Consider the following 72,089-nt stretch of genomic DNA (forward strand, 5'->3'; position numbering starts at 1 on the left):
TTTTGTTTTGTTTTGTTTGTTTGTTTGAGGTGGGCCTGGCTGGGTTGCCCAGGCTTGTCTCAAACTCCTAAGTTCAAGTAATCCTCTGTCTCAGATTCCTGAGTACCAGGATTATTGACATGCCCCACCACATCTGGCTTGGGACCAGTCTTAAGGAAAACTGCTAACTATGTGGTATGATTTTAAAAACAACAGGAAGATCCCTCACTTCAAAATAATGCACAAATTTTTTTGTGTGTGTATGTGTGTTCCAGGCATTGAATGCTTAACCAGGGATTGATGGTGCTTAACCATTGAATAACATCCTCAGCCCATTTTACATTTTATTTAGAGAAAGGATCTTTCTAAGTTGCTTAGGGCCTTGCTAAGTTGCTAAGACTGGCTTTGAACTCATGATCCTCCTACCTCAGCTTCCTGAGCTGCTGAGATTATAGGCATGTGCCACCATGTCTGGCAATCATGAAATACTTTCATGTGGTAACCTTCATTAACTGTCCTTCACTTACACTTATAAGAAGTACTATTTTCTGAGTACTTCTAGGTGCAAGTAGTGCACTATAAGTGCTATCAGTGTTATGGTGAGGACAAAGGAAGTGTGATTGCTATTCTCATAAGTCTTATGTGGGTAACACACACAAAATATCAATCAGGAAAATCAACATATAAGTTATAAAATGGTGGGAAGGTGTGCTAGTAAGCTTTCCATTACTGTAACAAATACCTAAGATAATCAGCTGATAAAGAGAAAAGATTTACTTGGGATCATGATTTTGGAGGCTCCAGTCCATGACTGGTTGGCCGCGTTGTCTGTGCCTGTGATCATGCATCATGGCAGTGAGTTCATGGTGAAGCAAAGCTTTTTACCTCCTAGATTCTGGGAAGTCAAGAAAGGCAGAAAGAGACTGGGGCCCCATAAGCCCCTCAGGGTCATACTTCCAGTGGGCCTAAAGCCAACCACTGGGCCCCACCAGTTACAGGTTCCACCACCTCCCAGTAGCATCAAGCTAGGGCCCAAGCCTATGAACCATGGGCTTATGGGGGAACATTTCATATCTAAATTTTAGCATAAGGGGATAGAGTAATGTGTGTGTGTGTGTGTGTGTGTGTGTGTGTGTGTGTGAGAGAGAGAGAGAGAGAGAGAGAGAGAGAGGCAAAGTTTTTAGAAAGAAGCCAGGGAAGGAGACTCAAAGAAGAAAAGGAACACAGCATGATATCATAAGGTATAGAGTAAACCAGGTGACTATTCCAGAGAGAAAACAGCCCATGGAAAGACCTGAAGGTAGAATTGCGATAGTTGGAGGAACTGCAAAGATAAGGCACTCTGGTCAGATCCCAGAGAGACAAAGAGACCTGTTCTGGGAATGTCAGAGTAATTAATCCTTCACTATTACATTGAGCCTGATATATGTGAAATACAGCCATGAGCGACATCCATCTTCCATCCATCTGTGGAAGGAGAAGCCTACCTTTTTGCATCACTCTGACTGGACATGTAGCCTACTATGATTCCAGAAGTATTTGATTGGGAGGCTGATAAAGGGCAATAAAATTGGGGCTTTATATTATACCTATCATGTATCAGCAGCAGCATATGTTTTTCTATAGCTTTTGTTTTTTGATGCATATAGGGATAGAGAGTGGAATTGATGAAGACCACTAGGGGAGGAGGCTAAAGAACCTGTAACCCAGCCCTTAGAGCCATGCTCTCATTGAAAACATGGAGATTTCTCTAAAGTATTTTATTATATAAATTTCTATTCTCCCATTATCTACTGAGAGGGCCAGGCCCAAAACCTGAATATCATTTTTAGCTGTTCCCTTTGGTTCATCTTAACCCACCCCATCATCAGCTCACTGAGACCTTTTGATTCATTGACTTAAAACTTTGTAGGCCCCCCCACCCCCTGCAACACTCGACCTTCTCTGCCTTTGCTGAGGTTTCATCAGACTTTACTCAGGCCTCATCAGCCTCCACCTCCTTGGCCTCTACCATTTAACTAGTTTTCCTGCCCAACTCCTACCCAGTCACATTCCAGAGTCTAAGAGGAGTTTCCATTACTTACAGGATAAAATCCAAAGAGCATGCATGGTAAGGAAGGGTGTTTTCCAACTGCTCCTTATCCCCATCTTTCTCTCCTGCAGGTTTCTTCACTAATTCTCATGTTCATCTTAGTCTGAATTGTGAAGACTTATTTACAGCTCCCTGAAAGTGCTGAGGTGTTTGCATCTGTGAACTCACTCTGTTCTCTTTCTGCAACCCCCTTGCCCATCTCCTCCTCTGGTGCCTGCCTAGTCCTTCGCCCTGCAAAGCTCCAACATCACTGCCTCTGTGAAGCATTTCATATTTCCCCCTGAACTAGAGAGCTCTCCATTGGACCTGTAACTATAGAAACCTCTGTTACTGCACTCCTTGTGCCAATGTAATTATATACTTATACATCTCTCTTTCCCCAGCTGCGTCAGGAGTCCCTTGAGAAATGAAAAGCCATTTGTTGAACTCCTTGAGGGAAATGTCCATTCTCACTCTGTCCAGTTCCTCTCTTATTCTTTCTTGAACCCTGCCTCCCACAATTTCTCCCTAGCACACTATGGAAAGTTTTCTTTTCAATGACCTCCCATCCTTCTAGTTACTTGGGCCAAAATTCTTAGAGTTATCCTTTGTCCTCCCTTCTTTTCTTACTCAACATCCAAACATTCAGCAAATCCTATTTATTTTCCCCTCAAGTCCAGAATCCAATCATTTCCTTTCATGTCTATCATTACCACAAGTGATTCTGTCTTGAATTATGGTGATTGGCTCCTAACTCCTTGCCTCCATCATTGCTTACTTCTATAGTCAACTTTTAACCCAGCAGTCTTGTCATGTTAAAATAAATGTCAGAGCTTGTCATTCTTCTCAGCCAAAGCTTCCAGTGGAGACTGCTGTTTCTAGCTATGATGGAGTAACAGAAACTGGATTCACTCTCCCATCAAAAACAAGTAGTAAATTGAACAAACTTCATGGAAAAAAAAGTGATTTTCAAACATTGGAAAATTGGAAGAGCATTGTTGTGCCCCTGCCATAACAAATGAGTGAGGTGTGCTGTGTGATTATGCCAGCTAACTGCCTATGAGGAATTTCCAGGATGTGGCACAGGGAGGAGCTTCAGTATTCCCCCTTAATTGACAGAGACCAGAGAAGCCAGTGTGTCTAGAACTGAAAAACTACAACCCGAGAAGTGGAGGCTGAACAATCAGTTCCAGAGACCTTCAGAAAGGTCCCATGCATCTTTCCTGAGTTGGTGAGAGAAAACTCTTTGAGGATGGAAACAGAACCACCTAAGATCAGTAGGATAATAATTCCCAGTATTCCCATGACTGAAAATAATGTTGTCCCCAGCCACAGTGGAAATCACTCATAATACATAAGGCATTTGGTAGAGACATCAGAAGAATATTGCCCTTTAGTGGAACTAAGAATATCTTGGACTCATGCTAAAGAGTTTAAAAATAAGACTTGAAAGGATCAACTGTTTCCATATAACTTAACTATGCCCTGCGCTCTTTAAAGAAATATTACAAGATCACTCAACAAAGTAATTTTCACAATAATTGACTTCCAATTAAAAATTATCAGTAGTACAAAGAAGCCTAAAAACATGATTTATGAAAAGGAAAGTAGAATTAAAACAAGACCCCAAAATAGTATGGATAACATGATTTACAGACAAGGATGTTACAGAAACTATTATAATACACTTCATATATTTAGGAGGTAAGACAGACGTGGAAGATATAGAATATATATATATATATATATATATATATATATATATATATATTGCTACAACATGGACGAACTTGGAGGACGTTATGCTTTGTGAAATAAGCCAGACACAGAAGGACAAATGCTGCATGGCTGCATTTATAGAGGAATCGAAAGTTGTCCAGAATGGCTGTTGTCAGGGTGAGTGACAGGGATATATGGCACAGCATTTCAGTCCTACAAAGTGACAAAGTTCTAGAGATCTCCTGTACAATATACAGTTAACAGTACTATACAGTGCACTTAAAATTTTCAGGGTAGATTTCATGTCATGGGTTTTTATACCACAATTTAAAAAATAACCAAATGGGACTTCTACAGATGTATAATACAATATATAAAATAAAATTATACTGAATAGGATTAATAGCAGGTAAAGGTAATATCCAGAAAAAGGTTTTGTGTTCAGGATTTATTTTAAAAAGAAAGAAATCACTTACAATTCAATTATAGAAAAACCCATCACATTAAGTATTAGTAAAAGACTTTAAGAGATATCTTATTAAGAAGATTTGTGAAGAAATACAAATAACAACTGAATACAGGGAAAGACACTGAAAATTATTAATCATGATGGAAATACAAATTAAAATCACAATGAGATACCATCACATAATCCTTAGAACAGGCAACATCAAAAAGACTGAATTTATCAAGTTTTGGTGAAGATTTAGAGAACTTGGACCACCACCCCATGTTGATGATGGGAGTGAAAATGGTACAACTGAAGTAGGACAGACCGTTAAAGACACTACTTCACAACCACTTTAGAAAAAACCATTTGGTAAGGTATACACATATTTATCACAAGTCAGCAATCTTTAAATGCCTAACCAAAACAAATAGGGAAATGAATATCCACCCAAGATTTGTCTATGAATAATTATAGGAGCATTATTTATAATAGCCAAGATATGTTTGTTTACTAAAACTTATCAGTCTGGACTTAAAATGGGTGATTTTTTTGTTTGTATATAAATTTTACATCAATAAATCTGTTTAAAAAGATAATTGTTTAATGTAAAATAATAATGTTCCAAGGGTTTATAACAGAAATAAAGTACATAGAAACAAGGTTGATATACTAAAGGTAGAGTGGCATGATATTATTTGAAAGTAGACTATGATAAACCAAAGGCATACCTTATAAGTCCCAGGTTAGCCATCAAAAAGTAAAATAAAGACATATAGCCAAAATCCAACAGGAATAATATAATACAATAACTTAGAATAACTCAATACAATTAAAACACAATAAGAAAATGGGGAAGCAATAGAAAAAAAAAACAAATAGCCCAACCATAGATTTAAACACATTCAGCATAATTACATTAAAGATAAATGATTGAAACAATCCAATCTTTAGCCAGTGATTTGGCAGATTGTATAAAGAAGCAAAAATAAACTGGAGGATATCCATGTGAAATCCACTTTTAAAATAAAAATACATGTAGGTTAAAAGCAAAAAGATGGAAAATAGTACAACATGCAAATGGTGGAAAAAAACAGTGTAGCTATATTAATATTAGATGAAGTAGATTTTAAAACAAGCACTACTTCTAAGAATAAAGAGGTACATTTCATGACAAAGGGATCAGTTCACCAAGAGAATATAACAACATTCAATGTGTATGCACCCAATAATAGAGTTTCAAAATACAGAAAACAAAAACAATCAACATTTGAAAAACATCAGCAATCAAGTAAGCCAACTGAAACTTAGAGACCTTTCCACCCAACAATAGCAGAATACACTTTATTTTCAAATCAACCTGGAACATTCACAGAAAACACAAATGATAGTTTGAACCACAACGCAAGGTACACTAATTTTAAAGGATTTTAAATTAAAACATGTATAAAAACATTCTCGCACCACAACACAATTAAACTAGAAAACAAAATTGCAGAGCTTATGTGGAAAATCACCCAAAATTTTGAAAATTAAATTGAGTTCTTATACATAAACCATAGTCAAAGAAGTCACAAGAGAAATTTCAAAATATTTTAATGGAATGAGAAAACATAATATATGAACTTTATGGAACTAAGCTAAAGCAGTGTATAGAGGGAAATTTAAGGAAGCAAACGCTTTTATTAGAAAAGAAAAAAGGTTTAAAAATCAATAAGCTAAACTTCCACCTTAAGAAACCAGATAAAAAATAGCATGTTAAATCCAAACCAAATAAAGGAAAGAAACACAAAGGAGCAGAGATCACTAAAAACTGAAACAGAAAATCAATGAAAAAGCAATAATATCAAAGTTGGTTCTTTGAAAAGATATATAAAAATTTAAAAACTCTAGCCAGAATACTCGTGAAAAAGGAGAGAATTATCAATATCAGGAATGAAATAAGGAATGTCTATATAAGGCCAATCGACCTAAAAAGAATAAGGGAATATTATGAAAAGCTTTATAACAAACATTTGATGACTTAGATGATGCAGAAAAAAAAAATCCTTGGAAGACACAAACTACAAAAACTCAAGAAAATGTAAGTAGCCTAACTAATCCCACACCCACTAAAGAATTTGCAGTCACTTTAACAGCCTTCCAACAAATACAGTAACACATTGGTGGCTCCATTCGCAAAGAGGACCAACACCTGGAGCACTGGATTCCATCCTCAGCACCACATAAAAATAAATAAATAAATAAAATAAAGGTGTTGTGTCCACAACTAATTAAAAAAAAATCCTACAGAGAACAGAAGAGGAGAGCACACTTTCCATCTTATTTGCCCTGATGGTCAAATCAGACCAGGACATAGTAGAAAATAAAAATGCCAATGTCCATCATAAAAATCAACTCAATAATATTAATGAAGTATTAAAAAGTGAAATTTAGTAAGAAATAAAAATCATTCTACAACAAGACCAAGTGCTATTGATCTAAGATATGAAAAGCTGGTTCAGCATTGGGAAAATTATCCAATGTCATTCACTATATTAATTGCATAAGAAAAAAATGATCATCTCATTAGGAGCAGAAAAGGCATTTGACAAAATTCTACAGCTATTCATGGTTAAAATTCTCAGAAAGTGAGGGGAGAAAGGAGACATCCTTAACCTGCACAAAGAACATCTACAAAAACTTGTACAGCTGTTATATATAACAATAAGAGAATGCTTTACTCCTAAAATCAGGGAAAAGGTAAGGGCATGTGATCTCACTACTCACTCTTAACACTACATAGAAGGACATAATCAATGGGATAATGTGAGAAGTATAGGAGCATGCAGATTTGAAGGGAAAGTATAATCTCGGTCTGCAGACAATGTGATTGTCTACATAGAAAATCCAAAAGAATTTACCAATAAGCAAGTTTGGTAAAGTTGCAAGATTTACGACTCTAGTGTCAATATATGAAAATAAATTTTATTCTTAGATACTGTTAACTGGAAATTGAAGTTACAAAATAGCTGCATTTACAATAGCATAAAAACATAAAAAACCTAGGGACAAAACAAAGCAAATATATGCAAAAATAAATGCTAAATATGACAATTTTGATGAGAGACACCAACTTATAAAGGACAGGTGTAACTATGCTCAGGGACTGAAAGGTTTAAGATTATTAAGATGTCAATTTTCCTAAAAACTGATCTGTGTGCTTGATGCAATCTCAGTCAATCCTGGATGGTTTTTTTGAAGAAAGTGACAGGGTAATCCCGAATTTGTATAGAAAAACTAAGAGCCTAAAAAGTTACAATAGGTAACCTTGAACAATAACAAAGTTTGAGAATTCAAATACCTGGTTTTAAGACTTACACACTAGAATTTAAAATAACTACTACCATTTGAATAAGAACAACAAAGTTGAAAGATTCACATTCCCTAAGTTAAAGGCTTATCAAAGACAACAAAAATCAAAATAGTGTGGTATTGGGTAGAAGAAGGATTGCATAGTTCAAGAAAATAAAATCAATGAAACAGCAACCTATATAATATAATGGAAAAATGTTTTCAAATTATGTATCTGATAGGAGCTTAATATCAAAAATTTATAATAAACACATATAACTCAATAGTAGAAAAACAAATAACTCATTTTAAAAATGGGCAAAGGACCTAAGTAGACATTTTTCTAGAGATGTTTTAAAAATGAACAAAAGGTATATAGAAAAGTGCTCAACCTTTTTAACATGCAAATCAAAGAAAAATGCAAATAAAGACTACTATGGGATACCACCTCACACCCACTTGGATTACTATTATGAAAATCAGAAGATAAATGCATACTGCTTTCCATAGTGGTTCCACCAATTTTCAGTCCCACCAGCAATGTATGAGTGTGCCTTTTTAACCACATCCTCCAATATTTATTGTTGCCTGTATTCTTGATGATCACCATTCTGACAGGAGTGAGATGAAATCTTAGAGTAGTTTTGATTCGCATTTCTCTAATTGCCAGAGATGTTGGAATACTTTTTCATATATATATATATATATATATATATATATATATATATATGATCAATATATATATATATATATATATATATATATATATATATATATTGATCAATTGTATTTCTTCTTCTGTGAATTGTCTGTTCAGTTCCTTAGCCCATTTTTGATTGGGTTATTTGTTTTTTTTGTGTTAAGTTTTTTGAGTTCTTTATATATCCTAGAGGTCAATGCTTTATTGGAGGTGCAGGTGGTGAAGATTTTCTCCCAATATAGGCTCTTTCCTCACTTTATTAACTGTTTCCTTTCCTGAGGGGGAAAAAAGCTTTTTAATTTGAATCCATCCCATTAATTAATTCTTGATTTTACTTCTTGCACTTTAGGAGTCTTTTTAAGGAAGTCATATCCTATTTGACCCAAGTATCCTACTCCTTGGTTTATACCCAAAGGACTTAAAAATTAGCATACTATAGTGATGCAGCCACATCAATGTTTATAGCAGCTCAATTCACAATAGCTAGACTATGGAACTAACCTAGGTGTCTCTCAAAAGATGAATGGATAAAGAAAATGGGGTATATATACTCAATGGAATATTATTCAGCTTTAAAGAAGAGTAAAATTATGTCATTTGCCAGTAAATGGTTGGAGTTGGAGAATATCATGCTAAGCAAAATAAGCCACAAAACCAAAGGCCAAATATTTTCCCTAATATGCAGATACTAATTCACAATAAGGTGGGGGGGGCACTAGGGAATAATAATTTTACCATAGATTAGGTAGAGGGAAGTGATGGGAGAGAAGGGGAGGGGATGTGTGGATAGGAAAGATAGTAGAATGAAACAGACATTATTACTGTATGTATAGATGTGACTGCATAACCAATATGATTCTGCAACATGTATACTCAATAAAATGAGAAACTATGTCCCATCTATGTTTTTCAAAGTGCACAAATGCATTATACTGTCATGTATAACTAATTAAAACAAATTTAAAAAAAAATTTAAAAAGATAAATACAGATGAGGATGTGGGGAAAAAGGAACTTGTATTCTCATGGGAATGTAGATTATTGCAATCATTACGAGAAACAGTAAGGAGGTTGCTAAAGAAGTTGAAAATACAATTAGCTTATAATGCAGCACACCCCCTCTGGAAATACCCCGGAAGGAAAATCACCATCTCCTGAAGGAAGATGTCTGCACTCCCCCATGTACTGAAGCTTTACTCACTATAGCCAGGATTCCAAATTTATCTAAGTGTTTGATGATGAACAAATGGATAAAGAAGCCTGTGTGTGTGTGTGTGTGTGTGTGTGTGTGTGTGTGTGTTGTGTGTGTATGTACACCATGGAATATCAATTGCCCTGAAAAAGGAGATCTTGCCATTTACTATAGGATGGATAGATTTAGAAGACATGCTAAGTGAAATTATCCAGCAGACAAAGAAACAAACTCCATGATCTTAACTAATTAATTAATTAATTATATGTGTGATCTTTAAAAAAAAGTCAATTATAAAGAGAATAAAATAGTGGACATATGCATACATATTAAATAACATATGTCATCTTTTCAGCAATAGGTGCTGGAACAATTGGCTACCTATAGACTAAAGACATAAATAACCTTGGCCCTTTTTCCCTGTACCATATAAAAATTCCCTTGAAATGCTCTTTCTCTATATATAAGGTCTAACTGTATAAAAATTCTAGAAGAAGATAGAGAAAAAAATCATTTAAAGCCTGAGATAGGCAAAGATTTCTTAGATGAGATACAGAAAACACAGATGATAACAGCAAAGAAATGACAAATTGGAGTTAATCAAAACTAAAAACATCTGTATATTAAGACTAGCAAACCAATTTTCAAAATGTATGAAAGCTTGACTAGACATTTTAACCATAGAGGAGATTTAGATGGAAAGTAAATACATGAAGAGAAATTAAATATCATTAGTCATTACAGAAGTGCAAATTAAAACCATATACATTAGACTCACTACTATCAGAATGTCAAAACTTAAGTGCTGTTTAGGGAGCTTTTTACAGACCACTTACGAGAATGTGAAATGGTAACATCTTTGGCTCTTCCCCGCAGGTATGCTTTCACCTCTTGGTGACTCAAAAACCCCTCCTGTATTTTAACCAAGAAAAATGAAAAACAATGTCCACAGAGGATGTTCATACAGAGGTATATGGAAGTTTTATAATTAGCAGACAGCAGGAACAAATGCCTATCAACTGGTAAATGAACAATTTGTGGTATATTAATATAATGTCATACAATTTAGCAATTAAAACAATGAAGCATTGATTCAGGAAACACAGTGGATGGGTCTCACAAGCACTTCACTAGTACAAAATGACAGGCACCTCACACACTCTGATTGTATTGATGTAACACTCTGAAAGGCAACCAGCAAATCAGAAACCATAGCACTGATTTTCAGGGATTAGATGTGAAAGAAGCTAACTGACTAGCAAAAACAAACAAACAAATAAATAAATAAATAAATAAATAGATAAATAAAATAAGAAAACAATAAACAAAAAACAGGAAGAAACGTCATGCAGGGATGAAAATGTCCTACAGTTTAGTAGTGAATTAGTCACACAAGTACCTACATTTGTCAAAACTGACCATTGTATAGTCTTTAAAAGGACAGATTTTGCCACTTGTAAATATTTCAAAAATCTTGAGTAAAAAACCAACCAAAACAAAAACCCATCTCACATAAGCCTCAGTTTTATTATCTTTAAAATTGTAGTTATTATCAATGCCCTTTTTCCATTGAAATATTATCCGGGCCATGATTCCTCAGTCATTGTTTTGATTATCATTTCCCATTGTATATCACTGATAAAGAGAGAGAAAACACATTATGACAAGCATTCATTATTATGCTCCGTACATTCTGGTAACTTGCACAACACTTAAATGAGTATGACACTTAATAAAAGAGGCAAGAAAAGAGTCAATAATCTTTTCAGAATCCAAGCAGACACCAGACTCCAGTCCATGGTGAGAACAATTAGCTTTTTGAATTCACGCCCTGCCCTCTTTTCTTAGTTTGCAATGGAATGTTTGTTGACTGGATTGAAAGAAGAACTCCCCAAAATGTTTCTATTTCTTTCTTACAGTTTAGGAGCTATCAGCGTTCTGATTTACAGCAGGATGCCTTGTAAGCACATTGTCATAGTTGGCTCAATTACACCGAGTATCGGGTCTGTTTTATGATCCCTTCCTTTTCTATTTTCCTATGAAAGTGGGGTTATTCCCTTGCTTGGCCTCAGAATCCAATCTATGTTTACCTCCTATTCCAATTCTAACAGTAATTCTCATTGTCTAACCTCATTATTTTCATTCTGTGTACCCAAATTTCCAGGCATTTATTTCAGTTGGAGATAAATTCCTTAAACTACCCAAATCTAAATTTTTTAAAACCAGATCTATTTGCAAACTGCTCCACTAATATTATCATCTTGCTTTTTAATAGTAATCATGTTATTATTACTGTTAAGTAATAATAATGACGATAATATAGCAGCCACTACCATTAATTGACAGCTATGCTCAGGATAATGCTAAATACAACTATTCCTATGACTACTGTGTGATATGGGTTCAATTTCCATTTTTAACAAGTAATTGAGACAGTGTCTCAGTGGCTTTGCCCATATAATATATATCCAGTGAAGGGCAGACCTGAGTTCCCACTCACATTGTTTTCCTGGCTGAGAAAAGTAAAAAGTTCACCATGCATATCAGCAAGGACATATTGGCCACAAAAATTCATATAGGAAAAGCTTTTTGAAAGAGAAAGAAAAGAGACTTAATATTCCTTTTTGCAAAAATTTCTTCTCAAGCAAGAAAGTTTTGCAAAAAGAAATTTTTGGAAATCTTCTCAATCTTCTCAAGAACTACAAACTGTAGATCTCTTCAATTACAACAAGGCTCAATCTCTAGACAACTGCTTTTCCTTGATAATTGCTTGGGGGTGGGGCAAATCCTGGCAAGTGGAGATCATACAAACATCTGACCCTTACCCATATACAATCATGGCAGACATGAGAAATCCATCATTGCCATCCCTGCCACAGGGTTCCTAGATGGCTTCCCAGTCATTCCCATTGTGCTGCTGAAGCAGCATCTAGCAATTAATTTCCACTGAAAGATGTGAAAAATGCATACAACTGGAAAAGCCAAATGTCCATCAAAACAATACATAAATGAATTGTGATTAAATGTACCTGTTTAAATTAATAGGCTCATCTTGTTATCAACACAAATATACTTTGAAAACAAAGTGAAAAATGAAGTTGAAAACTATGTGCAGTCTCGTGTCTATTCCTTCAATAAATTTTTATTTCTCAATGAAGTTCTCAAACAAATAAGACTAAATATTAAGACTTAGCAAAATGATCAGTCAGCTCAAGAATGTTTCATATTCTTTTAAAATTTTACATGTGCCAAGATACTTCAACATAAAAATTACTTTTTGTGCCTTTAAGATAATCAAATGAAATGTACAAAAGATCATTAGCACATTGTTCCATATGGGTAGTCAATAATTGGCCATTAAATGGTAGATAGCTGTGCTATGAGATCATCAATTATGCTTAAATATGCTCAAAGACATCCATCATAATGTAGTTTATAAAGCATATTTGAAGAAATGTAAATGTCCAATAATAAATTGTTGTATAGAATATAATACATTTATTTACATGAATGGACACATGAAAAATTATGAAATGATGATTTTGAAGCCTAGCATTTTGGAAAGTGCTTAATATATAACATTAAAGAAAAGAAACACTATTTAATATTGGATGTATGTGTGCTATTGATTATGAGGAAACTGGGAGAGGTGATAGAATTATAGGCAATTTGTATTCTTTTCTTGTTACTTTTGTTCTAATTTATTATGACTTAAAAATTTGAGAAGTCAAATGGAATTTGCATTTTTCTAGGTAGCATTCAAAGAAAACAATGCTACATGATTGACACATCCAGAGAACTGAGATCCTGAGAGACAGAAGATAGACATATGAGATTTTAGGAGGAGAATAATCACGTAAGTACCTGCATATTGGCTTTTGATTCAGTGATGCCAACCCTTACAAAATCTGTGCAGTTATGAATTCCTGTCCTAATATAACTGAGGCTCAAAGGATATATATAACTTTCAAATTCTTTTTCTCCTCAAATGCCCAAAAAAGCCCCTTTCCCTCCCCTCCTCCATCTCTAAACTTGGTTTCTACATCACTGAGAAAACAGAAGCAATCACAGGGAACTTCTGCCAGAGACTCCCACCAGCACATTAAGCTACATGCTAGGATTTCCACCCACAGACTATGGCTTCTCACCTGTGTGTGATCTATCTCTGTTCCTATCCAAGCTAAACCCTCCACCCATGCACCAGGTTCCAAATCCTCCTTTCCATTATCACTCTGGCAATTCTCTGCTCTCTCACAATACACTTTGTTCCACCACACCCTGTTCTTTCTTGCTGAATACTCTTGCTTCAGTGTTACTTTCTGGTACATCTGCCTAATGGATCCCAAGACTCCTACCTCACTCAAATCCCAAGGCCTCATTGTCTATCTTAGTCCTTTGGGGCTTTCCTAATAAAATAACAAACTAAAAAATTTAGCATAAACTTATTTTCTTATGGTCCTAGAGGGTAAAAGTTTGAGATCAAGGGGCCTGCATGGCAGGTTTCTGGGGACACGACTTTTCCTGGCCTGTAGGAGCTGGCCCTCTCACTAATACCCATGTGACCTTTTCTTTGTGCAAGCATGACACTAACATTGTTTAATCAGAGCCTCACACTTATGAGGCTTTATTTATTGTGAAAATTCTCTTCACATCTTTGGATTTAGGCATCATGATTCTGAAGGTAGGTCTTTGCAACTATACCATGTATGACTTGATTTAACTATAATTACTTCTTTTGAGGCTGCATCTCCAAATGTAATCATTCTAAGGATTATAGTTTCAGCATATTAATTTGGTTGGGGTGGTGGGGTGACCCAAATGTTCAGTCTATAACACACCTTTTTACATCTATGACCTCCTTCCTTTTTCTTAGCCTCATTCACTCCACTCCAGCCCCACAGGCCTTCTTGCTGTTCAATGACTATAACAGGCACCCTCCTGCCCTGGTCTGCTCCAAATTTTCCCCAGAGAAAAGGTCCCCTAAACATCCAGTTTTCCCATCTTTTCACCACCTTCAACTATTTGGTCACATTTGACAATTCAATGACTGTTCAATAGTCATCAATGACTATTAGCTGACCACATTACATCACATAACCATCTCTGTCTCCATCTTTACCTATTTCTCCTGACTTCTCCTTATCTTGCTTTACTCTTTCTTTTTGACAGTCCTTAGCATATTTGCACAGAACATGACCTTAATTTTTATGTTTATTATTTCTTGACTACCTCTTCTCTTAGAATGTAAGCTTCCAATGAACAGTCCCTTTCTTTTTACTAGTGATGTATCACAGTGCCAAGAGCAGAGCCTGATAGACAATAGGTATTCAAATCAGTGTCACTGAATAACTAAATAATAAGCATATTGCCTAAGTTCAAATGGTAGGTGACAAAGGTGGATCTAAAAACTGGCCCCAGAACTCAAGCTTTTCCACTAAAAATCCCACAATAAGGCAAGTTATTTATACGCTCAGAGGAAAGCACTTACTGAAATACATTTTAAAGAAAGCATAATAGGCATTTTATATTTCAAAGGACCATTGGAAACCTCTGTTCTCTTTTCAAATGTGCCTTGGAAATTCTCTTCACATCTTTGGATTTAGGCATCATGATTCTGAAGGTAGGTCTTTGCAATTATACCATGTATGCAGAAAGGAGCTTATAATATCACTCCTGCCTGCTACCCTGTGAACATAGGTATGTGAGAATAGTTTTCCATGGAATGGGATTTAAGCCAAAAGATGTTTTATGATGACTGGAATGAGAGAAATGAGAGGAAATATAGAAAGAAACTATTAAAGATTACATAGATATGCTAAGATGATGAATTGACAGACACAATATTCTAAAGATGTCAGTTCTTCCCAAAGTTGGCATATAAATTTAACATAATCTCGATCAATACTCTGGTACCTATTAACAGTTTGTATTTTATATGTAAAGGCAAAAGAATTAGAATAGTCGGTGCACTCTCCGCTGGGCGCAGGCTCAAAGACACAGTCCCCGCGGACTCCCCAGCCCCAGGCCAAAACTGTTCCGGGAGTCAGAACCCAGCCGCCCTGAGCTCAGTGCAGGCTCCACTTGGAGCTGGCCTCCACACGCAGTCTCGCAGGTTCCCCCACCCTGGGCCAAGGCAGCCCCGGGAACCAAAATCCGGCCCCTCAGAGCCCTGCCCACGCCTTGCCAGGAACCTTTAAATATTTTTTATTTTATTTTATTTTTGAGACAGGGTTATCAATAAGTTGCTGAGAGTCTCACTAATTGCCCAGGCAGGCCTCAAACTAGTGATCTTCCTGCCTAAGCCTCCCAAGTTCCTAAGACTGTAGAAGAGACTGCACACCTGTATCATTTGTCAAACCTAATAAAACAATACACTAAAAAGAGCATTTTACTGTACCACATGGAAACTATACCTCAACACACCTGAGTAAAACTTCAATTCTGCTTAGTTTATCAACTGCTATGCTTCTTCCTTAACACTTAGAAATATTCCACTGCCTTCCATCCACTCTTGTCAATGATTATGGTTTAACTACAATATAGCAAGTAATGATTTATTTTAATTTTTATTCATTCTGCTTTGTAAATCTGAGGGATCATTTTTTAATTAGGACAGAAAAATTTTCAGCCTTTTCTCTGTGTATTAGCTTCCACTACAATGAAACACTGGACGCAATTAACTTGTAAGGAGGAAAGCCTTCATAATTCATGCTTCTGGAGGCTCCAGCCCAAGTCAAGTTGGCCCATTGCTTTGGGCTCCAGTAAGCACATCCTGGGTTGAGAGAGAGGTGGAGCAAGCTACTTATATCATGGGCTAGAAAGCAAAGAGAGAATTGGCAGGCTTCCGTGATGCCCTTTGCTGGCATGCCCCCAAGTGACCAAGGACCTCTCATAAGGCCCAACCTCCTAACAGCACCACCCTGGGGACCAAGCCTTTAACACACGGACCTCTGGGGACATTCAATATCCAAATATAGCATTTTGAATGTTTTGTCTCATGTTCTTTCAATTCTTTGTCTATGGAGCATCTATTATAGGTGAAATTGGTCCTTTTCATTTTAAAATTTCTTTCACATTTTCTATCTTTTTATCTTCTAGTTGTGATCTAGAGAATTTCTTCAGATCCATTTCTCAGTTTTAAATTTGCATCTCCCTTGTGTCTGATCTGTTTTTTAATCAATCATTTGCCTTTTTTAAGTTAAAGTTTTTATCCTCATACAGCATACACACAAATATATATAAGTCATAAATGTCAACTCAAATAATTTTCATGAATCACACTGTGATCAGGGCCTAGATCAAGAAACTGAATATTGCTAGCACCCTGTAGATCCCCTCTGCACCTGTCAGTCACCAGACCCCCGGCTAAGGCAACAATTCTAGCACCACAGATTAGTTTTACTGTCTTTGAATTTAATATAAATGGAATTTTCAATCTGGATGCTTTTGTCACTTTCTACTCTATCTTATATTTTTGTGAGAACCATCAAATTGTTTTGCATAACATTCATCTCTTACTGTGGTTTAATAATATATCAAGATGCTACTAATTACCTATTGGGCATTTATGGAATCTGGGTAGGTTCCTATTTGAGGCAATTTTGAATAAGACTGTATGCACATTCTTGTATGTGTCTTTTGGTGCCTATATCCCTGCCTTTCAGTTGAATATATAACTAGGAGTGGAATAGTAGAGTCATAGGATAAATTAGGCTGTCATTACTGCTGTGACAAATTTCAGCCACAAATTCAGTGGCTTCAACCACAAATTTAACATCTTACAGTTGTGTATACAATAAGTCCACCATGGCTTCCTGGGCTAGGATCAGGGCTGCATTCCCCTCTGGAAACTCAGGGCTCTCGGGAGACTCTGCTCCTTCCCTCTTCTACCTTGGACAGGCCACCTTCCTCCAGGAACTTTGGTCCAAATTCTTCTGTTTTTCTGGTTTCCCCTACTGATTCCCTTTTCTACTTGCAATTACAAGGATTTTGATTATTCCATTGGGTCTACACAGATCTTCCAGAACAAATTTCCTCCTTGATGGTCAGATAATTAGCAGTCTTAATTCCATCTGCAACCTTCCTTCCTCTTTGCCCTGTCACCTAAGACATAATTGATGGTTCTGGTATCAGGACAACCTTCAAGCGTCTTTATTTCTCTACCATCTGGGGTATTATATGTTTGGCTTTATTGCATTACACAATAGTTTTGCAACGTGAATGTACTCACACTCCTGTACCAGAATAGGAGAGTTCCAATTGTTGAGGTATCTGCCAACTCTTGATTTACTTTTTTCATATTCATTTTGGTGACATTGTCTGCTATTTTACTGAAGTTTTAATTCCTATCTCTATATTGGCTTATGATATTGAACATCTTTTAGAATGCTTACCTGTATTTGAAAATCTTATTTTGTGAAGTGTCTATATGAGTCTTTTGCCTATTTTTCTATTAGGTTTTAGATCTTTATTATTAATCTGTATGAGTTTCTTAGGGTGTATTGTTATCTACAATCCTTTGTCAGATCCAAGTATGGTAAATATCTTTTGCTCTCTGGCTTGTCTTTTCATTTTTGTAGTGGTATTTTTTGACAAACAAAAATCATGAAGTTTTTTAGAGAGTCTTAATTTGAATGCAGTCCAACTTTTATTTTTTTTTAGTTGCAGTTGGACAAAATACATTTATTCATTCATTCATTCATTCATTCATTCATTCATTTATTTAATGTGGTACTGAGGATCAAACCCAGTACCTCACACTTCCTAAGCAAGTGCTCTACCACTGAGCCACAATCCCAGTCCTATTGTTTATTTTTAACATTTTATGATTATTATATCCAAAAAGCCTTTACCTAAAGATATTTTTCCATGTCTTCCTTTAGAAATTTCATATTAAGGCCCATTAATCTGGATTTTTTTGTAGTATTTAAAGTACAAATCAAAATTCAGTTTCCTTATATAGGTACACAATGAATGAAAAATTAATTTTTTAAAAATACCTTTTATTTCCCACTCTATTCCATTTTTACCTTTTTAATGAAACAAACAAACATGCATGTGTGTTTTGCTGACTTGTCAATTTGAAATGTAATCTTCTCATTTTTAAGTGATCTATTAATTTCTTTTTTAAATAGTATTTTTGTAATAGTACCCTGTGTTTCTGCAAATGGTACTTAAATATGGAAAATGTACTTTTAAGATATAATCTCTGCCGTAAAGTTCTACTCTTTCATGCTCCTGAGCCCCTAATTCCCAGCTTACCACTGCCCTCGTGGTAGATTTACACCCTGTGTGGTTTTATTCTTTCATGTGTGCTTAATTCCAATGAGCATTATGTGTGTGTGTGTGTTTGTGTCTAGAAGTCACACACAACAGACATTTTGGTTTAACACATAAAAGTTTATTTTTCTCTTGTGCAAAGTTTGCAGTTTTCTCCCAAGCAATGATTTAAAAATCCAGATGTTTCCAGCTAGTTGCAAAACTATCTCAAGATGCAGCTGCCACTGTCACTAAAGAATGAGAAGGGAAAGTAGGAGATTTCATGTCATCTCTTTTCAGCCTAGAAATACCTATTTCTGGGCAATGACCTCATGTCACTCACAGGTCATTTCCCAGATAGTCATATGATTCTGGCTAATTGCACATGGCCAGAAATGTGGGGAACACATGGATATTTGGTGAGAAGGAAGCATCCCCGCTCTTCTTATTACCAAGTATTCTTTCACCCCATTTTTTCCAAGTTGTAGACCACATTCAAGCCTACCCTTCTTTCAAGGAAAGCCACTTGAAAGCCCCTTCTGTCATTTTTGCCCAACTCAAATTCCATCAGATCTAGACATGGCTCCTCTTTGTCTAGAGGCTTATGAACCAAAAAGACAATATATCTACTCCTTCATACAAACACAAATGTCTGCCCCTCTTCTCAACATGGTGGTCAAAGTGATATGCATTATCATATGAATGCACACATTCCTTCAGGAAAGGGAAAAGGAAGATATGCAGCCATCGTTGGTCCTTAGCAATTCCAAAGTAACAATAGACAGGTGTTGTGAGGACCCCTACAATGGATTACATGGCTTTTTTTTTTTTAATGATGTTCCACAGTATCAAGTTCTTGGAAAATTAATGGTGTGTTCTGATTCTCACTCACGATGGATTACTTTCTCATGTGTTCCATAAGTTTTGTTTGTGAGCTGATCATCACTAGGGATTTACTGTATAAGTGTGCTAGTTAGTCACATGTACCCCAATAGTGAAAGTGTTTCTGTCAAGTGCTTCAGGGGATTCATCAACCAGGACTGTTTTCTTTTTTAAATGTCAATTTCTCAGTTGGAGATTTCTATACCATGTAAGTGGTATAAGTTCAGACTTATACTCACCTAACCTTGAGTTGGAGATTTAATTTCTCATTAAAAATTTCTGACTTCTCTGAGCCAAAGGGAATTCAATTAAAGTCTCTTTTGTGTTCTTAACAATCTTGTTTCTGAACTTTCTTTTCTGGAATTAACTGAGATTATGAAGATGGCCTCCATCCTTCCCATATCTGTAGGGAAGTAAAAGACTTTTACTATTTACCTATACATCTTTAAAAATCAAATGTAGTATTTATCTGTAGCTTAAAATTTATATCAATAGCAAAATGTTATGGTAATTTTCTATAATGTTTTCCCTTGTAAACAGTTTCAAGATTTAAATATGCTGATATGTACAAATCCAGCTCTTTCATTTTAATGGCTATATAGTAGTCCCCTATTAAAAAAAACTTTACTTTTTTTCCATTTTCCTATTAAGGAAAATTCAAGTTGTTTCCATTTTCATAATTACCCATACTGCTGTACTCTTTGCACACTTGTGGAAATATATTTAGGCTACATTTTTCATTATACAATTACTGTATCCTAGGAGATGGACTTTTTTTTTTACTAAGTATTGACAAATTGTTGCCCTAAATGGTTGTAACAATTTATAGATGTAAGTTTTTTTGATAGAGAATGTGATGTTGTCTCTTCAATATTCATGCAAAAACTTGGTCTTGTTAGACTTTACAAATTTTGATAGTTAAGATAGTTATAAATATTATTTCATTATTATTTTAATTTTCAGTTGTAAAATTATTAAGGCTAAGCTCCTTTCATGATCATTGGATTTTCCAGTTTCTTCTGTAAATTACCCATTTTCCTGTCATGATATGATCTTTCCATTATTGATTTATAAGGAAGCTTAGTATCTCTCTGGATGTTGTCTGTAGTCAGTTCTGTATATTTCAAGTAATTTTCCCCAGATTTTCTCTTAAACCACATCCAAGGATATTAAAAATATTTAAGTCTGTTTGCTAATAATTTATTGTTCATTGTTTGTCTGCTTTATTATACTGTGATGTGAATTCCATGAGTCTTCATGCCATTTCCATGTTCTTCTGGGACCTGTGCAGACCCTACACCTGCAGCTGAATTGGGTTCCTTATTAACTTGTGTCTCTGGGACTCCCAGGATCCATCAGATTTTCTGCCCCCCCCCCGCTAGATTTTCTGGAGCCACTTCACTTGATGCCATCAGACTGAAAGGTAAAACTGCTAGAAGCCTAAGAAATCACAACACAAGCCACAGCTCACTGGCAGCCCAGAGAGACTTCCTGTAACTTGTCCTGTACTAGAAATGGCATATGGACAACTGGAGAAAACACATTTTATATAATTTATCAGCCATAAAACATCATCATGCTAGATTTCTACCACAACTGTGTAAGATTAAATTCTGAGGGAACGTCATAGAAATAATCTCTATTAGAGCCATGGAGTATATAAGCTATCTCTTTGTCTCTCTGTTGTTACTTAAAGAGCACTGGAGAGCCACAGGTAAGGACACTTGTATCCATAGGCCATGGCCTTTTTCTCTTACAACTTCATTCTCTCTATAGACAAAATCAGGGAAAAGGATTTGACACCTGATACTTAACCATTATCTTATCCTCTAACCCCAAATTAGTCTCTGTTGGTCCCACACAATTTCTACCACTAGGAACAGTTCTCTGGTTTATTTGCAGCCTCAAACTTGGGTCTGTGAGTACTGCATTGGAAGGTTTTCCATCAGGCATGGAGGCACAGCTCTAAACATCAAAAACAATGCAAAATACTTGTTGATTCTCATTCTTTATCTTAAATTTTCAGGTGAATTTGTTATGTCTAGATTTATTCTAATGAAAAAAAGATTTTCTTGAAATTTAATTTTCAAGTAAGTTGAAGAGATATCATATGTACCTGAGACTTTCAATAGTTTTCAGTGAGTGTGTGATAAGAGCCACAGGCTCTGTTTCTGGAGCAAGGGCTCTTCTAGCCATCATAGAATCTTCAGTCATGTGGTCTACTTGTTGTCCTTTGAACTTGCTATGCTATTTCATACCTAAAGAACTTTCTTAATACCATTTTCAAATCTAGAATACTTATCCTCCCCTCTTAGTTTGTATGAGACCTTGAAGAAGACCTTGCTTCTCTGATAAGATTTCTCAAGCTTGTGGAACTCATTCCTTCTCTGCTCAAAGCATTTTGTGCTATTTTTGGCTGGGGACCTGGGGCTTATTGACTTATAGTGCTTGTTCCTGTGTTGTACACCTTGATCACTCACTGGACCATATGCTCGCCAAGGTCATGCTTATGTCTTAGACCTCTTTGTCTCTGTTGGACTTAATTAGGAAAAAAAATTTAATAGAAAGCATCTACTTTTTCAACACTCTGTATTTGTGGACCAAGTGAGAATACCTCATAATGAGAAGGAAAAGGAGCTCAGGGAGAAAAGCTGACATGGATGGAGTTCAAACTCTGTGCAGGGCACTATGCAAACCCCAGTAACACACTACAGACAACACACTGGTCTTCACCACAGACCTGGGAAGTAGATAATGTTGCTGTTCATGTTTTATCTGTAAGAACACTGAGTCCCTGAGTGGTTAAGTAACTACCTCACTGATTACATTCTGTGACAGCTATAACACCAGCTTTTCAATTCCCTGAGGGTCTGGGCTTTGTTTTTGTTTTTATTTTATTTTATTTTATTTTTTGTTACCAGGTATTGAACTCAGGAGTGCTTTACCACTGAGCCCTATCCAGCCCTTTTTATTTTTTATTTCAAGACAGGGTCTCACTAAGTTGCAGAGGCTGGCCTTGAACTCTTGATCCTCCTGCCTCAGCATGGGATTATAGGTGTGCGCCACCAGGACCTGCTTCGATCTTAAGTTCTTAAAATGAAGGAGAAAGAGAGATAGCAGAATACCACAGGCCAGTTTAACCCAGGTGAGAAGCTTGGTGGAAGTAGCCATATGGGGTATTAATTAATAAATAATTATGTAGATAATTCTGTGGTAAGGGTTTTGAGAGTGTTCTTTCCAGTAGAAAGAACTTCTACTTTTTATTTTAAAATTAGGAGCTTTATCCAGGAAAAGATTGTCCTAATTAGGTGCTAGAGAGACAAATAGGTCTGAGACATGAGCCTGACTTTGAGGGGCATGTGGTCCAGTGAGTGATCGGGGGTACAACACAGGAACCGGCACTGTAAGGCTTGGTTCCAGGCTGCAGTGGTCATCAGTGAATAGCAGGAAAGCCCAGGGCCTGGGGAGAGGGCAGAGGAAAGGGCACTGTGCTGTGATTTGCCATTTACCACTTGGCCTCTGGCCATTTTGATTATTTGAGTCTTCTTTCTCATGTGACTCTTCCACAGAGAACATGAATTTCCCCATAACCCACTTTGTTCTTCTAGCTGGCCTCTTAAAACCCAAACCCTCTCCCAGACTTGCAATCTTATAACACTCCTGGCAGCAGCAATTGAGCCATTGGGATGCTGGGAGCTGAGTATCTGGTGGGGTCTTAGTCGTGAGAGTCTGGCTACTCTCTTGCAGTCTTCCTGAGTGGGAGAAAGTAAGTGGTATAACAAGAAGTGGTATAACATCCTGCTGGTCAGTGAGGATTTGTCAGATCACCAAAGGACAGCTCTAAGTGTTCCCTGCTGGCCTTCTGATGCCCAGAGACACTCAGCTGAATTATCTACTAAGAATATTTTCCAAATACAAATCGATCATTTTTAATGCAGTAGCTGTTGGTCTAGTTTCTTCAAGATGCTCTGCCCCGGGTCTTGAGTTTTGCTGTTTTTTTTTTTTCCTTCAACAAGTGCATTTCTGATTGTTTTTATGCTCCACTGCATACCACACACGTGGTGGTGGTGGTGGTGGTAGGAGTATAAATTTTCCTTGCAGAGCTTTGTTTGGATACAGGATTTCTAAAAATATCCAAAAGGAATGGAAAGTACAGGGGGCAAATGGAGTTGTATGAAATTTGAGGACTTGAGCCCTCATCACAGGCTCTGTATTTTTAAAATGACCTTGGAAACACCACTCCATTTCCTTAGCTCCAGCAATAAAATATAGGATTGTGAATTATATATATATTGAAAATATATTCATATATTTTTATTAAAAATGCATGTATACATCTTCATAGATTTGTTGAAAACACATTTATTGAAAATATATGGTTTTTAGATTCTGTGTTTCTAGAATTTTGGATTATAATTATTACTCAAAAATGCTTTTTTGAGGGTCTACAGGGTACTAGGACAGCAGCTAGATATTGGGGTTAAAAAAGTGAAACAGAATTGACTTGGTATGCTCTCCTGTCTCCAGAGACAGAATGATTAAGAATGATGGTCCCCAACTTACAATGGTTCAACTTATAATTTTTCTATAGTGACATAAAAATGATACCTATTGAGTTAAACTGTACTTTTGATTTTGAACTTCATTTTTTTCTTGGATTAGTGACAACATTCTGTTTTTCACTTTTAGTATGGTATTTAATAAATTCCATGAGATAGTCAACACTTTATTATAAAATAGACTTTTTTGGTGAGTTTGCCCAACTATAGGCTAATGGAAATGTTCTGAGCATGTTTAAGATAGATTAGGCTGTGCAATGATTTTGTGCAATCCAGGTTACTCAAATGAGCTTTTGACAATAGTATTTTCAACTTATGATTTGCCTCTCCATAAATCCAAGACATGTCAAGCAGCATCTGCAATTACATAATTGTGGTATGGAATATAAACAAACATTATGCCCAATCTAATGGTTCATGGAGATTTTCCCAAGAAAAATTTGGGGTGAGACACCAAGGATCAGTGAAGCTTATTCCCCAAGGGAAAGGGGGAATGAGGAGGAGATTTCCAGGAAAGCATGAAGACACACACAAAGTCCTGGAGGTGGGAGTGGGCATCACACACTGTGAGTGGAGGAAAGGCCAGGGTGTGTGTTGCAGAGACAGAGACACAGACAGCACAGGGGAAGCTGGTAGGAGGGCAGCCTCCAGGTCTGGCAGGGGTTTGGGGGCCATGTGAAGAGGAACTTGGGCTCCACCCAGAAACTGCCTGGAAGCCACTGAAGCTATAGCAGTTCATACCTCGGAGGGAAATGGCTGGTTTCCTTGAACTAGACTTAAGTGAAATGTTTTGGATAATATAAAGAAGGAATGCTTTTCATGGGTGTGGGAGGAGCTAAAGGAACAAAGAAGGCTGCCTCTAAGGCACCAAAGCAAAGCAATAGTGAGAAGCCATTATCCTTCTAGGCCTAAAGAAGCAAGGAGGCAGGGTGGAGGCAGAGAGATCTGCAGTAGTACAGCGGGACCTGGAGGAGCTGTGGTCTTGGAAAGTCAAGGTGATGACCGAACTTGCAGGATTCAAGTGAGAATCAATACCCCGTACCCTTTTGACTTCTGCCCTCTAATTTCCTACTAGATATTTTCAATGAATAAACCCAAACAGAAACCAGAAAGTCAGAGGAATCCGTTGAGATCATCAAGGTCTCCCCAACCAAAGAATAAATCAGGGAAGAACAGGATGGAGAGTAGCCTTGGAAAGGCAAATGGAGAAGCAGCAGTAGAGAAGGCTTTTAGCAGGTGAGCACCATGATCAGATTTCTGTTACAGAAGAGATCACTTGACATCTCCACAAAGAGCTAATGAGCAAAGACTGAGAGCAGGAGGATTTGTGAAGTCATCTACAGTGACTAAGGGAACATAATGAATGGTAACCTAAGCCATAGTGGTAACCAAATGGGTGGGGTATGAGAGGACTGACTTAGGGGGTTCTAATATGGTGCAGCTTGGCCAAGACAAAAAGGAACTTGAACGCCTTAAAAATCACACCCAACTATTTCTGTGAGATAACCAAGGTTTAGAAAAGATGACGGACTTGATCCAGAAGCAGAGTTCTTCTGCTCCACCAACATGTTCTGCCTGGATAGGATGCTGCTCCTTTGTCTTTATTCTCCAGGACCGATTCCTCCCTCCTCTGAGACCCACGTCACCCTGCCAATCACCACTGAGAACCTTGGCTTACCTTCTTGACTATAGCTTCTGGACCCCATGGTCTCCTTGTTTGGTAGACCCAAATGTTAACTGTCTTGTAAGCTCTCCTCAGCAGTGGCTCAGCATAAACAAAAGCCACTGGAGAAGCAATGTACAGCCTCTTTCCATCTTTACTTCTATGGGTAAGTAATTATTGAGTGCTTATTTTTCTCCAGGCAGTGTTTAAATTTTACCACCATGCAATATATATATTGCATAAGATGTATATATATATATATATATATATATATATATATATTATATAATTTTTATAAAGGATTAAACTTAAGTTTCAGATAAGTTAAGCAAGGTTCACTGCTAGAAAGTGGAGAAGCCCAGACTCAAAGTCAGGTCTTCCTGCCTCTAAATTTTCATATTCTTAACCAGCACACCATACTGTCTCCCAGCTACTTGGCACAGCACTGTGCTAGGCTTTCTTGCTCAGGGCAGTGAGGTTAGAAATGAAGGACATACAAATCAGGAAGTAGTGGTAGTCAAAAATGGCAGCCATGGATTTCTGTACTCTCTGTATGTCCACACTGCTCCTTGTGTCAAAAGGAGGTGTAATTTTCCTCCCCTTGGGTCTGGGCTGTCTTCAGTGAGTTTTGTTTTACTTATTCACAATCTGAGATTTCTTTCCTTTTTGCCCACACTACTGGGGAGTGAGTCCAGGTGTGCTCTACCCATAAGCTACATCCCATACCTCTGCCTTTATATATATATATATATATATATATATATATATACTTTTTGTTTTGAGACATAGTCTTGCTAAATTGCTCAGGCTGCCTTAGCCTCCTGAGTTTTGTTACAGGATACACCACTGGGCCTGGCTGGGATTACTCTACAGTTTTATTGTTGTTGTTGTTATTTTTGTTGTTCTGGGTGATTTGGGGGATTAAACCCAGGGCCTCACACATGCTAGATAAATGCTCTACCACTGAGCTATATCCATACCCCAAATTCTGGGATTTCTGAGGCTGTGCTACAAAAGTTCCTCTGTCTTCCTTTAAAAAGCCAAAGCCAAGTGGAGAGGCCACATGCAGATGTTCTGGGTGAGAGCTTCAGCTGAGCTCCATGCCAGCAGCCAACAACTACAACCCATTGTGGGTATCCAGGCCATGAGCCAGAGGTGTCTAAAGTCCTGACCACTATGTAAAAACAACCACAGTAAGAAGTTCAAGTAAACAGCCTCCAGATGAGCCCAGCCAACTAAAGAACTAACAATTTTGTTTGAAGACACTTAATCTGTGTACGTTTTCACACATTAATGTAGAATTTAGAACATAGAGGAAGGTCTCTAACCACCTAGAAGCACTGTTTAGACAAATGGAACATAACCTCACCTCATACATTCCTACTCCCAAGCAATTGTTAATAAGGACCCTCTTTCCTGAAAACTTTTTTGCATACATCTGTCTCCTACCTATTCATTTTTTTTGGGGGGAGGGGGTTGGTACCAAGGATTGAACTCAGGAAACTTGATTACTGAGCCACATCCCCAGCCCTATTTTTTTGTATTTTATTCAGAGACAGGGTCTCACTGAGTTGTTTAATGCCTCGTTTTGCTGAGGCTGGCTTTGAACTTGTGTTCCTCCTGTCTCAGCCTCTGGAGTTTCATATGTGCCACATGTCTGGCTCCTACCTTGAGCCTGATTTTCTTATTTAATCTTCAGGGGTTTCCTTTCCTTTGAAGGCCTCATTGTGTAATCCAGTGGCCTATCCAGGGAAAATGGGAGCCCCTTGTTCCACATTTGCTCTGCTTCCCATCCTTTTCAACAGGTATGGTTTCCAGCTACAGCTCTCTTCGACCTTCCCTAGGTGCAAGGATTAGTACATGGCCCCTCACCTGTCCCTGCCAGACTCCCTATTCCCAACCTTACCCTAGCAGGATGGCTAGGGGAAGGCATTTCAGGATACCTTCTGATGTTGCAGACTGAGTCCCTTGCACACCCAGGCTATGGATGACGCTGACTAGATTTAATAGATGAACCACTAGGCAGCCATCTAGAGCACCAAGCTATAGAGGTGACTAAAATGTCACTGGAATGAAACTAGAGCAGGGAAACAGTTAACTCAGGTCTAGGCATGATGAAAAAACTGGTGACACCCAAATCGGCTTGGTTGCAATCAATCACTTCATGCTGCTGCCAGTCTATCCCTGATAATATTTTGTGTTAAGTTCATGCAATTCACATGGTGTTTTATAAGGCCTCACTACCAACTTCCCCACTGACCCTCTGAGAGTTCCTTGTAACCATCCAGCTTGCTGAAATTCTGAAACTGAAAAAAATTCACGATGCTGTCTGTGCTCTTTACTGGGTATGATTTATTAGAATGTCTGCGTTCAAATAGTTTAATATGCCTCTCAAGAAATTGTCTCATTCAGAAAATCACATGTAGGATGTACATGGAAAATAAATCTTTATTCTGCACATAAAAATATACTTTTATTATTTTTTTTCCATGCCTACTAAATGTTGAGCAGACATGTAAAGAGTAACAGTATAAAACTGTCCCCCATTTATCACTTGACAGGTATGTGTCTCTGTCTGGCCTGGGTGCATGGGGAGTGTTGATGAGAGGCAGAGGGCAGAAACCTACTGGAGATCTTTTCTTTCTTCTCCCACTTAATCCCATATAAAATCAGATCAAAGTGAATGTTCAAAGTAACCTTAATGTGGAAATGAAGTAGAACAAAACAAGAAACAGTCTGAAATATAAGTCAGGAAGTGGGGCCCAGCAGAGCATCTATTTGGCCTTGGGGTTTGGAGAGACTGGGCGTTAATGGCATGTGTAAGTACCTCAGATCTTTTTCAGGTCCATTAGAAAGATCCAGTTCCTCCTGCTCCAATTAATATCTTCTTGATTCGCTAGCCAACCACTCTCCCTTCACACTATGGAGGGAGTACTTGATAATTGTTGGGGTTGGAGAAGTCTCACTTCTGCATGGGGACACATGCAATTTCAAATGTTACTCCTGGAACCCCAAAAAGCAGAGACCAAAATGGGATTGGAAATGCAAGAGGTGTGGGGGACAAATGCCTGTGAGGGGAACAGAGGAGGAATTGGAAGGGAGAGCTGTCAGACTGCAATGCAGGTCTGAAGCAAAGAGGGAAGGAGTGGGGGTTGGATAGGCAGAGACAGACTGCAGCACAGTGCTAGGTCAGTTTTAGGTCGATGGAGAGTTCTAGGGCCAACTTATTAAGTACCTTGCAAGAATCAGTCTTCCTTAGTGTCCCTCATGGGTGGAAAGAATCCCGAGGGAAGCAAGGCTTCAGCAGGAATGCCACAATGGACTTGGAGCACAACAGCTGGCACACTCTGTCAGCTACTGTCTCCATGGTGCAGCAGGGAATCCGAATGGTGCATTTTCATGGCCACTGTAGCTATAAACGCCTCAGTGCCAAAAAAAAAAAAAAAAACATGGATGAACAGGACTGGGAGGAGGGAAGAGAGAGATTGGCAGGAAGAGAGGAGTCAAGGACCAATCTGACCCAATTTTGCCCAGGGCCCAATTTGCACTTCAAATGGAGAATGCAGTTATTTTCTAGCTTCTGACTCCTGTGTTCTCCTGCATCCCAGATAAGCACTGGGATCTGCTTGATCAGCTACTGCCCCCAGCCTGGAAAGGGAACATCGCATATGAAGTCTTATCTAAAGAAAATGCAATGCAGGTTCCAAACAGCAAATTTTCAACTGGACATCAGGCATGCAGACATGTAAACATGGGAAATTGATAACAGTGAGGTATTTGAGCTCTCATGGTGTAGTCATCAGCAGAGAAAATCAGAGAGTAGGATAAGTAATCTTCCTTTACACAACTGATACCTTGATGTGGCTGAGAAGATGCAATTAATTATTTTCAGAAATATCTATTGTGTGGCTTATGTGTTGTGGGGAATTTTCTAGAATATTAGAAGAATGGATAGATTTATTTGGGGATGTTAAAGAATGAAGAACTAAGAATGTATGGGGGAGAGTCATAGAAAGATACTTTGATTTGAAATAAAGTATTTCTTTAACATTTTTAAGGATTCTGTCCTCAGACTGAACACATCATCTTCTGTTGTGCTTCTCAGCCCTTTACCCAAATGATTGTTGTTCATGAATCACACTATATTTCAATTAGTTATGTAAGGATTTATTTCTAATGATAGTTTGCAAAATTCCCCAAGCTCTAGAAACATATGTATTAATTACCTGAATAATTAACTTATCACTCATATATTTTTTCAACGAAAGCTTTCCAAGTGTTTTGTTTGTGCCCACTGCTGATATCTGGGGAGACCAAGATAAATAAGATACAAAACCTGTCATCCAGGGGCTGGGATTGTGGCTCAGTAGAGCACTTATCTAGCATGTGTGAGACACTGGGTTTGATTTTCAGCACCACATAAACATAAATACATAAAATAAAGGTCCATCGACAACTAAAAATAATAAAAAAACAATAACAAACTGTCCTCCAAGAGCTCACAGTAAATTAGGGAGAAAGATAAACAGATGTCAATATAATCTTAAGTGGTGTGCCTATCTACTGGGTAAAAACAAGAAAGTGATGGGAGGAATAATTATTATTGTTTAGGGAACAACAACAAAGGGATTCAAAGAAGGGGTGCTCCAAGCTACACTATGAAGAAGAGGAGGCATCCAGGAATCTGCCCCTAGTTTCTAGTGCAAAGTATATCTTCAATTCACTTCTACTGTGTGGATAAATGAGTGAAAATGAATAAACAGAGCAAAACTGAGAGTAGTTTTCCTAACCAGCATTTATTTCTAGTAATAGCACCTCACCTCTGGCTGCAGAATTGGGCCCATGACCCAGGCCTTACCAGGCAAACACCTGAACAGTCCTGGTCATCAGGACTGGTGTAGAAGTATAGCTGTGCTGACATTTGTCCAGTGACACTCATCCGGGACTTTCTTGAGAGGTGGAGGGCGCAGTCTCCCTTTTGACTAGACCTGGAGCTGTGAGGAGGTAATCTCGGTTACAAGGAAGCCATAGGACCTGGACCTGGAGAAAATCTGCCTTGGGACAGAGTGATATAGAAGTTAGTCTGAGAACTGGAGAGGGAAATAAAATTGGTTCCTAAAGACATTGTTTTAGCTTCTTGATCCAACAATATAAAAAATATTCGTATCCCTTGTTTATTCTTTTTTTGGAGGGGGGATTACCAGGGATTGAACTCAGGGGTACTCGATCACTGAGCCACATCCCTAGCCCCATTTTGTATTTTATTTAGAGACAGGGTCTCATTGAGCTGCTTAGTGCCTCGCTTTTGCTGAGGCTGGCTTTGAACTCAGGATCCTTCTATCAGCCTCCTGAGCCACTGGGATTACAGGCATGTGCCACTGCAGCCTGGCCCTTGTTAATTCTTTATGCAAACATTAAATTACCTTTGCAGTAAGGAGCAGCGTTTAAGCCATTTGAAGGTAGTTTTTCTATTATTTGCAACAAAAAGTATCTTGACTATGAGATGCTTCACAAAATAAGTTTTCCATTTCTAGAATGAGTCACACAATATCACAAGTCCAACAGAGAAGAAAGGGCTGGGTTATTGAGTAACCCTAAGTCTTTTTAGCCTTGCTGATTGAGGCTGGACATATGGTTTATTACCTGCAGCAGAGAATGCACATGAAGAAAGGAGAAAGGCAGGCCTTAGGGAGGAAGCTGTATGGTAATGATCCCCCAGTGTGCCCCGCAGGCTTTTACTATGCTTCAACCTGCAGTACCACTGCAGAATGCATCTGAGGCGAGATGGTCCAAACCAGAGATATCTCTGTCTCAGTCTCTGTCTCTCTGTGTCTCTTCTCTCTCTCTCTCTCTCTCTCTCACACACACACACACACACACACACAGTGTTAAAGAGAATCAACAAGTGTACAGGTTTGTTGAGAGAAATGTAGCTGCCAAGATGTAGCAGCTGAAAAAGCTCTTTTCCCCTTTCCTCCTTTCCTTAGCATACCATCTAGGGAGGAGTTACTACCAAAATTCAAAGTCCTCCCAACTTCTTGATAAGCATTCAAATTCCTTCCCACATTGCCAACTTTGGCAGGGACCAGAGGAGAAAGTGCCCAATGTCCCCACCCTGAGGATTTGAATCAGGAGGCCAGGAAATGTGTACAACACATCTGGGATGGGAAAGTCCCAAACTGGGGAAGATGCATTGTATGAAATGGAGACACAAATAGATAACTCTTGCCAGAAGACACAGCGTCTCCAGGCTGTTTAGAAACCACTGGACACTGGTTCTATTTATACAGACAACATGTCCTGCAAAATCAGTTCTCCCTATTCCTAATGGAGGCTAAATCACAAAGCTATTCCAGGCACACATGGAGAGAGATTGAGATGTTAGTCCAAGGCTCTGACCTCTTAGTGGATTCATTCTGGCTGTGGGCTGGAGTATGCACAGAGCGTGTACACAGTGCTTTTGTTTTTAACTGGAGGAGACATGAATGCTCGGCCTCTTTCTGAGTTTCTATTCTTCCCACCTTCCTTTCTGTGTATCCATTCGTGTATCCATTCGTGTATCCATTAGAATGTAAATATTTCTGGGATTCAGTGTGACATTTCCACATATGCATACAGCATGTGCTGACCAAATCCAACCTCCCTTCATCCATCCCACCTCCCATACCTTCTCCAACCTCATTTAACCCCTGGTCTATATTCAAATCAACTTTAGACTCTTGGCTAGTCAAGACATAGATTCTGGTTCAAGTTTTAACAATAATTGATTGTTTGACATTAGGCAAGTTATTTTATCTCTGTGGACCTCAGTTTCTTTTTTGGTAAAAATGGTTTGATATGTTATTTGCTCAACCCATGTTCCCCAAATCTGAACTGGAGTACATATATAGATATGAAAGACCTTTAAAGACATTGCAGTGAAAAAGCATATATAACTTTGTTTTATTAAGCATGGCTCAAATTCATTTGAGAACAACAATTCTTTTTTAAAAAAAAACAATATCTAGTTCCATCTCACTATTCTATGGTACACAGGCTGAGAAATACTGTTTGTGGCAAATATTGGATTGGTTCAGACAGGTTGGAGGGAAAAATTGTAGTTTTCAGGCATTCTTACAGTCAGGGTTTACATCTGGATTACACTCCACCAATTAGAAGTAATCATGTGAGGTGGAGAGAGGTTTTTATTTCCTGTTCAATCCTGATAGATGCACTGGTCTCAATGATCTCTCCAGCCTCATTCATCTCCCTGGGACACCTAGGTGTTCTCTGTTGGCCGCATCTTCTCTTAGGATACACATTACTTAGATAAATTGTCACAAATCCCAAGAAATAGATAAATCAGGAAAGTGCAATTTGGAATTCATCTTTCTTTAAAGTCCTCAGTGTCTTTTAAAGTTCATTTTCAATTCAGTAGGACACAGTTCATCTTCCTGGTGTCTTGCAGCCATTGCAAAAGAGAGACTTGCAAAAGAATTGGAACTCATCATGACACCCCATAATTCTTCTGGTAGCCATCGTGTGACTGAATTGAGTTGGGCATGTAGCAACTCCCCCCTCAGAATCCCTTGTCATTAATTTTAGAGGGGTGATTGTAGTACTCATCACATTCTGAGGCCATCTTAAATAGTACTGAAGTTAAAGAGAATAGCTCTGCAAGGGGAGGGCTGTAGTTCCGACTTCCCAGTGCCCCCGCAGACAACCTTGGTCCGAACCAATAAACACTCTGTCCTTCCAACTCATTGGGTCTAAAACAGACAAAGCCCATTTTTCTTGGCCATCATGTTTAGACAAATAGGAAACCCTGTAGTGAGATAAGTTTCAAAATGGAGCTTCTAAAATGTGTACCAGATATTATGGTAAATCTGTACTTTGACTACACAAAGGTTAAACTTTGGAAGTTCAACTCTACAAAACATTGGATGAAGGTAAACCCTGGATGATCCATTCTTTGTCAAAATTATAAGGTGGATTAGATTTTTATTTCCTTTGTAAAGGGAAAAACTTGATTTTCCAATTTTCAGCACCAGAAACCTTTCCTCATTCTTCCTCTGCCCTTTGTATGGTGCAGTTTTTAGCTCTGTTCACTATAGCTCATTTGTCCTGAGGCTGTGCTTTCTATACTGGCTGCTCATCAGCCCTGGAGAACTGGAGAGAGCACAGATGCCAGGGCCTCACACCTAGAAACCCTACTCATTTGGTCTTGGACAGGGGCCAAGTAGACAAACTATTCAAAGGTTCCCACAGATTGAGAACCACTAGAGTACTGTTACCCACAAACTCCTTTTCGAATAAGACCATAGAAGGGGTTCCAAGGATGAACTCATCTTGCCCCACTCCTACTCAAGATTTGTATAAAACAGGTTACTGCCTTTCACTTTCAAGGTAGCCAAACTCATAGTGTGGCTTTTTCTATAAACAAGAAGCTTATGAAAATCTGTAGTAATGCCAGTGTTAATTTAATATGGCACTTCTGTCTCTTCTCTGGTGTCCTGCTCCTGATATTCCATGCCAATTCTGACTCCATGCTTAATCCTGTTCAGTTTTCTCACATTTCAGAACCAGAATCTGGTTCACATCCCTGCCTGATGTCCTGTTCCTCATCTAATCATTTAGTATTAACCTGAAAGCATTGGATAATAAGCACATGGCCTTTAAGTTAGACCTATTCAAGTCTTGACCCCAATGTTCTGCAACTCAGTATAATTTAGGAAAGTTATTCAGAGTTTTGATTTCTTTATCTGTAGTGTAGGGACTATAACACCTCTTCTATTCTATTTTGGAATTTACACATGGTACATATTCAATAAATGTTAGGTCCCCTTCCCCTAACCTCACTGTTGACCTTGTACTTATTTCTACCTACACTGTGTATCTCCCAGAAATCAAGAATTTGATGAGAGACCCAAAAGATTTATAACATAGGATTTGGGGTATCAGTAGGAAGATGTCTGGGGACAGCAAGACCCTTTTGTTGCAACTGAAGTTATAGCCTATTGGTTTTCACTAACTCCCTCTCAATTCCTACCATAAGGAATCTGACTGTAGCATTCAGGACACTGATAGGATGGGGTAGGGAAGTGGACCTCAAATAGTCATGTGGAAGACCTAGAACAGACAGGTCACCAAATATGTAACTAGGAAGAATAAATCCTAGCTGAATTCTGCTACAAACCATTTTTTTGTATGAAATTTTTTGGAAGAAAGCATTAAAAAAAGACAATAAATTACCCCAAATGACAAATTTAGGATTCAACAATCTCCAACTGTAACAAATTGGGAACTTGTAAAAGAGAAATATTTGAGATGGCGAAGTAGAAGGATGAATTGTAGAGAAGGAAGTGGCTAAAATCCTTTGCAAGACTTTGAAGAAATGCAAAGAAAGATCTTGGCCTGAAAGAGAAGGTTGGCAAAGCCTGGTTTTTCTAAGAGATAGAAATGGGAGTCATTTGATAAGGGTCAGCTAGACATATAGGCAGCCTCAGATGCTTGGGAATCAGGCATACTTTACATTACTTTCTGTCTTCTAAGGTGGCTGGTTTCAGGAAGGATCTGAAGTGACTGCTTAAAACTTACAGGACTTGTTTGACATGGTCCAGCTGGCCTCACTGCTCTATTCAGGATTCCATGGGCCTAGGTATGATTTCAATTGGTCCCTCATCTCTTTCATCTTCTACCTTAATTTATGTAAGTACACTGTAACCCTGAAATAAGAGGAATTGGATCTGAACAGATGAACCCCAGGCAGCACCCTGGTCAAAAGAGACTTGGTTGCTGGCATCTCAAAATAAGGTCCTCGGACTAACAGCCTCTTCATGATCTGGAAGATAACTGAAAGTGCAGTACCCCAGATTTATTAGATCAGAGTCTGCATTTTCACATAAGGGTGTTTTGTATACATGTTTGAGAAGTTTTGAGAATCCATGTTCTAGCAGACTTTATAGGCAAAAAGGGATATAGTTCAGTCCATAAGCAAAAGGTGACTCTGTATCAATCTCAGCCTCAGTTATTTCATTCTATGGTTTGCCCTTCTGTCATGGGGCTGAAATAAAGCTATGGGGTGGACAAAAGTTGCACAAAGCCCTTCCTTAATGTGGCCACAAAGTCATTCATGACCTGAGTGTACCCTAGATTCTATATCTTGCCTTATCTCAGTTCATTGTGGCCACTGTGACCTTTTTTCTTCTTTGAAAATACCAAGTGATGAATGTTCTAAGCCCAGAGAATTTCTAGTCATTTTTCCCTGCATGGATGGCTCTTTATTTCCTCATATTTTATTAAAGATTCCTTATCATGAAGGTCTCAGTACACAGTGCTCCTAAAAACCCCAGCCCAACTCATCCTCTGTTTTCACTGCACTTAACATTACTTGATATCCTGTATTTTACATTTACTGATTTATTATCTCCTCCCCTGCTACATAAGATATGTTTTATAAAAGCAGGAAAGATGTTTCTTTTATTGATTGCTTATGCCAAGTGCCTAAAACAGTGCTCAACACAGTAGTTATTCAATGGATGTTTACAGAATTTGAATGAATGACAAGCTGGGGTAAAACTGTTAATGTTTGGATTACCTGTTCATTGTTACTCATGCTCATACTCATCTGCTACAGATAACTCATAAGGGCTCCATAGCAGCTCAGACTTACAAGGCTGAGATAGACCACAATGTAGTTACCTCTGTCCAGGATATCTCTGTAAACTCTAACTGACTGACTGCCCACATATAAGATTCTATAAAACAGGACAAAGAATGTTACAAGCTTCCTGACCTCCAGGGAAGTCAGGAAGATGGGCCCATCATTGCTGTGCACTGTGAAAAGAAGTTCAAAGAAGTTCAAGACATAGATAGAAAGGGGATAAGTTTAACTCCAAATTGAGAGGATTACAGATACTTTCCCCAAAGTAGTGAAGTCTGTTTTGGGTTTTAAAGTACAAATAGAAGTTGACCAGAGGCACATAAAGGTTTATCAGGAAGATAAAATATCATGTATAAAGGTACAGAAACAAGAAAGAGCCAGAGGGAACTGCAAATAGTTTAGTAATGTCAGAATGCAAAATGCATAGTTTGGGCTGGCAGAAGGAAACAACCTGGCGAAGGAACTAAGGGGCTTATAATAATACATCTCCTTGAGGTGCTAGACCTACTTTGAATTTGAGGTCAGATGTGAGTATCTCAAATTCTTTTCAGTGCAAAACAGCCAGCAGTGAGTTTAGCCGAGATAATGTTGCAATCTCCAACCCTCCCCTGTGTTCCCCTTGGGCATCATGAGCACCAGGTCCAGATATCTCAGAAGCCCCCACATGCTGGATCTATTAGGCATTGCATGCTCCACTGTCTGAGTCATCCCCCACCCACCTACCCTGCGCCAGTGTGCCTGAACCAGAGGAGCTCTCTACTAATTGAATTCTAGATGACTCATTCTTAACCAGAGACTTGAAACTTGAAAACCTCAGCAATGACACCTTGGCAGTAAGACTCCAGGTTCAAATTGTCCAGTTAATTATCTGGGGAGCCAGTTGTGGGTGAGGGAATGGAGGGAGCACTATCTGTGGGGGAGAGAGGTTAGAGGCAGGAACTCTGGGTCTTTCTAGAGTGTGAGAATGGGTAACAATAGCCACTGCATGACATTGCTTGCTTAAATTCCAGCTGGTAACCAAAAGCTAAAGAGTGACACATATATTTTGCTTGGTTCACCTTGTTTTGTTTATAAAATCTGGTGCAATATTTAAAACATAGGGCACTTTTGCATTAAATTATAGATTTCTGGATTCTGGTTGAGATTTTAAAGACCCAGTGTAAGTGAAGACTAGTTGCCCCTAATACAGGCTGTGCTCACCCCAAGTTTTACATTCTGTTGTCCCCTTATATACAGAATGTTTCACTGGCTTACTGAACCTCCTTGGTCTCTGTAGATATTTGAGTTTACAATATGTATTCTGGAGCCATCAATGAGGGGACAAACTGATTGCATTCTCAGTGACAGAGGGATGAACCTCAAAATATTATCTCTGGTAAGTTTTATCTGCTCAATGCTCAGGGATCCATTAGAAAGTAATGTAATAAAAGGGCATGAAAATCACCAATCTTTACCCGCTACACACACACACACACACACACACACACACACACACACACCTTTTTTTTCTTTCTCCTTGTAGAAATACATAGTAGACCTGGTTGAGGCTGGAGGTGTAGTTATTATTTTATATTTCTCATGGTATAATTGCATCATTATGCTTTTTAAACAGATGAACAATCAATGCATAGGAAATGGAGGGTGAGGCACTAGGATCATTGAGCCCAGATGTTCAAGGCCAGCCTGAGCAACAAGGCAAAACTCTACCTGTAAAAGGAAAAAAAAAGGATCTTCACATATGATCAAGTTAAAATGAGAATATTAGGGTAGAGTCTACTGAATATGACTGGTGCTCTTATAAAAGGGAAAATTTGGACACAGAAAGACATGGGCAGAAGAAATAGATATGAAGATGCAGAAGGTGTTTTGTACAAGCCAGGAAGGCCTAAGGCCACCAGCAGGTAGAAAATAGCATGAAAAAGATATTTCCTCAAGGTCTTCAGAAGGATATTGCCCTACTGACACCTTGGTCTTGGATTTCTACCCTCCAGAAGCGTTAGACAATGAATTTCTGTTGTTTAAGCCATCCAGTTTGTGGTGCTTTGTTTTGGCAGCCCCAGGAAACTAACAGGCTGTTACTTGAAAAAAAAAGTAGTGTTCCTACAGGGATTTAGCAAGTAACAGACCAACATAGGCCAGAAGTAAGAAATACATGAAATTGTCAAGAGGGTCAAATTTGCCCTTAGCATCCTCCAACATCTGCTTTCTGCACTTGATAGTCTCTTCCCAGGCCTCTGGCCTGGAGCATCACATTCTGTTCTAACTTCCCACACCCAAGGAGACCTCTAGTGCCCTGCAAGTCTTAATAGCTGAATCTTAACTTCACTCTACATCCCAACTCTCCTTTGCCTTAAATCCCGACTCTCTTTTCCTTCATCTCTGGTATGTTTTAAACATTAATATTTGTCACAGGAAAGGGACAGGAAATTTTTGTGTAGTGGAAGTGAAAAATATTGCAGGTGTCCAGCATGTCAGTCACTAACCAGTAGGTAAAGTGGGCAAGACATGTTAGTGGGCAAGACATGTTAGTGTCAAGAGCTGCTGGAAGGCTGAGGACACATGGCAGTTGATCCAGTGGTTCCAATAGTGGACTTTCTGTATCAAAATCTATCCCTTTCCTTCATCAACATTTCTTGTACATCTAAATCATTAACAGTGTATTTGTACATTGAAGCCTTCTGGGGGTGCACAGCCCATTGAAGCCTTCTGAGGGTGCCCGGCCCCAGTCACATCCAGAGCACTTCATCCATTAATGTTTCACAAATTGTTACTCTCCAAGGTTAATACTCTGCCCCAAAGCTGGCCCTTCCTCCCCAGCTCTATAGGGATGGATGATTGTTTTAGAAGGGATTTAAGGTCCCCACTAGCTATAAAACATAATGATCCCAGGATCTCATTCTTGTTATCCAATCTCTGCTCATGGCCCCCATTTCCTCTACAGTCCATTTCTTTTCTACCTTCCAAGGCTTTCTCATTTTATACCTGCCTTTGAGGAGCTCCTGGACATGAGAGCAAGATTGAAATTTAAATTTCATGCAGTGTCCAATGTGGAAGAATAGAATATAGTCATGCATTGGTAACTGACAGAGATTATGTTCTGAGAAATGCATCCTCAGGCAATTTCATCATCGTATGAAAATCACAGACTATACTGGAACAATCCAGGATAGCTACCAAGATAATATAATCCATGGCACCACCATTGCACATGCAGCCTGTCATTGACAGAAATGTTATGTTGTATGTGACTGTACTAATAATTATGATTAGAATCTTCACTTAGTGAGAGTTCAATGTGTGTCTGAATTAATGTTGTTTTATAAGCCCTTTGTCTTCATCTTGTACCACAAACCTAGCAAGTAGGTAGGAATGCATATGAGCCCAGGTTTATAATTAAGGCTGAGACTCACATACATTAAGAATCCTTGAAGACTGAGGCTCATGTAGATTAAGAAACTTTCTTAAAGTCGAATAGGAAGAAGTTGAAGTGGGAATCAAAGCTGGACAGCGGTGAGGAGCTGGGATCTTAATACTTTGCTATATTAACTTCCTATGTCTAGAAATTAGAATGGGTTTGCTCATGGTTTCAGGGAAATCTCCTTCTACCTGGAACTTGAATCAGTTCTGAAAATTAAGGGGGGATTATGCAATTTTAATACTGGATGTCACCTGAGAGGTTTTCTTATCCTTGTCCCACTTTTATAAATAAAATATCTTGAGGATTTTGGGGCAAAACAACTTAAGGATACTTACTGAAAACAAAGCTTTTCACTACATTCAGATCTCCAGGCTCCTAAGCCATAGAGCAAAGGAAGAATAGAAACATGTTCTATTCCTTATGGCAGCACTTCCCAAATTGGAGCGAGCATCAGAATTGCAGTGGGGGGGCTACTAAAACCCAGATGACTGAGCCCCATCCCAGTATTTCTGAAGGATTCAAGGCCTGGATTAAGGCCTAAGAATTTTCATTTTTAGGTTCTCATGCTATGCTTCTGAAGACCAGCTTTTGAAAGTCATTGTCTTTATACCCAGCAAGTGCTGTAACACCTGGTAAGCTGGCTGCTGACACTGCTCACTGAGAAGAATTGACTGCACTTTAATCCAATGGCTTTTATCTATGGCTGCATGTTGCAAACACTCAGGGACGATTAAAAACCTACCCCTGAGTCTGATTTAATTGGTTTGAGGGACAGGCTGCACATAGTGTGTCTCACAGGCTCCAGAGGTGATCTTAATGTGCCATCAGGGCTGAAAACCACTTTCTCCACATTCCCAACTCTCTATGTATACATTATATAAACAAGGTCTTCAGTTTTCTCCTCTACATAATGAGATAATCATGATGATTATTGTTTGGGCGAGTATCAAGTCAGTTAATAAATATAAAACATTTAGCAATGTGCCAAGCATCTAGTAAATGTTGTTGGCTGTGTTGTCATGATTGCTGCTGTAGTTAGCATCTTTCCTCTATCCATTTTTTTTATCTGTGTGTTCTCATTATCATGGACTCTTTTACATATAGGCAGGATTTTAGGTCTTTTCTACACTGGACTATATTAAAGCCCCTCGAATTGAATAGTGCCGTCTGTCCCCTTCAGCCCCATCTATCACATATTCCTTTTCCCCAACACAAAAGGGGCTACTCTCTTCTTTCTGTCAATGTTGTTTAGTGTAAAGAACACTGTACTGGAGTCAGAAGATGTGGAATCTTCTTTAGGATATAAATTCCAAAGCACCCTTATTAAAAATCAATTGACCATAAATGTGATAGTTTTATTTTGGGACTCTCAATTCTATTCCTTTAAGTTATATATCTATCCTTATGTCAGTGCCACACTTTCTCAAGTAATGTAGCTTAGAGTAAGTTATAAAATAAAAAGTGTGAGCCCTCCAACATTCTTTTTCAAGATTGTTTTGGCTAGTCTAGTTCCTTTATACTTCCATATAATTTTTAGAATCAGTTGTCAATTTCTGGAAAGAGGCATCCTTGGATTTTGACAGTAATTGCATTGAATCTGTGGATCAATTTGGGAAGTCAGTAATTATACTTCCCTAATCATCTCATGGCTTTCATGAAGAAATGTCTCAAAGGCTATAAGAAAGTATGGAACTTCTCTTTTATCTTTCTCCCCAGTTCTCCCCCCACCCTCCTTGACTTAGTTTTTTCCTAGCCAATTAAGGTTGCCCCATTCTGCTTAACTTTATATTTTCACAATGAAAACACTTGTATATTCTGCAAGGATGTTTCAATCGCAAAGTACCTGGATATTATTTGATTGGTTTCAGTTAAATATGTCCATTAAGACAGTATGATGGGTCACACAGTACAAACATATCCACCCCTGTATCAAGGTAGGGAGAGTTCTTAGAGAAGAAGTATCTGGGTTGGTTAGATAGATGCAACAAAATATTAGTTATGGTATCTGCACTGCCATGTCAACCATGGCTTTAAACTCCCATTTTTATGCACTGAAAAATTAACTCTCCCACCTCTCAAATGAGTTTTTCCTTCACATCAGACTGCCAATTGGTCTGCCCTTGGAAATCCTAGATCTCAATACATCACAGGTTGGATTCATCATCTTACCTCCCAAACCTGATCCTCCCTCTTTATTCCCCACTGCAGTGAAAGGAAATTTAATCATTCAGTGAACCAACTGAAAAATATGAGAATTGCCCTAGACTCCTCCCTCCACCAAAATCCCTTTCTTCCCATCTCATCACTTTTGTCATGAAGGCCACTAATTCAACCTCCTGTAGTATCATTTGCCTTTGCCCCTCTGCTCCATTTCCACTAATGGCCACTGCTTTAGACAGTATTCACCCCTTCCAGACTTCATTACTGCCACGCCTCCTACCTGTTCTCTCCTAGTTTCAGAATGTGTCTTCTGCAATTTATCCTCCACACCTCTCATCAGAGCCCTCTTTCTAAAACAATGTTATAACCGTTTCACTTGGCTGATTAAAATCTTTCAATGGGTCACTGTAGCTTTCAGGACTCCCTATCTTAGCACTGTGGTTTTTCACCATCTGGCTGCTGCCCACCTCTCCAGCTTAGCCCCATCTCTCTCTCACAGTCAGCGTATTATCTGGTCATCCAGAGGCATTTGCAGTTTCCCAAATTTGACAAGTTATTTCATGCTTCTCTGCCTCTGTTCCCTCTGCTCTTTCCACTATCTGGCATGCTTTATTTCCCCTTGCCAGTCTTTTTCTTCCAGTCAATATCTAGTGCTGCTTCAAAACTCTACTCAACACCACCTTCTGTAAAAAATTTCCTAGGAACATGTTGAGCTTCCCTTTGCAGCTCCAGCTTAGACCCAGTGCCTGGTATAGAATAAGTGCTCAATATATGCTTGTAACACACATAAACTGAAGAACCAGTTAAGTCTTTGGACAAAAGTGCCAGGGCTTATTTCAGCTGAAATTTGTAGACATACTGGGCAATGCAACCCATCAGTTCCTCAATCATTATAAGATTCCTCACAGGCTTCTCCGAGGGTTTCTCTTAGTTCATTGTGTGTCAGGGCACTGACCAGAAGCTGGCAGGAGTGAACCAGATAGCCCAAGAATCAGCTTGGCTCCTGGGCACCAATGCACACAGAGGGGAGATTGTGCAGGCATGGGAGAGGGAAGACAGACTCCCAGGAGCACCAAGAGTTCTCAGTTATGGAAAGTTCACAATCAGAGACCTTGATCTCTTGGGGTTTGGAGTTAACAGTCCTTTCATGGGGCCTTCACTGATATCTGTAGCCCACATTGACCAAGTTTGTTTGTGTCTGCCATTCCTTTTAATACCTGACTACACTTTATACAGTTGTCTAGTTACTGTCTAATTTCTCTCAGTCTCACATAGCATTTTATAGGTTAAAAAAAATCAATGTCACCTTTCTTGATGGAGGAAGTGCCAGAAACCTGGGAAAGGATAAATATTTTGACTTTTTTGAAGAAAAAAAATGCTTCCAGATACAAACTTAACATGCTTAAAGTTAAACTTGGCAAACGGATTTAAAGGTGACTTTTTAAGTGTATTGAAAAGAAAGGTGAATTTGTAGTTACTAAGAGGCCAGTGGGTTTACTGAGGACAAATCACATACATAATAAACCTAATTTTCTTTTTTAGTAGAATTTCTTAGTGGTAAACTAAATCATAATAACAGTTCATATCAACCCAATTTTTTATGATACAAAGTGTTTTTCACATATATTATCTCAGCAAGGTAGTCTTTTTTTAAAAAAAAAATCTATTTATTTGTTTTTATGTGGTGCTGAGGATCGAACCCAGTGCCTCATGCATGTGAGGCAAGCACTTTACGACTGAGCTGCAGCCCCAGCCCCTATCTTTTTTCTTTTTTAGTCTAGTTGTTGAAATAAAATAATATCTGTAACTATTACAATTTCCATTCTTAACCTTCTCAATAAATGAGGAAGAATGTACTAGTGTTGTCTTTTTTGAACTTGAGCAAAGAAATAATTTTCCACAAAGCATATAGCAAGTGCACCCAGGTGTGGTGATGCATGCCTGAAATACCAGCAGCTTGGGAGCCTGAGGTGGGAGGATCGAGAATTCAAAGCCAGCCTCAGCAAAAGCGAAGAACAAAGCACCTCAGTGAGACCCTGTCTCTAAATAAAATACAAAACAGGGCTGGAGATGTGGCTCTGTGGTACAGTGCCCCTGAGTTCAATACCTGGTACAAAAAAAGAAAGAAAGAAAGAAAGAAAGAAAGAAAGAAAGAAAGAAAGAAAGAAAGAAAGAAAGAAAGAAAGAAAGAAAGAAAAGAAAAGAAAAGAAAAAGGAAAAGAAAAAGAACTGAGATTCAAATACTTGTTCTCTGCTATGTTCTTTCCCCTGTGACATGATGGAATGAGATCACCTCCTCCTTTCCTCGTTGTTCAAGTAATGAGTATGTGAAATTGTAAAGAACTGTAAGCTGGATGGTATTTCAGTGTGGAGTTTGCAGCCGTGTGACCAGATCCCCATAATGTTGGTCAAAATCCATCTAGATTTCCCCCCATGGAGATCTGGCTTGGTCTGTTCTCTTTAATAAGTTTTTTACTTTAAATTAATAAGTTAATTTATGTAAACAGAGATAGTAACAGATCATATGTTGAATATCAAATATAGATTTATTTTTAAAGGAATCAGACAAAAATGGGTCAAATTAATAAGAATGATTTTTATCAGAGGAAAAGAAAAAAATACAATCTACAGCACAGTGACTGTAGTTAAGAACAACATACTATCCACCTGACATTTGCAAAAGTAGTGCATCTAAGTATTCCTAGCACACACATGCAAAGGCAACCTTGTGAGGTGATAGATGTTAATTAGCTTGATTGTGGTGATCAGTCCATAATGTGTGCATATCAAAACACTATGTTGTATATTTTGAATGTATACAATTTTATTTGTCATTTATACTTCCATAAAGCTGAAAATAAAAAACGAAAATTGTCCTATGCACATGATTAAAAACAAATTTCATGAGTCTGGAGCTGGGAGGCATGGCTTACCAGCAGTCAATGTGAAAACAGCTGTAGGGTTCAAGGTGATTGTGGGTGCAATATGGATGAACACCATGGCAAGGCTTCTTTGGCTGCTTTCAAAAGGTCTCAGTGTCACATTCGATGAGAGTGATAGTCTCCAAGCACTCTGCAGGCCAATTTTCACATGGAGTTGCAAATTTAAATCTGACAATCACATCGTCAAAGGAACATTGAGAATCTGAAGGCCAGCTAGGGAACATTCCCAGGGTAAGAAAAGGTCTTCAAAGCCCCATATGAGAAATTTCTTGGATACATGGGCAGGTCCACAGCACGGGAGGGAAGAGCTATGGGAGATGTTGCAATGAAGTATCTACCCAAAATAAAGGTTTGACTCTGTAGATCTAAAATGTGGACAAAATTCTTTGCCAAGGAGACATCCAACAAAGTCGACCATGTACCCAGCTCAGGCACAGAGCCCAGTTCTGAGCTCATATGTATCTTCTGTATTTAATTCTTGCAACAACCTTTTAAGAAGCAACCACCACCCACTCAATAATGATGTAGGCATTATTTCCATTATTTCATTTCCAAAATAGCCTGAAGCCACTAAATTTGGTAAAGGTAAAAGGAGAATCCAGGGAAGAATTGGCTTAATAAGCACTAAGTTTGTGCTAGTACATGGACAATAAATTTCAAAAGCATACTTTTAATACAACAGTCATTTGTGTGATGAGTTTAATTTTCTTTTCATATGATTAAAAAAATGGAGACAGAGCTAAAGCAACGATCTCAAGATTACACATATAGTGACTGAGGTAGGACTAAAACTCAGGATTATGTGGCTTAACCACCTTGCTATGCTGTCTGTTTCAGAGAGCAGAAAGAATTTTGTATGAACAAAAGTTGTCTTTTTTTTTTTAAGTGCCTCCGGAGGTGTCAACTCTTCATCACTGTAGTGCTCTAAGCAGAGACTGAAAATCCTTGCATGAGGGTACAATTATGATCTGAGATGCTTGCAAATTCCAAGCCTTTATAATTTTGTCAATTAGCTTTTCAGAATTCATTCTACACAGGTGTGCTAAGCACCAAGTAGATGCTTAGGGAGTAATTACTGACTGAATAGAAGTCCATGTTCTAGAAGGAGACCAACTCAGAGCCCTGCTGTGGGAGTGTGGGCTTTGCAAGTGAGCTTTCTAGCTATTTGTGTCGAAGCTAAATTAGAGGGAGGCGAGCAACCCAGCAAAACTAGCAATTAAAGTCCAACCCACAAATTCACACACCAGACTGGCTTCTGGTGTGGGAAGGACAGGGAAGGAGGCGCCCTCAAGGGGCAGTGGAATAAAGTAAGGGCAGCCATGGGCAGCAGCAGTGGGAGCAGTGGCCACAAGAACAGCCTCAGTCTTGATTTGGATTACAATGTTTATTCTGCTCTGCCTCCCAGGCCTCTCCCTTCCTGTCCTAAGGGCTGTCCACTCAAGTGACTGGCAAGGTGATTAACTGGATATAGACTCTTAGACTCAGGAATTAAGCATTCTTGGGCTGAGATGCACATGGCGGGTTAGAAGTACCCTCCCTGCAGTACTATATAGAGATCCCCACCCCCTGCCAGTGCCCATTCCTCTAGGCCAAAGGTCATGATCCATGAAATCATTTGACTCAAATGCACACTGCACTGAGCTGATGCCTGGGCACCAGAATGAACTGAGGCAGTGAAAATGGTAACACAGAGAGGACACAGAACTCAATTCTTGACTGCAGGCTTCTTGGAAACCAATGTTCTCAGAAGAACAGGCAGAGGGTGTTCATTTGCTTTTTGGAGGGAGCATATAAAGTCCTCTTGGTCAATGCCCACCCCACTGGTTTATAAAAAAAAACCCAAATAATCACTTCCTCTAATTAAAGCAGTGGTTTCAAACATTTGGTTCTCAAATCTCCTTTACAGTTTTAAGAATAATCAAAGACCCCAAAGAGACTTTATGTGTGTGACTTAGATCTCTCAATATTTGTCATCTTTATAACTAAGGCTGACACTATTTAAAAAGAATAATTTGTTAATTCCTTAAATAATTCATTATTACATGTAAACATAGGTTATTTTTTCAGACAAATATACATTTTCAAAACAAAAAATATTTGGTGAGAAGACTGGCATTGTTTAACATCTTTGAAAAGCTCTTTAATGTCTGTTTTAATAAAAAGCAGCTGGATTCTAGCATCTGCCTCTGCTTTCAATCTGTTGAGATATGTTGTTTGGGTTGAAGGTGATGAAGAAAGTCCAGCCTCACACAAAATGTAATTGGAAGCGGGAGGAGTGCTCCACTAGTCTTTTAAGATAACTGAGGAGGCTATTCCCCCCCCCTTTAAAAACACTGAAGCAGATTAGTTGTGCTGTGGAATCTGTATCCACATCTGTGAACTTTTCATACTCTATTTCTTTAAAATCCATTTAATTGTCTTGAATTTTGAATGGATCTTTTTACCCAGGCATGATTTTCTAACATCACACTTGATCATTTGGAAAGTATGATTTATGCAGATCTTCTGAATTTTGACATATTTTATTAGACAAAATAAAAAAAAATATTACAACAATTGATATCACCACTGATCCTATCAAAAAAATCTTGAAGTATTGGGAATCAAGCTTACTTTGGCAGATACAATTTTTCGATATTCTAATTTTTGCTTCAACATTCAAATTTTATCATTGACATCAAGTTCTGTCAGTTGTTTTCCTTGAAGTGACAGGCTTACTTTGTTCACTTTTTTTTTCTTTTTGGGGAAATGTCTGCCAAGTCTGAATAACCAGGTTGTCTGTGAGTCATTTTTTTTCAAGAAAAAAAAATGTATTCCATGACAAAAATGGCTGGTTCAGCTCACAGCTCAAGCAACTGCACAAATGCATTTCCTGGGAGAAATCAATATGCTGCAAAGTGATTTATGTGTGGTTTCCATTTCATCACAGAAAATATTTTGGAAGTCTGTACACTCAGGGTTCAAAATTCAACAAAATTAACAATACTTACTGCTTCTTCACAAGTAATCTTAAGAAAACCTCCCCATGAGTGCAGTGTTGAAGTCTGCAATGACAGTTGATTACTGTTGCCTTAATTTATTCTCAAGTGCCAGCAGTTAGATCCACCATTGCTTTTGCAGCTTCAGTGCAAATGTTAACTTAGTGAAAATGGTCAATAATATCCTAGTATTATTATGAAGATACTTTTGACTTTGAAGAACTCCTGAAAAGTTTGTAGGGCCCCAGAGGCCCATGGATGACACTTGGAGAACCATTGAGCTAAAGTGTTGAAGGATCTTATTAAAATGCAAATGTCATCTGGGAGGGATGGGTAAAAAAGTAAGCTCTTGGCAGTCATCCTCAGCTTTTTGAGAAGCAGGAGAGCTCAGCACTGTGACCCTCACCTTTAGAAGTAAGATAAATCTGGGATGGAATGCCAGATCCCACTCAACTAGCTCTGTCAGTCATGTTATTCTTGAGGGCTTATTTCTTTTCATTTGTAAATAAAACCTTTAAATTTTCTATAAGGATTTTATATGATAAATAAGTACCTAATGGATCATATATACTCAAAAACTAACTGGATTTAAAATTTATGTTGCTATAATCTAGTAAGAGTGGAATGAAAGGTGGCTATATTTCTGTGGGTTTGGGACATCAGAAGCTGTCCGGAGGCCACAGAATAGGTGAGCTATTTCCTGAGTATCAACCAATATTAGCCATCTTGAGGGTAAATAGAAAAACAGATTAAAAGGGGACCAGAGACAGCCTTCACTTTTTAAATCATTCATTCAAAAGCCATTTGATTATCACCTATTGCATGTCAGACTTCAATATTGTACTAAGAAAGCCACAAGGCAATGACAGTAACCGGTACCACATACAGGAAGTGAGATTCCAATTAGGGCATCTAGATTTTGGTTCTAATTTTGTACTGGCTATGTCACCTGGGACATGCCCTTTAAATTATCTGAAATTTGGTTTCCTTGTTTGCAAAATGAGAAAGTAGTAAATACTGTGATACTTTAAAAAAAAACATAAAAATGTGGTTGAAGCAGTATTTAATTATTTTGGTGCCTGTGGTCCTTGAAGTGACTCCCTTATTAATGTCTTAGAAAGTGGCATTACATAAAGGAAGGAATTCCTTATGACCCTTGGTCTCTTGTACTCTAAATTAGAATTACACATGCTTTTAGAATTTTAGGACATACTGTGTCACTATAGTTAATAATCAACACAGTAAGTGCTCAACAGAAGACAGCCATGATTTAGGATGTTGTTGTGGAGGGGATGTACTTCCCATGAAAGCTAGAGGAGCGGCACATCACATGCTGTGGAAGTGAATGGGAGGGAAAGCCTTTCAGACACCAAAAGCCTATAGCTAAACCCCAGGCCCATTAGAGGAACCAATGCTGATGAGCAAGCAGAGAGGACTTCTCCACTCTGCCACAGGGTAGAGGATGCAGAAGACAAAAAATGTTACAAGACTTGAAGATGTAATACTTTCTTGTTTCCACAGGAGCATGGTGGGCTGGCACATCATCCATTTGGTTTTTGTCTTCATTTTATGACATTTTAAAACAAATATTCATACAGTATTTGTGAAATTCCAGGAGATACTTTATTCCCTTACACATTAATGCTTTTAATCCCCTAACAACACTGTGACATGAATGATGTACACATTTTATAGACAGAGAAACTGATGCAAATTAACTGATCAAAGTCATTTCATTCATAAGGGTAGAGATTTTCAGGAGCCAGGCCTAACCATTTGGTTCTATCATCAAAAAAGGAGCAAATGACTTTGGTGCTGGTAACCATGATTGGTGAGGCTATGTTGATACTAAGGGGTAGGATGGTCCCATTGTCAATGTAATCTTTCAATAAAGTAAGACTCATGGACCGGAAACACAACTGCTGTTCCCATTCTTCAAACTGAAAAGCAGTTCATTTCAACTCCCAGTTTCATGTGCTGAGGGACAAGGGTCCACTCATGAAATAAGAAAGTGGGAGAGCTTAGTAACATCCTCTTTTCCTATTCAGTTCTTATCCTTAAATCCTCACCCCACCCCCAAATCCCTGTAGGACTTAATGAGGCTTACAAACTTGCTGCAAAAGAAGCCTCTAAGGCTGGATGGGATCTCATCCTTTGGGAACCACCCATGTCCTATTTTTTTCTGTTTTTTTTTTTTAATTTTTATTTGTTCTAATTAGTTAAACATAACAGTAGGAGATACTTATGAACTTTGATATATCATACACAAATGGAGTACTATTTTCTTGATTTTACACCCATGTCCTATTAAAGAAGAAATTTCTGAGGATTGGCAAATGAGAGCTGTGAACTGCATTTACCTGGGGGTGGCTCAGCACAAAATGAATTCTTGAAATAGATCTGAAAATATCATTCACATGATCCTGTGCAAGAAAATAGACTCCAGAAAACCTTCCTTATTGTGGCTGCCTCTCAAAATAGTCTCTCATCCAAGTGACCACTCATATTCCAATCAGCCAGCACTGAAACTCTTGTTCACCTGACCTAGGGGCTTAAAGAGAGAGAAAAAGCTCAAGAGGATCCTCTTTATTGGAGCCAGCAAATATTTCCAATCCTTGGAGAAGAAAATCACTTTTGGAACATATGTAAAAAAAAATATACCAGTACACCTAGAGCTGATTTTACCACAGTCCAGTTCAATAAGACTCCCTGTGGGTAGGGCCTCACCAGAATTCTTTTCTAAAAACTCTCTATGTGATTCTTTTATAATGCAAGGTCAACAGTTACTGCTATACAAGTTCAAAAATTCTCCTGAAAGCTTCCCAGTAGAAGGGGACATATCGTCTCACAGTAGCTTGAAAAGAGCCAGGCTTTGCAGTTCTGAGTTCAAGTTATTATTCAAATAGTTCCCAACACTGTATTACTTAAGGTAGTATGTTTGTCAGGTACTGAGAAGCATGGCAGATATATATCCAACATGGAGTCTGCCTTGAAGTGAAGAACGCTGTGATGGAGCCTAGGTTCCATCAGTCACTAGTTGGGTGATCCCACACCTGTATCTTTCCATCTGCAGAATGGGTATATTACTGCCTCCTGTGTAGGAGGCTGGGGTTTGAGATGATAAAACTTATCACTAAATCACATAGTACAAGGCTGGGCACCTTAGGATCTCTTACATATTCTCCCCACCACAGTCTGATACCAATATTAAGCCAAACCGCCTGTGAGGGCTGCAGTTTCTTAGAGGCTGGGCTAGGCAGGGGCTAGATGTTAGATTGAGTAGATCACTGGAATCACTGTGAACATTATGATAATTTATGGAAATGAACAATAGCTCAATTTATCTTTCAGAAAGACCACTGAGGCAGATGTGTGAAGCGCAGGCTGGAAATGAAAAGAGTGGGAGCCAGGAGACTCTTTAGAAAACATCACAGTAGTGCTGAGGAAAGATGACAAGGTTGGAGGATAGCAGTGGCAGGACTGCAGAGTGACCAGGAAACAAAACTCAGTTCTCCTACTAGTCTCTGCAACACAGAATGCTTCTGTGACCCCAAACTTTGTGGGGATTTCTCACCTCCAACAAATAATCTATTCTGCATGGGACTCCAGGTAGCATTCTTTAATAAAGATCAATTCGGATACGACCTACCTGGAGATAACATCAGATCCCACAAGGTGAGGGCTCAGTCCCACAGGGAAGAGCCCCAGGGATGATGCCAGTCACAAGCCACAAGTTGTTTTACCTGTGCTTTTTTTTTAAATGACAGGCTATGAATCAGGGTTCTTCACACCATTCCTTGGATTAAATTATTTTGTTGGAGTGGTTCACAGAACTCTGAGAAACATCTACTTATTTTTGTGGTTTATTGTAAAAAAATTAAAACATATAAGGATGAAGATCAGGTTAAAAATGCACAGGGCAATGTATGGGGGAAGGATGTGGAGCTTTTATGCCCTCGTTGGGTGAGCCAGCCTCCAGGAGTCTCCATATGATTAGTTATCTAGAAGTTCTCAGAATCCTCTTCATTTGCTTTTCTTAATGGAGACTTCATTTCATAAACATGGTTGATTAAATTATTGGCCATTAGTGATCAACTAAATCTTCAGACCCTCTCCCCTTAATGGGGGTTGGAGGATTGGGTTACAAGTCCCAACTTGTAGTCCAACAACCAGCCCTCAACCTGGGGACTATCAGGTATCAGTCAACTCATTTCTTACACAAAGACCTTTATTGCTTTGAAGATTCCAAGGATTTTAGGAGTAGTATTACAGGAAATGGGGGTGGGGATGAAGAGGTTGGAGTCAAGGCCAAATATGTATTTCACAATATCACAGAGACATAATTCAATGAAATGATCTCTGTAAGTAGCATGATGAGAGCTTGTGGATTCATTGTAGGTAAGAAGGAAAAAGGAGTTCAGTGCCCCTGGTTTCTGATTTGGATTCCCAGGTAAATGGAATATGGGCCCATTTACAAAGATTGGGGAAAGATTTGTGAGAACAATTGAGAGTTGAGTTTTGGACATGTGAACAGGGTAATTTGTGTGAATCATTTAAGATAAGAAAATATTATAGACAGTTAGGTATATGGGTGTGAATCTCTGAAGAGAGGAACTGGACAGGGGATAGATATTTGAGAATCATATTCATAGAAGTGGTGTAAATACATAAGCATGGCCAGGCTCACATATATGAGAATGTAAACGGAAAATAGAGAGGTAAAGGGACTCAGGATGTATCTGTGCACAACACCAAAGGAAGTCTACTCTGTTTCCTACCAGAGTGCCAATTTCCCATGGGCAAGGACTGTGTCTTACATACTCCTGGGGTCTTCATGACTGATACACAGTAGGCATTTGCTAGATTATTGAATGAATAAATCAGTTAATGTAGCAATGAAGCAGGTAAAATCCCAAGCATCTCTGATTCAGATAATCTATTCTGTGAGTGTGTATGTGTGTGTTTGTACTTTGGGTGACATGGGAGTAGAGTGTTGGAAGGAAGACTAAGCCCTTGGGGAAATATGAGGACTGAGAAATCATTCAGAAAATTCTTACTACTGCAGCTCTTGCTTCTTTTGCCTAAGGAAGTTATTTGATGGTCAGGCCTCCACACAAATAGGTATTTAAGGCATTAAGGAGAACAAAAATGTTTTAGCTTAATTACATGCTTTCAACCATTGGTTCTATTTAATGAGATTCATCTCCTGAGACACTTTACTCAAGATGCAAAATTATCCTGTTTGAAAAGGACTGACATTTCTGCAGAGACCAAGATGGAAGCCAGTTCATTTCTGATAGCTGTGACCTCCTACAACTCTCTGGTAACCTCTTCATGCCCTCTCTGAGCCATGGCCTCTCTCCTCTTTAAAATTCAATGAACTCTGCTATAACTTCTTGTGCAGCCCTGGCTCCCACAAGGGAAAAATGAAGAAAGAATTCGGCTCCCATGTGCTCTTTAAAAAATTGACCAGCCACCTGGTTTTGATTTGCCAATAATGGTATGTTAGAGACCCAAAAGGAGACTGTTCAGACACCCTGAAAAACAATAAAAATTATAAGGAAGAATGTTCCTGCTTTTTTCTTTCCTCCTGCTTCCCTGGGTAGGATAGATGGAAGGATATTGCAGTGGTTAGGGGTGCTGACTTCCAAGTCAGACTGAGTTGGCTCTATGCTCTCTTGTTTCTTAGATGTGGTACCTTGAGTACATTGTTTCATCTTTCCATGCCCAAATTTCCTCATCTATAAAATAAGGAGAATAAAGAGACCTCTAAGCTTTAGGAAAGAGGAAATAAGATAATGCATATAATGTATTATTAATTAATTAATATAGTACTTGGCCTTAAATGAGTGCTTAGAAAATATACACTAGCATGACTTAAAGCATCTCAGGTTCCTTTATCCATTAAGCTGCTAATTTTTTAATACAAACTTGACTTAGCATTCTAGGTATCTCCAAAGCTGTCTACAGACATAGTGACTGGAGGACCCAAACTGGGCTTTTACAAACTGGTTAGTATCACTCTATATCTCTTGATTGCTTTCCTATGCTTTTAAAAGTCCAGCACACATTTGACATACATAAGCAATCAAGCATATATTAAAAAGTATGCATTTGACATTAATAGAACTCAACCCAGCTACATACAGATTAAAAACACGTTCATCACTCAGAATGGGAATCATGCACCCATGGTGTCTGCATCCTGTCCCTGGTGCAGAATATTTGTAACAACTAAGAAGTCTCCTGGTGCATACATATTAAATTAAACCTCTAGCTGCCTGAAACACCTTGAGGGAGAAGAAATCCCAGACACCATGTTACTCATGTCTGGCATTTATATTATATGCAGGGTCCTATCTGGGTACCATTTTGAAACTCTATCAGGTATATTTTACATTACTAAAGGTGTTTTCTCAGCCTTCAATATGTTCCTTCTGGGAGATCGATGCCAAAAGAGACATTAGCAACAATTTTTAAAAAGACATATTTAATAAGGACATCCAAAGGAAAGAAGAATTGAAATCACATTATAAGTATGTGGCAGGGGGGGGCTGTTAGAAAGGTAATTTTGTTATTTAGGAAAATATTTTGATAAATAGTTTTGCCATGGAAGAAAAGACTTTGTGAGCATGAGTTCGCAGAAGAGAAATTTATGTAAGGAATAAGCAGGTATTTGAATGTCATTAGAGAAAATAGTAGGAAATAGGTAGATCAATGAAGAGAAACAGTGGTGGCAACATGCTAAAAGACATCATCTAAGGAGAAAGATGACAACAAATTCCCAGTTGCAGAATGAATAGTGTTAAATATTTTGTTTTCAATTTGTTTGTGTATGGCAGGAGAAACTGCCTCTGTTAACACCATTGGTAAACTCTGCCATGCACCCAAATGTTCTGTGTGAGCAGTTTAGAGGATTCGAGGCAATGAGTGCCATGTCAAGACAATCACATGAAGGGTCAAGAAGATCCAAGGCAAAAGAGCATGTGTGCAGCAGAGTGCTACAGAATTAGTACCCTAAAACCAAAGGTCACCTTAAAACAAAGTCCCTAGGAATTCACAAAGAAGAATTGAAATCACATTATGGGTTGGGCATTGGATTTCCCACAGGATGTGGGATAAGAGGCTCTAGCCAATTTTATTTAAATCTCAAAGAGCAGAGTGTCCTCAGCTGACATCTGGTTTACATGAGAGTAATAGAAGCTGCTGAGCATATCTGGCCTGAAAAGGAAGGTGCTAAGTGAAGCTGTAGTGCAATATAATGAAGGCCGACTCAGAAAGAAGGAAGGAAGGAAGGAAGGAAGGAAGGAAGGAAGGAAGGAAGGAAGGAAGTTAGTTTATTTCATGTACTTCCAGAGGACAAAATCAGAGCTAATACCCTCATCTTGCAGATCATTTATTTGCATGACTAAAAAGAATGATTTTTCTAAGATTAGAATTCTCTAATCAAGTTCTCTATCAAAAGAATGGGTTGCTGTTATTGTGTGGGTCTGGAATGTCCCCCAAAGGCTCATGTGTTGAAAGCATGGTCCCCAAGGCAGCAAGATTCAGAGGCAGTGCTTTTAGGCAAAGATTGGATCGTGAAGCTCTAACCTCATCAGCGGATTACTCCCAGGGGACTCCCAGTGGAGGTGAGACTTGGTTGGAAGAAGCAGGTCACTGGAGGTTTGCCCAGGAAGGGTTTACTTCTCCCCAGTTCTTTCTTGCCCCACTCTGCTTCCTGGCTGCCACATGCTGAGCACTTTTCCTCCGATGCGCCCTTCGACCATGATGTTTCTGCCTTATAGTCACCATGGACTGAATTTTCCGAAACCATGAACCAAAATAATTCTTTCTTCCTCTAAGTAGTTCTCTTCAGGTATTTTGGTCACAGTGATGGAAAATTGACTAACACAATTGCCTTATGAAAATGGTGCACTAACTGCCCTCCCTCTTCAGAGATCCCCTGAAAAAGAATTCCTTCACTAAATCATGATGCATTCGATATCTTCCACTGTTCTTATTTTACTCTAAGATTTAGGTGATTACATTTTGTCAAATACTTACTGGGCACCATTACTTTCTCTGGCACTGTGCTAGGCACTGAAATACTACAATGATTAAGATAACCCACCTGAAGAAGAAATATTCTAGTGGACTCTACAATTCTGTGACATGTCTATGTAAGCAACCCAAAATACTGAATGCTAATTACACACAAGGAATATTACATAATTACCTTATCCAATCATCCCATCAAAGCTAATCACTATTTACCATTTTACAGGTGGAAAATATAAATTTAGAAAGGTTAGTGAGAACTTACTAAAGGTGTGAATTTGGATAACTGATTAAAATTTTGTTGCATTTATTTCTTCATGGGTATAATCATAATTTCCAAAGTCTAGATTACTTAAATGATGATCACAGTGAGTTAAAATATGCAATGTGCTTAGTCATTGATGCCAGTGATTATAATAATAATTTTTATTACTGTTGTTATTGCACAGCTTTCAGTACAAGATCTGGAAGTGGAAAACAAGTATGTTCCTTTCATAATGTTTTGATCTCACGATGAATGTTGCAGGATTTGCATTGAAGGGCGCATGATGCCCTTTATTTCTCTTGAACAGGAAAGCAAAAACCATTAGTTTTGGTTATGGGAGGAGAGGTATCTAAATCTCCAAACTGATATAGTCTCATTTCAAGTGTCACTAAAGTTGGCAGTCACTCCTGCCAGTAGGGAACTCTTTACAGAAAGACAGAGGAGGAAATTAAAGTGCCCTATGGACTTCATGACCTTTAGTTCATTCCATATTTTAGGAAATTAATGCACTGTGTTGCCTCTCCTATAGGCCATATAATCTGGGAAAATGTTAAGTAGATGGAGACCAGAAAGGACAATGGTATTTATTTTCCAGCAAGAAATAGAAATTAAAATACAAACATGATTTTAAAAAAAGAACAGATATCCATCCATCTCTTTTATAATTAATGGACAATTGGCTGAAACTTCTAAGAAGAAGAGTTCTAACCATTATTTGTCTTCCCCTCAATCCTTTTCTAATCTTTTCAGTAACAGAAGTATGCTTAAGTAGGAAATGTTTTCTTTCCATTTATATACCTTGAAGTTCTCAATGAGGTGCTAATTATATAATTACCCAGAGAAATTTAATAATTGCTGCACAGATATAATAATTGGTAAGACTCAGTACTTCCTAATAAAATAAATGATAATAATAATAATAATTAGTATTATTGTTATTTTTAATCAAGAGTTCACTATGTACTATGCATTTTTGTTTACATATTTGAGTCTCATAACAAACAAGATCAATTTTTATGAATGCTAATTTACCAGATGATAGTGGATTAGGGGATCATACTGTTGAGAATCAAAGGTATAAAAGCTATACTGATTCATTCTCCTCCCCAAAAGTTCAGTTACTGGGTATGGTGGCATACACATGTAATCCAGGCAGCTTGAAAATCTGAGTCAGGAATTTCACAAGCTCAAGGTCAACCTCAGCAACTTAGCAAGACCCTAACCATCTTAGCAAGACCCTTTCTCTCAAAATAATAAACAAAAGGGGCTTAGCAAGATCCTGTCTCAGAATAAGAAATGAAAAGGGCTTGAGATGTGATCCACTGGTTAAGTGCCCCTGAGCTCAATCCCTGGTATCAAATGATAGCAAAAGGAAGAAGGAAAAAAAGAAAAAAAAGTTCAATTATGCTAATTTTAAAATTCTAGAAGAATTATGGAAATCATTACCATCTGAAGGCATTAAAGAGCAATCAAGTTAAAATGGAATCATTAAGCAAATAACTAAGAGAAAATAGACATCCAGAAAAGTGTATATATGGATATTTACTGATGCAACAAAAGGGGCCAAGAGGTTGAGCAGAACTTTTTATATATCAAATAGGTTTGGGAAGACAATGGTTAATGTCTAAGCCTTGCCTAAGTTAAGGTTCTAATAAAGTATACTACACTAATGTTGGGGTGGAGGCTCAGACCCCGGAAACCGATTCAGGATTGCAGCAGGTGAAAGACAATGTGAGGCACGGTTGGGATAGACATTTTTTATTCAGAAGCAGCAGCATTCCCTACCCTCCAGTTTCAGCCTATTTCCACTCCATTCAGTTCTATTTAATCCCCAACTAGTTTTATTTAGCCCCCCTAATCCATATCCATAGGCCTTTTCTTATATGCAGGCCAGACAAAGAAGACCCATTGCCAATAGGTTGCATAAGTGGGCACATGCTCGCTAGCAAATATTTATGACCTTAAGTAACGATGCTGAATCAGAGTGTTTATGACCTTGGTTACATATTAAAAACATAGCCTGCCAGAAGCCTCAGTGAGACAATCTAAATATAGCCATCTTGGGCCTGCTCTACAACTAGACATTGGTACCTGGAAAGATAGATCCTAGAATTAATAATGAAATCACATGCATAAGGAATGCAGTTTGGTTTTAAGTCCTCTGAATAACCCAGAAAATCTCCAACCCTAAAGTTAGATTGAGACAATCTTATATTACTAGTTCCCCCAGGCACCTGGAAAGGGCAATTGAGAATCCTCTTAGTATAAAAATAACAGCAAAGTAGTCATCCAATTATTTTTACAAATTAATTCCCACATACAAAGCCAACACGCAATCAATAATAACTAAATGAAGTAGAAATTTAAGTTCAACATAAAAGAAAACCAGAAAGCAAAAATAAAATAGATCACAAGTACTTTGAATAGTGCAATTTTCAGACATGGATTGTAAAAACAATTACCCTACTATTCCATAGATATAAAAGTCAGGCTTAATATTTTCAGCAAAGAACTAAGAATTATAAGTGCTGAATTTGCAGATTTAGACAATAACTAGAAATTATAGGATTTTTAATAAGTATGAATTAGTTGGATTCAACATTCCATTAAGTACAGATGGAGAGAGAGAAAAGTAAAATGGATTTAAAGAAACTATTCAGGAAATAGCACAATGAGAAAGACATAGATAAATGAAAGTAAAGCAGGTAGGATTCCAGAGGATACAATAAGGAGGTCTAATATACAGAAACTGAAAACCCAGAGGGATTTCAAAGAAGAAAAGAAAAAATGGGAGGAAGAGATGATGGTTGAAAATTGTCCAAAAGGCTTTAGATACCCAAACAGATTTTAAGTTTAAGTCAATTGCAAATCACATCATATTGAACTTTTTAAAAAGGAAATGTTCTTTGAAGTACCAAAAGAATACGCAGATAACCTTAAAGAATAGCAACAAGAGTGACAGGTAATTTTCATCAGTGATAGTGGTGGTATCAAAGCAAGACTGGAAAATTAAGAGACAAAGTATAAGACCTAAAATAAAAATGAAGAATAAGATGCCCCCTTCTACTCAAACCACAATGCTTTCAATGAATGGCTACTGGACATACAAAGTGCAGCACATATGTGAGAAAAAGCAGAGGGAAGCAACTGAGGGTAGCCCTTAAAAGATAGACCCCAAATCTCTAATAGTTATTCTCTGAAAAATAATAAAGCCTTATTTGAAACTTAGAGGCTTCACAGGGAGGAATTTCTTACAAGATGACTTAACAGTTGAGGGCAAGAATCTGTGGTAAAGTTGAATTGGCTGGAGGAGCATGGGCCCTACAAATTCTCAAAACTAAGCAGCTCAACTTTCCTTCCAGGATGAAACCCCACAGAGGAGAAGAACTGCTATAAAACTAATTCAAATTGAGTAGGACAGAGTCCCTAGGGGTAGAGAAAAGAGAAGAGCCAGATGAAAGTGGGGAAGAGAAGAAGAGCCAGGAGTTCTCAGAAAAAAAGAAGAATTTTTTTTAATACTTTACAGAAACAGGAGGAGGAGCTCTTGAGAGGCAAAGGTAGAAATACTAGACTGATGGATTCTTTCTAAAAGTTCTATCAGACTAATTTCATATAAAAAGAAAAGAGACAGAATAGATCTGGACCACTATCCTATAGGTTATGATTTATACAAAAGAAACAAACAGCAGAGAGCACTCCTTGATACAATGAAGTTATACCAGAAAGATATGGCCACACACAGAGCTGATAACCTAATTCATTAAACCAGATTAAAAGGCCTTTTTAAAAAAGATATAAAAGAATGGCATATATATGACATTGAAAATTCAGGAATAAGTGATATAATTCAAAAAAGAAAAGGAAAACAAAAGTATTTCATAAATAAAAATTAAACCAAGAAGAACCAAAGAGTAAACAAAACAGATAATAAGAGCTAGAAGAAGAAGAGTAAAAAAATAAAAATCAAACTGAAATGAAAAGATTAAAATATTTGAGAGAAAATAAAAGATAGAAAAGGTAGGTAAAGAACAATGAATGTATATTAGGAGACTCTAAAGAAATAAAATAGAAATCCAAGGTAAGGACAAAACAAATATTAAATAATACTTAGCTGGAATAATCAACCTGGAACAATTAGTAACAATATATTCTAGAGAAACAATAGGAATTTATAAAAGTAGCAAAAATCTTTTGAACATCCAGAAAAAATTACCAAGTCATTTATAAAGAAAAAAAGTATATAGTTATCTGGCTTTTAAATAACTGTGATCTATTCCAGAAGACAATGATATAACATATCAAAAATTTCTAGGGAGGAAAATATGAGCTGATTAATTACTCAAACTATCTTTCAAGAAAAAAGGCTGCAAACAAACCATAAATGTGTAAGACTATTATTTGTCTTACCACTTCTTGAAGAAAGTACTAGATGAAAAGCTTCAAACAACCAAATTGAATAGAGAGCAATTGATATAAAAAGGATAAAGTTGATTATCAGTAACTATTATCATAAGAAAAAAGAGGCAGATATTATGTGTCTTCTCATGGAAGAACTCAATATCACATATGAATCCTTTAACCAAATAAATGAATCTCCATCAGTAAATCCTTCAACTATCAATTTGTGGAAAATAAAGAAGAGAGAGAAACACTTTTGGGGGCACACTAGAGTTGACATCAGCAAAACTAAGTTTATGAGAAACTCCCCAGGACAAATGACAGTAGCTGAAAAAAAAAAAATATATATATATATATATATATATATATATATATATATATATATATATATATATATATATATGAAAAAAGAAAAAAAAATGAAGAGAAAGTTATAGCTTAAGAGAGTTAAAAGTCTTAACAAGAATTTGCTATTGGTAGACTTTATCAGAATCCTGATTCAAACAAATGAGTTGGAAAATGCAAAGACAAAACACAGACATTGTCACACCAATAAAAGCCAAGAGAATTTGCTGCCATTGCACTAAATGAAATGCAAAAGAAAAAAATTAAAATGGTTAATATGTGAGATGACCTAAATATAATAACTAAACATAATAAAACTAAAAATGTCAATATACTTAGATATAATATATATCAATTGCATTTGTAAATTCAAGTGGCAGTTTGAAAATGAGTTTTATAAAAGAATACCATTCACAATAGGTTAAAAATATCAAGTTTATACAAATGAATCTATTAAAACCTGTGCAAAACCCACTCACACAATATTATGAAATATAATTAGAGAAAATTTTAAAGTACTAAATAAAGGTATATGTCTTGGTAATAAATTATAAGACTTATTACTACAAAAATATTTAATTCTTCCCAGACTAATTTTGCTTTAAAATAAATCCCAAAATGTTTTTTGTAGGAATTTTCAATATGACTTTAAAACAGAAATAGAAATTCAAAGAGATATGAATAACAAATACAGCTTAAAGAAAAAAAAACAAGGTAAGAACACTTTTTAAAAGACACAGTTATTAAGCTGATATTTTATTCACACCAGTTTAGACACACAGACCTATTACTCATAATAGAAACATATCTACACAATGTAAGGACGTTTGGTTCAGGATAAGTGTCATTACAGAGCAGTGGGGGAAAGATGGCCTTTTCATTAAGTAGTATTGTGATTATCAGGTATGTATATGGCAAAAATGAGTTTGAGTCCTATGTTAACACTGTAAATAAACAAACACACACCTCCACTGGCCAAAAAAAAAAAAAAATTCTAGGTGGATCATGTACCTAAATATGCAAAGGAAGCAATAATGTTCCAGAACAAAATAGAAGAGACTCAGAATTTGGTTTAAGTTAAAATTTTGTAAAGATGACAATAAAAAGCACTAAGTTGATAAATTTTACCACATTAAGAACTTCATTTCCTCAAGATGTACCAGTAAGCAAATGAAAAGGCATGTAACAGAGTGTGAATAGATATTAATAAAACTTTACTCACAAAGGGCTCATATCCAGGACATGTAAGGAATTCTTACAAATCAATACAAATAAGACATATAATTAAGCAGAAAAAGAGACATGGAAATGAAAGTAAATTAGAAAAGAAAACTGCAGAAGAGACTTTAACATTTCTTCTACAAAAGGAAGGCCCAAGCAGATAATCTGTAAACATATGGAAAGGTACACAATCTATCAGTAATCAATGCAAATTAAAATCCGCCAAACAGAATGTCTTAAAGTTAAAAGAATGGCCATATGAAGGGTCATGAAAATGAAAATTATTAGGAATTATTACATACTGTTAGTAGAATTATAAACTGGCACACTTTTGGAACACTTTGCATTCTCTATGCATTTGAAGATAATTAATGCCTGTGGCTAAACAGTTCCATGCACAGGAGGAAATCTGCACCCCAGGATAAAATCCATGACCTCAAAATGGAAATAACCCCAATATGTAGCCAGTAGACTGGCTATATATAAATTGAGGTATGTTGATACAATGAAATACTATACAATGATGAAAACAAATGAATTACAACTATGTATAATAAAGTGCCTGAATCACACAAATATAAAATTGAGGAAATGAGTCCATGCAAAAAAGAATGCATACTACAGAATCACACTGTAACAATATTCTAAGAAGGTAAACTAAACTACAATACTTAAGGATATTTAGGTGAGAAAACAAAAATAATTTAAAAAAATAATTGCCATACAATTCAGAATTACAGCTACATCCAGGTAAGAGGGATGAAATGTCATGACAAAGGGCATAATGAGGTCTCCTTGGGTCCTAGTAAAGTTCATTTTCATGTCCTGGTAGGAAGTGACACATTCACTCATAAGGACTCATCAAGCTGTACATGTATGTCTTATGCATTTTCTTTTTATGTCTATTAAATATTATACAATTTTAAAGGGGCCTTTAAATGAAGATAGAAAAACAATATTCAGAGATTTAATTTAGTTTTTCAAAGTGAAAGACTCATTACCTGAAGTCAGTTCTCCTTGAGCTCAAAGGCTGTGTTCTCAAGTCCTATCTATAAGTTAGTCATGGGGTAATAGCTTTATCTATAATGCAAAAAAAAATTGGCAAAGATATGAAAGAGGAAGAGAAAAACTCAAACCAAGGAGAAGAGCATGTCAATCCAGATTGTGGAGCAGGCTTTATGGAAATGATATTACCTGAAGCAAGTCCAAAAGACATGGTTTTGGGGATTATCAAAGTTTCTGGGCCTAAGTGATATGGTCGTTCTGACTTAGAAAGACCGATAAGGTGCAGTATCATATCTGGTACCTAGAGACACAGCCAATCAGACCTTCCTGAGATAAAGAAAACTTCAATTCTGGAACAAGATGCCTGAAGAACAACTCGTCTTGGACCTAAGGGCTCATGTTCTGCACAAACTGGAAATGGTGGCTGCCAGGAGTGAACTCTGGAGGATTTGCAGCCATAAAGTTGTTCTCCTTAAACAACAGCCTAATGAGTTTAATGAACAAGACACATGGATTATATTTCTCCTCCAAATCTATACCTGGACTCAAAGAGCTAAGAGGGAAAGCATAAGAATAACCATCTCTAGAGAACTGGTCAAACCTTGTGGGACTAGAGAGAGGAGACTGAAAGCTTAATTATATTTAAAAACTAATACAGATGTCCTCAGTTCTGCTTTCCTCCCCTCCCCACTCTCAGCTGATGCCCCACCCAGCCTCACGTTTCTTCACAGGCAGCCAGGAGTCTGTGCATCTTCCATCTGGTGCACAGAGAAGTGACTCAGAGCAATAAATACCAAGAGGAAAGGAGCCCTTCATAAATAAAAGGGAATGAACAAGACTGGCACAAAGCACCCAATTCTCCTTTCAATAAAGCAATTAAATAAAGCAATGCCAGCAACTTAAAAGATATGTGCCTTCTTTCCATGATTCCTGTCACATGCCCAAGTGTCTTCACTGCATCTGACAACATAACAAGGCAGAGAAACACTACTTCCTGTTGTTCTGGGCAGGCAGAGATGTGGTGTAATTTGATGAAATCTCCTTAAGTGCCCCAAACCTAGCAGAGTTGGCCCAGCTTCTATGAAAAGAAACACTGTCAATAACCAGCACAGTGAAGCCAGATTGCAGGGTTCCATCTTGATTTTCTTCTAGTAATTAGACCTTTGGTTCTTCCAAGGTTCTGTTTGTGTGGTAGGCATCCTTTTCAGTTCTTTTAAAATCATAGAGCATTTTAAAAGGGCCAGTTCTGTCAGCTTGTCTGATAGGTGGTATAGAACAGAGGTAGACTCTTTGTACACACTCTCAGTAATCTCAGTGTAGCAGGACAGATGGGCACTTTAATATATGAATGCCTCTTAGAGGGACTAGTATTCCAACAGAAAAAGATTGAAAAGGTACTAGGAGGATAGATACATTCCATCTGGGAGAACAGTGAAGGTATCTTGGAAGAAAAGTAATTTGAACGGGATACTTAAGGATGATTTAGTGTCAACCAAATATACCAGAAAGGGCCAATACAGATGTTGACATAGAATGTGTAAAGACATGGGTATCAATATTGATATGCATCCTAATTTTAATCCAATAAGATAATGCTCATGCTAATATGAATGGTCCATTTTTTTAAGGATTATTTTTAGTTAGGTCATGTACCAAGCTCTTTATACTACTTGCTCTATTTAAATCCCACAAAGATCTTACAATATAGAAAATGTTATTGTCTTCCCCATTTGGAGAAGTCAGACTGCTGGTAGGTGAGGGAACCTGGTCAGGCAGACAATGAAGCACACATTTGTGCATGAGGTTATGCTATCACTGGGATGTAGGCATCCCCACTGAGATTCAGTGAGGAAGAAAATCTAACATGAAGAGACTTTCCAGTTCTCAGATTAGAAGAGAGGGAAAGTATGAGTAGCTCTTTCAACAAGCATCTGTGGTTGTGAAGAAATTTTTCCTTGTCAGAAAAAAAAGTGTATAAAATCATGCTGGGCATGGATAGATTGAACAGAGAGAAGTTCATACAGTCTTGGAGAAGGGGACTTCCATATTAGCAGCCATTGAAATGCTACTGAACAAAGCAGGCACTAACCTTCCTTGATTCATTTGCTTCTGAAAAGAGAAAATACTCTAGAAACAATTTAAGTAAACTTCTGCATGAAAATCAATGTGTTTGGGATCCAGAGTTAAAATCATTAACGTCCATTTCTATTTGGACCCCAGCTGTCCTGGTTCCTACTGCCCTGTCTTACAGCGATGAAGAAATGAGAGACTGGGTAAGGCAGGCTCCAGAGAATTTCAAACGATGAAATTGTGTCTTTGATTTAGGATATTTATAAACATCACTTGTTAACACTTAATGACCATAACAACAGTAACAATACTAGCAATTGCTTATTGGGAGGTGAGAACATATGGAGCCCAGCCCTTACCTTATTGCTCACTGATCCTCAGCAATTTTAAAGGATACATTGCCAATGTGAGTGGAGGATAGGCAGGTCAAGCCCCTGAGTCCAAGGCCCACTATCTTAATCTAAGTGTTAAAGGGAAAGTGTGATAATAGAAAGTGGGTCCTGGAGATAATCAACTGTGTTGGCCTACATGGATTCCAGAAAGCAAAGTGGACCCGATGGCGGCCCTCCACAGATGCAAAGCACATCTGTCACTTTGCAGGTATCAGAACAGAGAGCATATTTTTCAGTATACAGTCCATGGGGAGAGTTGAATGAAATTCCTCAGAGCATTCGCACTCCATCTCCAATGAATATTGAAACAAGAGGAGATGCTCCAGAGTGCTTGTAGGAATGAGATCTTCCAGGGGTATGGAACTGATCTACTCAGATTGGATCCAGTCAGATTGAACATCTGTAGGAGGCAGATGCTCACACATTTGTCATTAGTCAGGGAGCAGCCAGAATCACTCATGAAACATTGTTTTTTTGTAACCAAGCCTGGCAAAAAGAGAAGATCTAGTTTTGGACTATTAACAAAGGAACATTGAATTACACCCAGAAGTGTTTTTAAGAAAGAGTAGCACTGGTCCTCTGGCCCTGTCCCTTGGCCCATCTCAAGAATAAGAGGAGTGAGAATAAGGCCAGGGGTCTTAGAGGACACCCAGAATCCCCTGATCTTGTAGCAGGATTAAGGAAAGACTGTTTGCTATAGTGACTAGCTCCTGCTGCTCCTAAACAGAGGCTTAGGCAGGTTGTGACCCCTGGAATACTCTGAAAGGATCTCCTGAACACTTGTAGTCTGCACACCCAGAGATACCAACACTGATCTCCATGTCTATATTTCTCAGAGGCTTGGCCATTAATCAGACTGTTGGGTTCAAATCCCAGCTCTGACATTGCTGACTGTGATACCTTGGAGAAGTTGTTTAGTTATGCTCTGCCTCATGTTCCTCATCTGTAAAATGGAGACACTAAAAGCATGCACCTTTGAAGGGCTACTGAAAGAATTAAATCAGACAATACATGTAAATTGCTTTCATCAACATGTGCATATCTATGCTCAATGATTATTCACTGCTGATATTTCTTGCTACATGTTACTCTATGTTTGGGTACCTCTCTTTCCTATTAATCTTTGACTATCTGTCTTCTAGTCTTGTGTCAACATCTAGCCATAGCATTTAGCTTATGACAGACATTCAGTAAGGTTTGTTTAATTGAGGAAGCCTTCATGTATGCCTGTTTTTATGCATGTATGGATATATTCATTCATTCATTCATTCTTAGTGAAATACTATGATTCCAAATTTATTCAAGAGATTTCTAAGATACGGGGCTTCAATTGTATGGCCCCCAAATGATAATAAGATAGCAACCTAGGACATAAGACATTCCCCTCTCTCTCCCTCCATAGGACGACTGGAATGAGAGAAATTATTTAACTTGATAACATCAAAACTATCATACTATTGCCAACCTGTAATTAACCCAGATCCAGGTTTTGATTCTATAAGATTGTTTCTATACAGAAGAAATCCTCTTTGTAGATCTTTCCTATTCCTAGTACTCCTACACTACTCCATACCATAGATATCACCCCTTTTACAAACTATTTGAAAGACATTATCTGACTTTTCATATCCACTTGCCAAGAATAAAGGATCTGATTTTTGAGATGAAAAACCAGATCAGATCATGCAGCCTGGGCCCATCAGGTTTACCCTCAGGGATCTGCCTACAAAGTGTGAGTGCTCTTCTCTACTCCTCTTATAGACCTGTGGAAGGCAAACTCACCTAAGCAGAGCTTCTCTATCTTGCAATTAGGCACATTACTCTAATCATAGGTGGAAATGGGGAAACCCATTCTCAATACCCAATAAGGTTGAAGCATTGGTGTGTCACTGCTCTATTTCCCAATTGGCTGCAGACTTAATGGGGGGGGGGGAACTTCAGACCAACTTTTCCAAAATGCTAACATTCTCCCTTGGGGAGATCTCATGTCTACCATTCATTAGTCTAAAGATGATGTCTGGGGAAAGACAAGGAATACTAGAGTTTCTTAATGCTAAAAAGCATAATTTCAAGATAGATCTTCTTTGAAAAGCAAATAGTAACATAATGCACAAAAATCACCTTCTACTAACACAAATTTTTCCCCAACTAGCCCTGGAGCACACTAAAAGGAGCTAAGAAGTCCCAATTGACAAAAAATATAGTCACCCATCACTTAGAGATGGAATATATTAATAAAAAATGTCATTAGGCCATTTCTTCATTGTGTAAGAATTGTGGAGTGCATTTTCACAAACCAAGATGATGCAGACCAGTCACACCATGTGGCCTCTTGATGTCATCAATAGACACAGCAAACATGAGACGATGAGACTGCGGCTGGCACAACACCACATACTAGTTAATACCATGAGCCTTTCATTTTTTATAAGTAGAAGGAGAATGCTCTAAAATAACAATAAAAAGTAAAGTGTAGTAAATATGTAGCTAGTAACATAGCCCTTTATTATCACTATCAAGTATCATGTATTCTACATAATCATACATGGTACATTTTTATATGACTGGTAGCACAGTGGTTTTGTTTACACCAGTGTCACCACAAAGACATGAAAAATGCATTGGTCCATGATGTCACCAGTTGATAGGAATTTTTCAGCTCCATTATAATCTCGTGGGACAATGATTATATATTCAGTTCATCCTTGACTGAAAATCTTGTAAAGCTGTGGGTGGAGTGGAGGAGAGTGACCCTATGCCACCTACTTCTTGTCTTTCACTCCTTTTCTCTCCCACAATCTGGGATGAATCTGGTAAACAGTACTAGAAAATGTATTGTGGGCAGCTTGTCCCTTTAATAGAGACGTTTAGACCTGGAAAACAGACCCTGAGTTCATTTACTTGACAGCTGTACAGCTAAGGGCATCAAGCCTGTCTTCAAAAAAGCCTGATTCTCTGAGAGGAGCACAGGAAGCCAACTGAAGGAAGACAGATCCTGGGGCCTGATGCAGGTGACCGGCCACCAGCACCAGGAGGCCAGTAAATGCTTACCCCTTTGAGTTAGCAGCACTTCCCTGAGGGAATGCACAGTGCAGTAGGGGTGGAAGTACAGGATTTCCCTCCCTCTGGACTTGGGCAGAATTGGGGGAAGAAAGGCATGAAATTTCCCTTCTCTGACTAGAGGTCTTCTCTCAGATTAGAAACGTCCCAAACAAGCATCCTCAATCTGAGAATGACCTAATCTGGAAATTATCTTCACCAAAATGAAGACTGAGTCTGGACCCCATTAAGGCACACCTGCACCTACCCAACTAGAAAGAATCCTGTCAGAGAGAGTCTAGTCTCCATTCCTTGTACTCACAGCAGCACGTGGTGGGACTGTGAAGGAAGAGAAACTTCAAGCCCAGTCATTACAATGCCATACAGCTCAGCAATTCCTTCCTGTCCCCTGAAGAAAGAAATTAAACTTGCCTCCCTGTCTCAGCCATGTATCCCTTCATCTGGATCTCCAGGGGAAATTACATCACAGCATCATTACAAACTCCCTTCAACATCCTGAGAGGAATTTCCTCCAGTTGTCCTCCTACAAATGGGAACCCATTTCTTTTGCATAGGTTTTTGCTAGAAAGAGTGGGCAGGCTTTATTAAACCATTATTCAGCTTTGACTTTGGTCACAAGGTAAACAAAGTCCAGTCAGCATTTCTTCACATCCTGCCAGTCAATAATTAATCCACCCCTCATGAGGGCTCTGAGAACTTTTAATGTCTTAAGTGACACTATGCAGAGTCCATCCCATCTGATAATCAAGTCTGAGGCTGGTGTAGACTCCTCTGCATTTTGAGAAGCTTCCCCCAAGGAAGTATACAATGTGAAGTAGTCTTTCTCACTAAAATTATCAAGAAATCCATGTTTTAGATTGATTATTCACTCTGCTATCCCAGCACTAACCTGTAACATGTAGAACCATTTGTTACTGGTGACAATTTGGTTCCTTCCATCTGACCATATAGAGAGATGTTCAGACCAATTAAGTGGAGTCTTGTGGCAATTTGGCTATTGCAAACAAAATATTGACTCACTATCATACATTCAGGCATCATATCACAATTTGAAAATGGCATAGTAGATTTGATGTAGGATATAGACTCCTATAAAACCAGGGATGTACAACATTTTAGAAACTAGAATTAACTTCCCATGTGGATTGGCAACCATGAGATCCTTAATTTCTGAGTCATTGTAATAAATTTTGGGTTTATCTCCAAATTCCTACCTTATCCTGTCAAATAGCTAATTTTATGGGGAAAAAAGCAATGAAAATCCAAACTTTACAGAACTGATGGTAATCTCTATTAAAAGCAGATTATTTTCATAAAAGAGACTTCAGGCATAAGAGATGAAAATAGGTACTGCCTTTTACAGCAATATCCACACTTTCAGATTTTATGAATAGTAAAATGGCCCAAAATATTTTAGGAATGACAGAGAATTGTCAACATTTTATCTTACCAAGTTGGAGTATTATTTTTAAGTGTATAAATAAATAAATACTATTTTCAGTCATCATATTTTTCAAAATAGTAGGGATATTATAAAACCAAAATGCAAGAAGGGTATAATCTCACAATGAATTAAGAAATGACACACATCAGATAAAGATTTCAAAAAGTAATAGGTATGGACGTTGAACAATCACAATGAAAATGTGTTTAACATTATTAATGATAATGTAAATGGACAAATCAAACCAAACAAAATACTATTGTACGCATTGGAATGGAGAAAATTAAAAGATTGCTAATAAATTTACTATCAACCAAGAGGAGCAAATAGTACTCTTATCTATAGCTGATGGGAATGTAAAATGATAAAACCATTTGGACAACTTATTTGTTATTTTTGAAGTTTAGCATACATTAATCTAATCATTCAGCAACTTCTTATATATTTAATTGAGTAATTAAAATATATTTTTACAAAACATATTTTTATTTTTTTATTCATAGATATCAAAAGTGAGAGAAATCAAATGACCATCAATAGAAATAATCAATAAGCTATGTATGTCATATAATCAAATTCCATTCAACACTAAAACTGGAAAAAAATAGTGATGCGTGTAACAACATGTATGACTCTCAAAAATATTGTGTTAATTGAAAAAAGTAAGACACAAAAATGTCCTTCCATACATCTTGATTCCATTAAAACAGTATTGAAATGGGCAAAACTAGTCTGTACCTACAGAGATCAGATAGGAATAGGAAAAGAGAGAAACACCTATTGGAAAGGAGGGCATGAAAAAATATTTTTAGGATTATGGAAATGGTCAGCTCTTGAAAGATGCTACCAAAAATTGATGAAGGAAAACTAATGCCCCTGTATTAGTATTTCATTGTGGTTTTATACCCCACATACTTGTTGATTGAAGATGGTGAACTATTTGTTTGAATTTTTTTTTTTAGAGAGAGAGAGAGAGAGAGAGAGAGTTTTTTAATATTTATTTTTTTTAGTTTTCGGCAGACACAACATCTTTATTTTATTTCTATGTGGTGCTGAGGATCGAACCCAGTGCCTCATGCATGCCAGGCAAGCATGTTACCGCCTAAGCCACATCTCCAGCCCCTTGTTTGAATTTTTAACATCCATACATGTTTCTTTGTGAAATATTTAAATCTTTTACCTATTTATTTAATATTTGTTTCATTAATGAGTTGCAACATGTATAAGATGTAGCAAAATTTAATAGATATGTTACAAGTATTTTGTTCAGCTCAGTGAACTCTTTTCTGAATATCTTCTAAAAAGATGGTATTTAATATGCACTATTTAATCAATCTAAGAAAGTTTTGTCTTAACCATAATACCATGATACTGTTTTCTCCATGTGCTCTTTTCACTGTTTTATTTAATATATGTGTTTGTGAGCAATCTCATGACACACTTAAATCTTAATATTTCCCTATGTGCATACATTAAAGTTTATCACTATTATATAAAAATCTATTTCTTGTATTTTTTTCAATACTGTTGGTTGAAATAATGTGTAAAGTAGAAAATGGCCTTATTGTACTATGTAAACTACCAAAAGAGATGTCCAATCTGTTTATTTAATACACTGTCTTCCTTTTTATATGCTGCCTGAAATAAAATTTGGCAAGATATAAATAATGTAACATACTGTATTGTTAAAGTAAATGACATGACTTGCTTTTTTGAAGATTCTAGATTCTCAACGGTGAAAAATTTTATAATTGAAGAAAAAATGTTTCTGATTAGCGATCAAATCAAGGGCACTCTCAGAAAAGCATGATCTAAAGATGAAGCAGTGACATGACTGGTAGACTTTCTGAAAGATCAAAGATGGTGCTTCAAATCATCAACTAAAAATGTAGTTACAAATTTATCA

Source organism: Urocitellus parryii, unplaced genomic scaffold, assembly GCF_045843805.1.
Source record: "Urocitellus parryii isolate mUroPar1 unplaced genomic scaffold, mUroPar1.hap1 Scaffold_43, whole genome shotgun sequence".
In the NCBI taxonomy this organism is placed as follows: domain Eukaryota; kingdom Metazoa; phylum Chordata; class Mammalia; order Rodentia; family Sciuridae; genus Urocitellus; species Urocitellus parryii.